At 40.8% G+C, this 60,948-nt stretch overlaps 1 protein-coding gene across 2 annotated transcripts; it reads left to right on the top strand.

Moving 5' to 3' along the window:
* Positions 1 to 333: 333 nt before the first annotated feature.
* On the top strand, positions 334 to 55,980 carry tbx15 (T-box transcription factor 15). 2 transcript variants are annotated; one of them, XM_028023945.1, is made up of 8 exons: positions 334 to 933; positions 11,221 to 11,428; positions 16,572 to 16,673; positions 29,046 to 29,217; positions 39,635 to 39,802; positions 40,068 to 40,132; positions 48,341 to 48,438; positions 52,029 to 55,980. In XM_028023945.1, the coding sequence occupies exons 1-8, from the start codon at positions 747 to 749 to the stop codon at positions 52,871 to 52,873; spliced, it is 1,845 nt and encodes a 614-aa protein (XP_027879746.1). In that variant the 5' UTR covers positions 334 to 746; the 3' UTR covers positions 52,874 to 55,980. The 2 variants fall into 2 exon arrangements, with proteins under 2 accessions (XP_027879746.1, XP_027879747.1); XM_028023946.1 differs by lacking the exon at positions 334 to 933 and adding an exon at positions 2,425 to 2,575.
* Positions 55,981 to 60,948: the final 4,968 nt, after the last annotated feature.

The following is a 60,948-nucleotide window of genomic DNA, read 5'->3' as shown; positions in this document are numbered from 1 at the left end:
ATGAGGTCATTGTAGAATAAATTTTAATTCCCCTCCGCTGTCTGAGCTCCGTCGTGCCTGTTTCATCAGTTCAAGCCTGTTTTCTAGACTTCACGTCTCCGCCGCTCCGCCATTGGACAGAACCGTCCGTCTGGCTTTCCGGTCTGACTCCTCATTGGAGGCTGGGCGCTTTTCCTTTTTTCTTTTTTGACAGAGTTAAAGGAGACCGCCACCCCCCACCCCTCTCTCTCTCTCTCTCTCTCTCTCTCTCTCTCTCTCTCTCTCTCTCTCTCTCTCTCTCTCTCTCTCTCTCTCTCTCTCTCTCTCTCTCTCTCTTTCTCTCTCTCTGCGACTGAAGAAAAAAAAAATCCTCCAGAAGTGAGTATCAATCAGAGAGGAGTTAGTGGGGCACAAAGAGAAAAAGCAGGACAGAGAGCAGGGCGCGCAAAAAGCCGCTGACCGCATCCGAACTATCAGTCAGGACTGATAGAAAACTCTCCGTTTTCTAGTCAAAGTTTACTAGGATTACTTTGGACACTTGGTGAGTTTGCGCCCTGCTGTAAACACTGACGTGTGCAGTTTCTTCTTCTTCCTCTCCTCTGTTTTTTTTTGTTCTTCACTGTTTTGCCTCGCTGCTTTTGGACGGGACGGAGTGAGGGGGCTTCGGGGGAGCTCGGGGGGTGGCGGGGTTTTTCTTGCCGTTGTGAATTTTCGCCACGTTCTCCTCCTCCTCCTCCTGCCCAACTCTTCGGGTGGATTTGAGAGAAATGAGTGAGAGGAGGCGATCGGCCGCAGCTCTGAGCTCTAGAGCCCACGCGTTTTCCGTGGAAGCCCTGATCGGCTCCAACAAGAAGAGGAAGCTCCGGGGCTGGGAGGAGAAGGAGCTGGAGTTGTCCATGGAGAGCCTCGCCACGGACGGAGAGGATCCGGCGCACTGTCTGGATATGGACCCGGGTCAGTGCGCGCACACACACACACACACACACATATGCATATATATATATATATATATATAGCCTATATTATTTCCTTAAAAAAAACAAACACCGCTAAAAGTTCCCGTCAGGTCTCTCTGCGTCGTGGCTCCACGCCTATGGACCCCAGGCTTCCGACGCAGAGCGCATATGCTCCGCAGTCCAACCCCGAGAAATGCATCCGCTCCTCTGCGGCTGCGTTCCAGCAAAAACACCGCAGGGAAACACAACTGTTGCAGTTCATTTAAAAAAAGAAAAAGAAAAAAAGGAACGCGTGCAGGCCCTGCTTTAACCTCACACAACTGTGTCACAGAAAGCGTTGACTTAAATATATATATTTTTTAAAAGTCGGTTTGCACCTTTAAAGGATCCAGTGCCTCTGGACAGCGACGCACACAGTCACGGTGTGCGTCTTCAACCTTTGGGTAACTTGGGCCGTAAACCGCTCGCGCCAAGACTCAAATAAGTGACTCTCATCTATCGCGTTTCACTGTAAAACAGGAGCGGACCTTCACACACCGAAACATCCTGACGCCGAGAGGACAGGTGCGTAAAAATAATCAGTTGACCCTGCGCAAAACAGGTCAGAGCAGGTCAGGCAGGAGGCCGCTGGAGGCGCAGACAGGGGCGCAGTGCCTAAGGGATACATACAGATAAAATGGAGAGGGAAGAAAAATAAATAAAAAGAATATTAATAACACTTTAACAGCTTGTATTTAACAAAAATAAAAGAGCGACCCTATTATTTATTTATATTATGTCATATTTGGTATTCTATCTCTACAACCACACTGTACTCAGCATAAAACTATATTGATTTTTGGGGGGGTTGGGAGGGAAATGCAATAAATAGTAGCCACTACAATTATCTGAATTTTTAATCAAGTATATAAACAGTGACATTAAGTCAGATGATATTCTCGTTAGGTCAAATAAAAAATAAAAATTTAAAAAAAACTCTTATAAAAATCGTAGTTGCGAAACTTGTGGCGACTTAATCTAAGCAACGGCGTTTTACACTCGTTAGACTTGAACTCCGCGTCTCGGCTTCTTGGAAAGGTCGATACGTTTTTAAAAAGTTGATCATATCAGTATTAATTCACGCATTCGTCGCAGAGCAGTTTTTTTTTGGTGTGTGTTTTCTATCTTTTAGTTGGAATTGAACAACGCTAGTGCTGAGTAAGCAAATAAAAGATTGACTAATTAATTTACGTGTCTTTTGATGTAATTTATATCCAAAAGTATTGACTAAAAAAACTACCCCCCCAAATACCTCTAATATTATTATTATTATTAGTATTATTATTATTATTATTATTATATTGTTATTATTATTCAGTTTGTCTTCCCAGTGTGTGAACGGCTTCATTCATATTTATTTATCTTTAATTTTCCATTTTCATCTCACTTGCCCGTTTCATTTATTTTCCACATGTGGAGCTGCGCCGCCGCTTAATTTGCCTCGTGAAATCCTCCCGCTGCCTCGCGTGCGCCCGGCTCTAACGCGCGCGCCAGCGTCAGGCCTCCTCAGCTCACAGATTTTCAGCCCCGACCTTCGTGGATTAAGGTCCGGACGTGTCCTCCGTCCTCCGGACTGAAAGTGGACACGCTGACGCGGTGCAGTGAGTCGGCCGCCACACTTAGACCCTTCATATATACACGGTTTAAAAGCACAGCTTATATATTTGGACATTTAGATACGTAATAATAACAGAAAACAGGTATTTCACTTTAACGTTATGTTGATTTCATCGTGATGAGTTCGGTTCGGATCGGTGTGGGACGGAGGTCCTCGCGCAGCCTGGCCTCCGGAACTCAAGGCTCTTTTTACGTCGCACGCCTCTTCGCTCCGATTAAAAACAACAAAAATAAAATAAAAATAAAAAAGAAGGAGAAGAAGAAAGAAACGTCGAAAAGAATGGAGTTGTGTCCCTGACCCCTTACAGGAAGCGTGTTGTTTTTGTTGTTGTTGAGGCACTGTGCTGTCTGCGCTGCGGTTTAAACGAGGGAGCGCTAATTAGAAGCAGCGCTGCTTTTTTGTGAGCCCTAAAAGGGGCAAAGATGGTAAACAAACAAACAAAAAAATCGCACTTAAAGCCTTTTTTCTTTCCGTTTTTTTTAAACTCTCGGTGGTCGTCCCAGTCGTCTTAGGCCTCAATAAGAAGCACTTTTCTCAATCAGATTTTATCTGGAGTAATTCCTCCATCCAGAGCCCCCTCCTCTCATTAGCCGCCGCGGCTCCTGGCAGGATCCCGCTCCGGACCTACAGCCCTCCGCTGTGGAGCATCAGGCGGCGGTGACCGAGAACAGCGAGTCTCTGTGGTCACATTATGTGGTTTAGAGGAATCCTTAGCGGAGTGATTAGTTTTTTTCTTCTTCTTCTTCTTCTTCTTCTTCTTCTTCTTCTTCTTCTTCTTCTTCTTCTTCTTCTTCTTCTTCTTCTTCTTCTCTCTCTTTTTACTCAGCTCCAGCAGGCTTTAAGGCTGGACGCCGGCCGGTCGTATAACACGTTTATTAGCCTGAGAAGACAGAGAGCAGGACTGAGTCTGCAGCAGTTTATTTTTTATTTTTTAACAGGCTGACCGGAGGAGCTCTACAGGCCCGTTAGCACACACACACACACACACCCACACACACACACACACACACACCCACACACACACACACAAAAGAAAAAGCTGGTTTTGTGAGACCTCACAAAGTTCCTACTTCCACACGGCTCTAATATGGATCCGTTAAAGCGGCAATTAACAAGTGAAACTACATCTGTTATAAACCCCAGCTCCACTTCTTAGAGAGGCTTAGCTTTTACGCACAGAAACAGTTCTTAAAAAAACACACACACACACACACACTCCAACAGTTGGGTGAGACGATTACATAGTAAAATAATTGTGTTAACGTTGAGCTGATCTAACAGAGCCGGTCTAAATTCAGAACTCATTATTTAGCAGAAGACGACACATTCACAGCTGATCTGTTCATCTTTCAGATCCTTCATAATATTCACTATCAGCTCCTCCTTAAACAAACAAAATATATAAACGTTTCTATCTCCAAATCCAGAGTAAAATATTTTTTTCTTTCAGGCACTAGAAAATCCAAAATTATTATTATTATTATTATTATTATTATTATTATTATTATTATTACTATTATTACCTGAATCTTTTAAGACTGGAATCAGTTAGGAAAGTCACTCTGTTGTAAATTAAGAAATTTATATTAAAACATTTTTGGTTTATGATGTGTTATTTACGAGTGAGGGTCGGCGGGGGTCAACAAATAAAAAAATACCCTCCCCCCCCCAAAAAAAGGAGAGAAAATTTTCACAACTTCATACATTTAATTTTTTCTCTTATATGTAAAGAATGCAAATAAAACATGTCTAATTATTTGGACGGTAAATAAAATGTTTGCTGAGGCAGCCTGACAGTTGAGGCTGTTTCCCACTGAGAAGCAGAGCTAAATATAGGCCTCAGTTACATCATAAGGCCATTGCACACGCGTGTGTGTTTTATATGCGTTCAGCTCAACCAGACGCCTTTAAATTCAGACAATTATTCTATAAAATCAGCTCCCTCGCCCTCCCTCCCCCAAAAAATAAAAATCATAAGGGCCACAAGCCGCGTCCCGTAAATCACGCAGAAACGGCAAAGAGAATAAACTGGAACCCGAAGACGGCTTCACTGATTACGGAATATGAATGATGAACTCGTTTCCTCCTGATTTTAACTTGCGATTGAAACCGTAAACATGGCGGGGATGTGCATGTGTAAATATTCAAAACGTTTGGATGGAAATGTGCGGATGTGTGGGCTTCATAATAATGAAGAGGTTGCGAAAATAATTCCAGCATCCAAGGTTTAATCATAATCCCGAGTCAGACGGCTGCACGTCTTTCACTTTCAGATCGAACATGACCTGTTTTATGGTCAGTTTACTTTAAGTGTAACATGATTTTTGCAAACTCTTCCCTGAAACAGTTCAACATATTTCATTAGATGAAATGTTGCTGAGTAGAGGTCAACCTTGTTGCCTTCCTTCTACTCAAAGGGACATTTTTGTTGACAAGCTGAGAGGTGAGGCGACGTAAAGACGTCCGAATGTGTCCCTAAAGTTGTCGGGTTTGATGAAGCTGACTCAGCCTGACCTTCAGTGTCTGTGTGAAGGTTAAAAATGTTTAATTTTTAACGCGTTACTTTTGAAACTGTAGCAACAATGAAACTGTGGTTATTTTAGGAAGCAAGTGCCAAAATCCAAAAAATCTTACCGAATAATTTTGGTCTGGTTTCTAGTGCAAATATCTTAATGCACTTGAAATAAGACAAAACTAACTCATAAGCAACTTTTCAGCAAGATATAGCAGCTTGTTTTAAGTCACTAATTCCTTAATATATAATGGAAAAAGCAGTAGTTCCACTGGAAGATTGCTTCATTTATAATTCAGCATTTTTCCCATGTTGTATGTGAAGTAATCTGCAAATGAAACAAGAACTTTTTGATGTGTATTGAGGAATTATTGACTTAAAACGAGCTCCTATTCCTTGCTGAACGACACATGAAGCTGTCCAGCCTTCAGCGCGTCTCTAACCGATACGAACGTGTCTAAATGTGAAGTCGGAGGTCAGAACGACGTGCGGCACCAAGCTGGTTCACGCTGGGTGTTTTTATGGAGGTCAAGCACAGGACGAGCAGAGTGTGTGTGAGGTAATGCGTGTGTGTGTGTGTGTGTTTGTGACAGAGAGAAACGAACGGCAAATTTCTTCTCGATAATACAAAAAGCATCTTTTCAGAAAGCTAAGCTGAAAACTAGATGCTGAGTGATAGAGAAGTGAAAATGAGCTGATGCCGTGCTGATGCGCGTGTGTGTGTGCGCGTTTGTTTCTAATACCTTTTGGGGACCATTTTCATGACATATACTACGTTGTGGGGGGACACTGCTCCTTGTGGGGACCGAAGCTTGGTCCGCACAAGGGGAAACTCTGTTTTCGGGTCAGAGGTCAGATTTAGGACTAAGGTGTGAATTGAGTTTTGGTTAGGGTTAGGTATGTAATGGTTAGGGTTAGGATAAGGGTAAGGGTAAGGTTCAGGCTGTAGAAATGAATGGAAGTCAATGGAAAGTCCCCGCAAAGATAGCTGCGCAAACATGTGTGTGTGTCTGTGTGTGTGTCTGTGTGTGTGTGTGTGTGTGTGGCTGCTGAGTGTCAGAGGACGTGTCCTTCAGCCTGATGACAGGGCATCCAGACTTCTTTACCTTCTGCTCTCCATCTTTAAGTGTCTTTGAGCGTCCTAAAAACGCTGCATAGGTTTAATGGATTATTATTATTATTATTATTATTATTATTATTATTATTATTATTATTATTATTATCCCTTCATTCAGTCTCTGCAGTGCAGCTGATTCCCCTGAAGCCTCTTTTTCTTTTAACCACAAATGCACTTTTTTTTTTTTAACTGTATTTCAAGCCAAATTTTTTCCAACAATTTAATCTATTTAAAGTTTTAAAATAAAGGAGGCAGAAACTAAACCAAACTAAACTGTATATTGTTTGTCGTCGAAACTATTAGTCAGTGGCACCCAGTTTACCCAGTAGCTCTGGTATTTAAGTTGTAAAGTAAAACTGCAGTTAAAGTAAAGTGCAGCCAGGCAGTACTGACAGCTAAACCTGTCACGGCAGCAAATGTTCTGGGTGATAAATCGTCCCAGAAGGTATCGCGCTAAACGATGCTATTGCTGTTTTGAGAGCATTTTAAAGTAATCTACTAATAGTGGCAAAAATAATGCGAGAAGGCATTCTCAAAGATCCGTACACATAAAATTCTAGTGAATATGTAAACACTGGAACTGGAAGACATTCTAAATATCCAAAAATAAATAAACAAAACAACAGAAGCTGCAAAGAAAACAAATTTTGGAGTCTTTGCAATCAAAATTGTCCTTAAAAAAAGAGACTAGTTGAGACCAAAGCAGCAGACTGAAAACTTTCGACGTCTAGTCTTTGGTAGAAAGAGAGAAAAGAAAAATGATAAATCACCCAAATGGAAATTAATGAGCTTGTTACGATTTATCATGCGATTAATTGATTTATCGCTTATTGCGTCAGGCCTTTCAATATGACCGTTAAATACAACACATATGAAAGAAACAAGAACTAATGACTAGCGATTTTCTCTCCTCTGTTCTCCTCCGGCCCATTTGGGTTGTTGAAGCCTCCGTTCTGGAGCAGACGCTCAAAGCAACCCGGAGCCATACAGAGTCTGTTTTTAGGCCGTTTTAAAAAATTTTTATTTTTATTTTTTTGTGTGTTGTTCGGTATATGTTTTTGTTGTTTTAGTTGTTTTTACTGTAACTCATGTCACGGTTCTATGTGTAGATTTCACAAGAATACATTGGAAGCCTGCAGCACCACGCTATGAACAGGTCACACGCTACGCAATGTGTCAGTTTCACTAATATGAAATCTCCAGGGACACCAGCCCATTGTTTCAACCCTGAGGAACTGCCGTGAACACAGTCACTCTACAGTTACAACAACAACAAAAATATAGTGTAGGTCCATTTTAGCAGTTTATTATTTTAAGCCTCTTGTTTGTGACATGTATCTTTTTTTCTTTCCCTGAAGATTTAAATTCTAAAATGTAATTTTTAAGTCAAACTGTTGGAATATGTTACTGTATATGATCAGTTTAAGGTCCCACATGTCAAACTGGTAATATTATATCCTAATGGTCCTTCATTGTTTTTAGCTCTTTGGAGTTTTAAATATCACAGTTTCAATTTTTCGTTCAGGATTTAATGAATGAGATTCAGTTTAAAAACCACAGTTTTCCCATCTCTAAACGTTACATTGACTAAAAATGTTTTTCACTTTTCAACAAATTCTACATATTGTAGTTTGTCAGTTGCAAGCAAATAATAATAATAAAAAAAGATATGCCAATCTGTTAGCTGTACTAGAATAAATCAATTTAACCCAAGGAAACGCCCTGCGACAGACTGGCGACCTGTCCAGGGTGTACCCCGCCTCTCGCCCGGAACGTGGCTGGAGATGGGCACCAGCAACCCTCCCGACCCCATTAGGGACGAGGGTGAACGGAAAATGGATGGATGGATGGAACCCAAGGAAACACCTTTATTTAATGTTACCTGGAAATAAAATGTTAATATGGAAAAAAGAAAACTTTTCAGCTAGTTTTAAATCAGTAATTCCTTAATATTGATTAAAAAAGCACTAGTACCAAAGACAGATTATTTCACTTAAAACATATGGAAAAATGTTTTATGAGTGCAATAATCTGCCAGTAAAACTAGTTCTTCTTCATCAATATTAGGGAATTACTGCCTTAAAACAATCTCTTATATCTTGCTGAAAAGTTACTTTTGAGTTAGTTTTATCTTATTTCAAGTGTGCTAAGATATTTACACTACAAACTAGACCAAAATCACTTTGTACAATTTTGAGGGTTTGCACTTACTGTCCAATAGTTTCGATGTTGCTACATTTACAAAAAAAAAAAAAAAAAAAATCTTTCCAAGCGCGACCGTTTGTTGGACGAGCGTGTTGCAATGAGCTCATCCCTGCGGTAGGCGCTGCCGGGGCCCGGTGAGAATCGGAGCCACCGGGCTCGTCGTCTTTTACCCGAGCAGAATGTGTTTACAAAGTGTGAGGGAGGTGTGGGGGGCAGGGGGGGGGGGCTGAGTGTCTATCTGCCTGAGTGTGAACAGTTAAAGGAGAGAAGCGGACACTAATCATGTGCGACAGTCCTCCCTGGCTGCAGTGACACTGGAAGGATGATGGAAAGACTCCCTCCTCCTCCGCCCCCGCTGTCTCTCAGGGCTCATTACGGCCCTCACCACTCCTCGCCTTCTTGTCTTTCTCTCCCTCATCTTCATCTCCCCCATTTCTTCCTTCCTTCTCTCCTTTCCAGCGGGCTTGGCTGCGCTGCGGCAGCTTCGCCCGGGATGCTGTCCAGTCTCTCTCTCTCTCTGTCTCTCTCTCTCTCCCAGCTCCTTGCATTTGCATAAGCGTATTTGTGCTAGCCCCCCCCTCGCACCCTCCTCCTTCCTCCGGCACTGCCAAGCCAACCTCGGCGTGTCAGGACCAGCAATAAATAATACATTATTGCATTTTTCTGCCTTTTTTTCCCCCCCCCTCTCTTTCTTTTTTTCCTGGGTGGCTCTGGGGTTGCGAGCGAGGTCGTTGTAAAAGATTTTCTCTGAAAAGTGAAATGAGATTTAGCACGCGGCGGTCAAGTGAGGATATTGTGCACAATACGGAAAGGTTTTGATGCCCCAGCTGGAAAAATCACGAGGCATTCTGGGATTCCTCCCCCCAGAGAGATTTTCAAATCTAAATAAGCGCACACAGACGTTTTACTCAGCGGCGGTGGCAGGGGTCTGGGTGTATTTTGGGATATCTAATATTTGAGCGTGGATTTATGGTGAGAGTAAACAGTTTTAAACACTTAGTGTTTGCCAAGATTAATACATTTGCCGTCTAATTCAAGTCAATTTTTACAAAACTTGTAATTTAATTGCTTTCTTTTCTTCTATTTCCCGAGCATAAAGCTCTGGTTATTTTCTCGTTCAAAACAAAGAGGATATGAACTTTGTTAACTCTCAGATATAGAGATGACCCTAATCCTAAAAGCAAGACTTAATTCAGCACTGGGCGACCTCAAGGTCGGGTGTTCGTCCCGCTGCCGTTCACGCGCGACGGCTCGTCTGCACGAGGAAAGCCAGCCCGACTTTTAATTAGATCCCTCTCTGAGAGTAAATGCATGAAAATGAAAAACACGTCAATGAAGGATGCGGTTATGAGATTCAGCCGTTCACAAGTGCAAAGACTGAGAAGTTTCCCTCTGAGACAACAGACACATCCGCTGGGTTTCCCACAGCAACACAACCATGACCAGCAACTTCAATATTTCCTTTAGAAACGTTTCTGGATTGTCATCCAAAATAAAAAGAAATAAAAATGAAGACCTGCTTTGTAACTGAGACATAAAACATTATTGAAATATCACGCCTTTTCAGTCTATTCTAACCAGATGCAATGAACATCTGCTGTCTAATCAAGTCAGTCTTGTTACAGGAAGAAGGGATTTAATGATACAATTTAGAAACAGTGTTAAAAATGTAGAATTGTCTCTAAATTTATTTATTTTTCTAGTGTAATTGATGACTGTCATGTTCTTCAGGATCACAAACTCCTGTGCACTGCAAAAAACACAACATCTGACCAAGTATTATGGTCTAGTTTCTAGTGCAAATATCTTAGTACACTTGAAATAAGACAAAACTAATTGATAAGTAACTTTTCAGCAAGATACAGGAGCTTGTTTTAAGTCAATAATTCCTAAATATATATTGACAAAGTTCCACCGGTGGATTATTTCATTTATAACTAAGCATTTTTCCCATGTAAAATAATCTGTAAATGCTACTTTTTCATGAATATGAAGAAATTATTGACTTAAAACAAGCTTACAAGTAACTGTTCATCAAGATATAGGAGCTTGTTTTAAGTCAATAATTTCTTAATATTGATACAAAAGCACAATTATTTAATCCATAACAGAACATTTTCCCATGTTATACATGAAATAATTTGACAGTGGAACTAGTACTTTAGTACTTTTATGTCAATATTTAGGAATTAAAACAAGCTCCTGTATTTTGATGAAAAGTTATTTTTCAGGTACTTTTGTCTTATTTTCAGTGTATTAGGATATTTGCACTAGAAGCTAAAATAAAAATACTTGGTAATATTTTGTGTTTTTGCAGTGTGGGTTCGTCTCTAAGAAAAATGAGCTTTTTAAAAAAAAATCCGATTTAACCTCTTGATTATTTTTGTGAATTCATCTTTTCTGTCGATGATCACTTTGTGGGACATTTCATATCCCAGACCTTTTTCATTGGAATAGTCGTTTGCCTGACCAGAAAAAAAAAAAAAAGAGAGAGCAACAATTTTTCTTCGTCGCTCTGCAGAAGCTTCACGCGGCTTTTATCCCGCTTCTGTCTCCACGAGACGGCAAGCCAAGCCCGGCCTGCAGAGGGTCCGGGGGGTCCGGTGATGAAGACTCACAGGAGGAACGCTGCAGCGCACGCTCGCACGAGCCAACTTTCCTCTACGAAATAAAATACAACAAAAAAAAAAAAACCACACTTTTTTTATTTAATTTTTTTTTTCTTATTCCGTTAATCCAGAGCCGCCTTCCTCATCACTCTCTGTCCCCCTCCGCTATTTTCGCCCCCATCCAGACTCAGAGGCGAGCCCCGGCTCGGATGGAGAGGGTCTGGCCGAGAGGACGTCGTGCTCCTTCGGCTCGCCCGCCGACCTGGCCCCGGGCGCCTGCGACGCCTCGCCCTCGGCCTCCATGGAGGAGATCCAGGTGGAGCTGCAGTGCGCCGACCTCTGGAAGCGTTTCCACGACATCGGCACGGAGATGATCATCACCAAGGCCGGCAGGTAGGCGGCGGGCTCAGCTGCTGGCTGAGGCACAGACTGGGCTGTTGCTATAGTTTCCTGGGACGTTTGGGGCCTAGCCCGGCGTCGAAGCGGTCAACTAGGCCTGTCGCGATAGCAAATGTTGCTGGACGATAAGTTATCCCCAGAACTTATTGCGATAAATGAAAATGTTGTTGTTTTGAGACCGTTTTCAAGTAATGTAATGGTAACGGCATAATAATGCAATAACGCATTCTCAAAGATCAATAAAGTTTCAATTCTAATCAACATTCAGCGCTGGAACTGGAAGACATTTTAAATATCCAAAAATAAATAAAGAAAACAACAGAAATTACAAATAAAATGACCCGTCAAGAACGGTCCAGGTGAGACCAAAGCACCAGACTGAAGACTTTCTCATCCTGTGTTTTGGTAGAACGAAAGACAAATGAGAAAAACGACAAATCATTCAATTGGAGATTATTGAGCTCGTTTTAATTTATCATGCGATTAACTGATTTATTGATATATCGATTCAGGCCGGGGTATATGTAGCTGTCTTCCTAGACTCACTTCTAACAAAAACGTTGAGTGACTTCCTTTGATTTTGTCATTTTTTAAACTTTAGCAGGAATAAAGTAGTTAAAGGATGAGTTTTCATTTAAATGCTACGTGGCCTGTCCCTGTATCCACCTTCATCATCCATCCATCCACTCAGGTTTTAATCAGGCGTTTGGAGCATTTGTTGTGATTGATATTGATACCTTTACTTACTTTGGGTAAAGTCTTTGAAGTCCACGCAGGCAAGAACCAAACACAATATATGGGAAAAAAAGGAGCTAAAGACTAAATACAAACTACACAAGACAGTCATTTAAAAAAGATTGGCTCCTTTGTTCTGTCTGATGGATTGCTCTTTTTGTTAACCTTTATCCTTTTCTTCTCTTCTTTCCATTAGTTTTATTTTGTTGAGTTTTTCTCTTTAGGTTTGTATTCTAATAAAAATATAGAATCAGGTTTGAATCCATGCTGCCTACTTCTGTGAAAAAACCCCTGACCTTCTGCCCATCGGTTTATCCCCTCAGCTGAGCGTCTTTGGCCCAAACGGTCCTCAGAGGCCGGTTTGGTGATGCGGACGGGTGTGCAGAGGCAGCTTCTGATGTGGGGAGGATGAAGGTTGCAACAGCTGTGCAGTGCCAAAATGCAATTTAAAAAGAACAAAAAAAAAAGAGTTGCTTGTCAGTTGCCTGACGCTGTAAGCAGTTTAAGAAAAAGTAGCTGGATGATGTCTTGGTCTGTTATTGTATCAGTCAAACTCCTGAGATAAGAGCTGGATAATAGACAGCAATGATCTGCAATGCCATCAGAACTCGACCAGGCCTTCATTCTGTTTGTGAAAGCACACAGATACTCAGAGGTAATCTAGTGATTCCTCTTCTGGTTATCACCTCAGATTGCTGTGGAAAGCAAAAACAACACAACAGTGTGGCGTGACTCTAATAGGAGCAGCTTTAAAACACCGTGGGGAGAGCTTTTACTTTGAAAAATGGAATGGTTTTCTCGAAATATCATTTGAATCTATCGTGGACTATATATTAAAGTCAATGAATAGATGTTTTTTTAAGTTTGTAATATTTATAGATAATCCTTATCTATAAACTATTAAAATCTCACCACTGCTTTTTTTGCCAACATAAAATCCCGACGACTTCTTAGTGTCCTAAATTATGATATGATAACTTGTGTTATATTTATATATATATAATTTTTTATTTTATTTTCTTCAGCTGCGCGCGGGTCTGCGTCTGGCGCTCACGCGGCTGGGTGCTAATGTGTTGCACGTGCTGGTCGCCCCTTCTAGGCTCGGTTCGGGCCTTCTCGCGCGCCGCAGGTTAAAGTCGGAGCGCAGCACGAGCTGCTTTTCATTAATCCCCTCTGTGTCGTGCTCTGGGGTGCGGCTCGCGCTCATTTTGAAGCGTACGGACCAAAAATAATAATTATAAAATAATTTAAAAAAACGAGTAAGAAGAGGAGTTGACCTGCGGTGTCTTGGAGGAAGGACCTCGCGCTCACCTTTTCGTGCTCGCATCGCCGCGAGCCTTTCCACCCGGCACGCGCACTATCTCATCAATTTCTGCCGCGTCTTTATCAAACAAATTGTACATTTTGTTTGCATGAGAGGAAAAAAAAAATGTTTGTCTAGAAACTTTGGCATATTGAGGCAGTAAAAAAAAAAAAAGTGACGTTTCATTGACGTGTTTTTATTATTTTAAAATATAATTTTAAAAACATCAGCAAAATTCAATTAGATTAAAATAATTTCAGATTATTATTGTTGTTACTAAAAAAAAAACCGAACAACGTTTAAACCATTTAGTTTTAGCTTCCTGTTCGAATATTTTCTGCGCTTCATATTCCTGAAAAAAGACTAAGATTCTTTCATTTATTCATCCTATTAGACATCAGCTCTCTTTGTAATAATAATAATAATAATAATAATAATAATAATAATAATAATAATAATAATAATAAGGGAGTCTATAACTCTAAACCAATCATTTTTATTTTATTTTTTATGCTCCCAAACAGTTTTGAGGCGCCGTTTCTTTGTGTGTGTTTGGTCTCGTCTAGACCCAAAGTGGTTCCTTCCTCTCTGCTGCAGTCCTTCAGGGTTAAATGACGGCTCGGCTTCTCCCTCCGCTGGAAATACACGAGCTGCCCTCGGCTGCTGGAATAAATTAGGATTAAATTGGTAATCAGCTCATAAATAGCACAGCAATCAGTTTGCGCTGAAGCAGAGTGAATGAGGCGGACACGGCCGCGTCGCCGTGCGCATTTCACGGCCTGCTCGTAATAAGGCCATAAATCCAGAGGAGAAGGGAAGGAGAGAGAGAGAGAAACTACTTTCTCTTTCTCGTTAGGGAGGCCTCGATTTACGAGCTTTAAATGAAAAGAGGGGAAAACGGCGCATTTCAAGCACCGGAGTTGAGATGAACTGTCCTCCTCTGGACCGCTGTTTGTTTTAAACCCGGTTTCCCTTTTAGTGCAGCAGCTCATCCGTGACGTTCAGTCATTACTACTTACAATCCCGAGCGATAATATGAATTTGTTGCTTTCCATTTGAGCAGATATTAAAAATTGGGGGCGAAAACGTAAAAAGCAGAGGCGCCCCGGGGATATATGGGGCCCCAAGCAGAAGAAGGGGGTCCGCCGCCATCGTGTTTGCTTCTGCATTGAGCACAACTTTTTTTCCACAGTTAACTCTTGAGCCGCTGATGAATGAAATGTGACTGTGTCTTATTTTTAGCAACCAGTCATTCAGGCATAGATTTAATATGAATTTTAAATTTTATCTTAATTTGATTTTATTTTTATGTGTGTAGCAAAAACCTTTTGTATCTGAGTGAAAGTTTCAAGTCTGAATCTATCTATCTATCTATCTATCTATCTATCTATCTATCTATCTATCTATCTATCTATCTATCTATCTATCTATCTATCTATCTATCTATCTATCTATCTATCTATCTATCTCATCAGTTAGGTCATTACACAATTTTATGTTTGTGAAAAAAGAAGAAAATAAACCATACAACCCTCCCCACCATCGTAGAAGTTGTAAATAAATATTACAAACTGAAAACATTCCTTTTCAAACTAATCTGATGACAGGATAAAATATTATTAGTGAAATCCTGTTCAAATCTGCAGAGCTGTGTAACACAGGCTGCTCTCTGGTGAACTAAGGTTGATTCAGCTCCTGATTCGAATATGAATAATTCATCATTAAACACAAACCTGCTTAATGCTGCTACAGATCAAACAATCTAACACATAAAAAGAAATTTAAAGCTTTTTCTCCTCGGATCTGAACTTGACACAGCTGATATACGCTGAATCCTTTTATCTGTTTAAATACGTTGGTCCAGTAACATGGAGGTTTTTACTGTATATATTTCTTTTACATTTGAGTGATAAAAACAGGCAGTTCAGGACTTTTTGCTTTACTATTAGAATTTTAATTATATTATTATTAGAAAATCTTTTTGTAATGTAAAATGTCATCAGAAGTTACAAAAGAAAGTATTCCTTAGTGGATTTTAGCTTAAAGGGAATCTGAGATTTACAAAATCGGTGACCAGAAATTGTCCACAAAATCTCTGCTTGGTCGACTGTTTTATTTTATTTTTTGCATGAATGAAATAAGACATTAAAAAAAAAAAATTATACCAACAAATACAAAGAAAATCTTGTAGAAATTTTTTTTTTATTTACGTTTGGACAGGACGTAAAACCTCGTCAAGAAACGTTGCCGTCATCCAGGACATGCTGCTGTGGAGTATCGTCTCTGCTGCCTGGCTACGGAGCTGTTAGCATGTCATGACAGTCACAAATAGCGACAGACTGCAGCCAGAAGCCTCTACATATTCGTTGTAAGCAGGGCCGGCCCAAAGCATATGCGAGCTAAGCGGCAGATTACTAGGGGGTCCCCAAGAGCACCACACTAGCATAATAGAGAAATATTTTTGAATATTGCAAACTATTACACATGGCAAAACAATTTCTGAGTTGTTTTTTTAAAATAAATAATAATGATTCATCTTTTCCTATCGATGGAAGATATTTAAAATGACTGTTTATCAACTGATGTTACTTTCAAATAGTTCAAATAAAACGCCAACTAACATGCATTAAATGTTACTACCCTGCATTTTCAAAATGATCCAGATGATTTTTTTATTTTTGACTTTGTTACTCCTGTAAGGTTAAAATTAATAGTAATGATGGTAGTGGTATAATGTCTGCTAATTACAAATGATCCTAATGACAGTAGGTGTGTTACACACATAGAGTTGCTTAGGAGTGATAAATCATTTGGTGTTGACATGTTGGTATGGGCCCCCGCTCAGGCCCCCCCAAAAAGCTGCTCAGGGTTCCAAAAAAGCTTGGACCGGCCCTGGTTGTAAGACTGACTGCTATTGGAAATCCTTTAAATGCTTTGAGTTTCGGCATTTATTTACCTTTTGGGATAAAAAAAAGAGATTTGAATTGATTCTTAGCAGGTGTTTTTGTTTTTGCAGGCGTTTTTATGGCAATTTCTGATTTCTAGTTTCATGTTGTCTTCGGGTCAGTGACGTCTTTGTTGTTTTTCGTCCCCAATCAGGAGGATGTTTCCGGCCATGAGGGTAAAAATCGCCGGCCTGGACCCGCACCAGCAGTACTACATCGCGATGGACATCGTGCCAGTGGACAACAAGAGATACAGGTGCCCTCCTCCTCCTACGCACACACACTTACACACAAACCTACACACACACGCCCACACACACGACTGAGAGCTGCTGAGCATCATCCAAAACAGCAGCAAGCTCTCAGCGCTAAACCTGTCATTAAATCCGGTCGTTGTTATTTACGATGCTTGACATTTCGATTCATAAATCCAGAGTTTTCCCGAGTAGAACAACTGCTTCACCGAACAGAGTCCGGCGGGGAGGGGGAGAGAGGATTTTATTTCTCCGAAGCCCGGAGACATAAAATAAATGTGGATTCCCACGATGGTCCTAATGTTGTCACACCTGCTTTTTGGCTATGACGAAAATAAAACTGGACGCAAAATGGAAAAAAAAGGAGAAAGAAAAACAAAACAACATCCGAGCAACAGATGCAGCTGATCAGCAGGAAATCAGGTCAGCTCCAGTCTGTTAGTAAGCTTAGCCTTTCGGTTTTATTAAACGCACATCTTTTTCCTGGACGGGTTTCAAAACATCAGTCCTTGGCGAACTCTTGCTGCCCCTCGTTGATGTGCACGTCTCATTTAGTCCGTCTGTCATGTTGGTCATTCGGAACGTTATTTGGATTAAACAAAGATAGTACAAGTTGGTCTTTTTGCCCCTCACGCCACTGCTGTGAGGAAAAGAGAGAAAAAGGTCACCATGATCATTTGGACTCTTTAAGAGAGAGGGGGTGTGCGTGTGCATGTGTGTGTGCGCGCGTTTGTTTGTAATACCTTGTGGGAACCATTTTCCTGACACATACTACATTGTGGGGACCCACTGGAACTTGTGGGACCAAAGCCTGGTCCCCTCAAGGAGAAACCCTGTTTTTGGGTCAGGGGTCAGATTTAGGACGAAGGTGTGAATTAAGTTTTGGTTAGGGTTACTCATGTAATGGTTAGGTGTTAGGATAAGGGTAAGGTTTAGGCTGTAGAAATGAATAGAAGTCAATGGAAAGTCCCCACAAAGATAGCCACGCAAACATGCTTGTGTGTGTGTGTGTTGGAGGATGATGTGTGTGTGATGGATCGCTCTGGATAAGCTATAAGACTGATATCCTGGCTCACAGTGCCGTTCCCTGAAGTCAGAGCCAGGGACAGGAAGATTGAAATGTATTCATCATCATCATCCCACGGAGAAAAGCGGCAGAGCCAGCAGCGGCTGCCTGCGAACAGCACCACTCCCAACATGCATCACTGCAAAAGTCGGGATTTGGAGGAAAAGAGAGAGCACGACAAAAGAAAACAGAAGGCCGTTGCTACGGCGCCGAGAGGCAGACATGATCGATTGTGTGAAGAGGCTGAGAGAAGTATGAGGTTCCTTTGAGATGCCGCAGGATTCTGACACAAATGAACCGAGTTGATATTTAGAGCTGCTTTCACATTTCTTGGCATCTGTTGGACAAAACAAAAACACAAAGCGAATACAGAAAACCTTAACAGTGGTGGTGCTCTATTAGAAAAAACAAAATCCAACTTTTGGGAAGAAAATTAAATGTGAAACATTTTGTTTACTTTAAAATTCAACTATTCGAATAGCTAACAAATCCTAAAAGCAACCAAACCAGTTCTTATTTACTTCAATTAACTTCAATTAGTAATAGAAGACCTTCTGTTTCTCTGATCTATAATATGATGCAATCTGGAGCTCCGTTTCTCGTAGTCAGTCTTCAAAAAGGGGAAAGACGAGAATACACACCGTTCAAAAAGAAGGCAGTCTTGAAATGTCAGGAAGCCTAACTCTATCCTTAACCATAAGCAAATAAATTGCTTTTATTTGCTCAGATCTACATTCAGAGAAATAATTGGAAGAGTTGAAATCAGCTGGACCTGTGAAAAAGCAAGGCTGAAATGAACCCATGTCTGTTATACAAGAGAAGGAATTTGATTTTCAATCCACTTTTATGGTGTTATGGTATTTCATCAAAATGTGACATATGATCAGAAAGGCAGTAATTATTCCTGCTGCTTCTGAATTTATTACACAAATGCACCGATTGCCATTGTGATGCATGGACACAAGCACATAACGTACATAAAATATGAAGATCTGGCTTTAACTGATCAGTGAATCAGGTTGTTAGCTTAGCTCTGCAGTCGGTTACCATAGAAACACGCTACTCACAGCTTTTAGTTTTAAAACATCAAGGAGTTCCTGTAGTTTCCGTTTTACTCCAGATTAAATTTTTACAAAAAAAGTTTGATTGGTCTTTCTCATAAGTGACGGTAGAAGTGTGGCGGCCTTCTTTCAGCCAGCTGGTCAACAGTGTGCAGCAACAGCCACACGTGAATTAACTCCAGGACTATCTTTTGCATCTTATATTTAAACCGTATGAACGGCATGATGGGAAATTTAAGTGGTTTTCAATGAATACATTTTAAAACCTCTGTATAGCTCTATACTTCTGTCTAGCGGCGCTTTCACTGACTGCATAATTGCACAGTTTGACACTTTGAAAATAAATCAGCTTAATGGAAACATTGCAGTTTTGAAAAATCTCTTACATTTCTACAAAAACTTGCAACGCTATGATGAAGCGTTTCAAAGTTGGTTTATTTTGCAAAGTTGAAAACATTTTTCGCATCACTAGTCACATGATCAGCAACCTGGACGTCGCCACTGGTGTTCCTCAGAAGTGCTACTCTCATTTTATAGGAAATATCAGAAAATAAATAAAACAAAACGTGCAGCATTACGACAGGATTTCTCCAGATTTTGAAAAACAGCTGGATGGTGGAGCAGTTGGTAGCACTGTTGTCTTGCAGGAAGAAAGTTCTGGGTTAAAATCCTGGCCTGCGTTGATTTCGCATGTTCAGGTTCTTTCTGGGTACTCCAGCATCTCTGTAAAAGGCCGATAGGTGTGAGTGTTTGTGTGTCTCTGTGTTGCCTTGTGATGGACTGTTTGCTAATTGCTCCTGGCTAGTCTGAAGGAGCTGAGTGGGGGAGTTGCATTGGATGGCTGCGGAAGTTTGGAAACTGCAGCTCAGAGGAGGAGCTTTGTCCTCTAAGGCGGGGCTAAGTCCACCCAGATGTTTTGAACAGCTGAATGAGAGATTAAAGGATTTAGCAAACGTGTGTGAAAAAATCAAGGCAACACCCCAGGTATGTTTCTGATGAAGAAATAACATTATAACACAATGGAGAGCTAAAAAAAATTGATTTTACATAATACTGCCCCTTTAAAAATGACAAAAAAATAAATACACAATATTTTGCAGTAATCTGAAGATCTTACCATATAATAATTTTAAATGTAGAACATGATGGAAAATGCTTTCTAAATTTTAATAACATTTTAAACAGTTCTGTTAACTTTATTTATTAGAACACAGTACTATGCTTCTAATGTGTAAAACAGATAAGCTAATTTATTTTAGTTATTTTTTTTCTAGTTAATCTTAACTATGAGTACAAACACCACTGGCACGCACGGCCGACTTTTTACATATGCAAAAAGTGGACAGGGGTCAAACAACTCTGGGCAAAAGTGAAGGGAATATTTCATCTGCTGAATATTAACATCATTAGGTGAGATTTCCAAGCCAGACTGATTTCTTTTTGTAAAGTTTTACGCGTTTAGATTTTAAAGTTGATAGATGAAGTTAAGTCCGTGATTAAATCTTACTCACAAGACTCAAATTTTTATAGTTATGTATTTATCTTTGCTACAGTAGAAAGTCTTCAAGTAGAGATCAGGCTTTTCTTGGGCGGATACTGATTCAGATTTTGACCGATTTAGATGTTTCTTTTCACCGTAACAGACCAAAAAAAAAGAAAAACTAAACTGCATTTGTCAAGTTCTTTGATAGAGTTAGTAGATTTAAATCCACCAGGAAAAAAAAAATCAAGGAATGACAAGTCTTCAAAAACCTTTAAAGAATCAGACAAAACTTAAATTTTTATAACAACATTAAAGGAAATCCTGGAGGTCAATGTGTTTACAGTCCCCAAAATGTTGGGAATTTGTAGCTTTCATGTGTTTAATGAATTGATTTATCTTAATTTTTGTTTTACTGTTAGACCAGGCATTCACCAATCAGGGAAAAACTACTTGAATCTGATCTCTAACACATGGATTGATGCATCACTGCTAACATTCCCATATTTGCTTTGATAACTCAAGGAGTTAAAAGATGTTTAAAACTTCAGCTTGAAACTGAACAGAAAAAAGGTTTAAAAGAAATTAAAACCCTTAATTTAGCCAGAATTACCTTGAAAATATGATTCTGATGAAGGAAAAAAAAGCATTAGAAGTCTGCTGCATGTCTGAGGTGAAACTTTATTGATGGATTGAAGCAGGTCAGTTCAAATGTGTTGCTGTGCGAGAGCAAAATTTATTAAAGGCAACATAAGACAAAGATCCGTCATCTCCTCCCGTCTGCAGAGCAGATTTATTTACACCAGACTTATCAAGCAGAAATGAAAATGTTCATAAACAAAACAGGACAGATTCTAATAATCTCACTGTTACAATCAGATCATTTGATTTGACCTAAAAAAACAAAAACACAAAGTTTCCACCGGAGCGTTCTGTAGGCGTTCCGCTCTGCAGCGTCTCCCACCAGCAAACCAAGACATCATGGAGGATTTTTAGAGGCCAGAAAGGTCTTGTAAAATTAAATAGGATTTTCTTCCAGGCTGGGGAATTTACCACAGGGCTTTGTGAACCCAGCCGGCCTCTGTCACTGGTGTGTCTCACAGTGCCTGGGAGTTTGCCGTCTGGAAATGTGGGGCTTTATTGGGATCAGTCCTGCTTTGCACAGTGCCGCTTGCCCCGCTTCAGCAGCGCCTCATGGTACTGCTCATCAAAAGCTTACATTGCAGTGATTACTTATGCTGAACAACTTGCTTGGGAATGTTTAATGTCAGTGATTTTAGTGCCTCAATTTCTGTGCGTAGCAAAGCATTTCATAACTCATCTATTTGATTTGGAAACGCACTTACAACTCTGGAAAGTCTCTCATCATTATTAAAGATTCTAGCTTAAATACAATCCAGTTAAGACTGTTTTACCAACATATGAACAGATCCAAGAGTCAGTTTAGCAAAACAGGATTCATTACAGATTTGACCCAACATGCTAAGTTAACTTTTTACCCTGAAAAGTTGGTTAAAGTGACCAGTGTCTAACATGGAGGCTACCAGAGGTTGAGTTACAAGAGAAAATCCAAACTACTAACACATTTGCAACAATGCAATTTCTAAAACAGCAAAAACTCAAAATTTATACCCAATATATTTCAACAGCTTAATATTGCCAATGGTGCATTCTGTTTGTGCTTGGAAGTTGGGTTTTCCACGTTTCTAGTTGACGTTTTCCCGTTGGGAGAGTCCGGAGTCACAGCTGCTAGCTTAGACTAGCTAGCTAAACATAGCAGCAAAACATGACTGTAAGCTGTAGTGAGAGTTAATTTGAATTGTTTACTAACTATCCAGACAGTTTGTGATTTATTAAACCAGTGTTACAAACCTACTGTGAAACATCTTTGTGAAAATGTTTTTTAAGTCTTTAACACAAAAAAAATAGAGAGAATTAACTCGTATTGCTAATGGTAGCTGGCGCTACGACATGTAGCAAATGTCACTGGTTCTTGAAATTGGAAGAGGAATGTGCTTGAATCATGTGACATCATTCCAACATCGGAGCAAAATCCTTCAGTTACCATGTTGATATGAGGGGGGTACTAGCTTGCGCTAATTAGCATCAAAAAGCTAATTTTTTTTTTATTAAACAAACCCTTCCTCTTGAGTGCCATCAATACAACTCACCATGCATTATACAGCATTAGTTTACCTTTGTATTATTACTTATTTCAGGTTCAGTGAAGTTTAACCAGGTCGCCATTCAACATGGCCGCCTGAATGACGAGCTTCCTCATCGTCTTTTCGCTAATCCGAAAAAACTCGGTTACAGTTTTGGACTCGGTTTTGCTAAGAGTCCCTAACTTCTGTCCCAACGGCATAAACCCAGTGTTTAGGTCGAACTAAGTATCAAATCTGACTCTCATTCTTCACAATTATGAAAATAAATGCACACACTCACATTAAAGACACGTTCACAAATGAAAAACAGCACAGCACCTGTGAGGGCAAACTGTGCTGCAAGTAAGCCACTCACCGTATTAAAATCTTAATTTTTACAAAGCTTTAAAAAACTATATAACCAGTTTGAGTATGAAGGGAATTGTTAAGCTAAAATTAGTCACAATGACGCCAGCTCAAGAATTTAAAGAAAAATAAAAAAAAAACTTCAAAAATCGCAGTGATTTTGTTTTTGTTCACCAGAATAGATCTTTTTCAGAGTTTACCAGAAAATTCATTCCATCCAAATTATCTACAAAATTTGATTTTAACCCCAACCCTCCATCCAGTTTGTGTGAATCTCTTATTTCTGGATATTATTTGTCAGATTACATTATGTGCTACCAGTGCTTTCAGGCCAACATTAAGGCCTCCAGAGGCCTGGCCCGGTCTGAACTCCAAACTGAAGGTCTGACTTAAACACGATTCTCGTATTAGTCACGTCAGCGGTGACCAAGAATGCTCTGAGAGCGAGAAGTGAAAGCTGAAACATATCGACGGTTGTTGGTCTTCATTTATACGGAAATCTGAGAGGACACATTTGCTCTCTCAAAACTTTTTGGCCTTTTTTTTTTTTTTTTATGAGCCCAAGCCAAACATTCAGCCCAGGATGTTCACTCTGACAGTGCAGTAACTCAATATATGGGCCGATCTCGCGCATGCCAGCCTAACCGTGGGCTGGCATACGTGCGCATGCTAAAAGTGCACAAACACGCGCTTTTAGCAATTACTTCTTGGAGCCACATGTGTGTGTGTGTGTGTGTTTGTGTATATGGTAATGTAATATAGGGGGAGAATCTGAGTGCGCATTTCAGTTTAGTTTTGTCAGCTGTACGGCTTGGTGTTGGCTGAGAAGTCGTAAAGCTTGCCCTCCTTCCCCCTCCACTTCTCTCATCCCCATCTGTCCAGTAAGAGTGTCACATAAAGTCCAATCTTTATTGATCGTGCCGGTGCCAGATGGCGGATTTATGAAAGATGAAAGCGAGAGGACTAATCAGATTTCCAGTCCCGTTTGGGGGCTTGAGTTTCCTCGTTCCTTAACACTTTCCCTGCTACGCCGAGCGTAACCCTAAACAGCGCTCCAAACAGGAAATTGCAGGAACGCCTGGCACCCTTTGTTGAGGTCTGTGCGTCTATGAAATGGGGAGCGAGGCCATGAAGGTCAAAGGTCGCAGAGAAGATCGCGCCGTTGCAGTGACAATGTAACGGCGAAGACTTTGTTTTTTTTTTTTTTACTGTCCAGATATCTGAGTAAATTATTAGTTTTGCACATTTTAACCAAACTGAATTTTAATTACAAAGTTTTTTTTTCTTATTATTTTCCTTTTACAAACTGTAGATCCCAATTTGTCAATTTCATGGGAAACCCTAAAACTGATCCGAAAAGCGATCACCAGCGGTGATAGTCTCACCGCTATAAACGTCTGTAGTTCCTTTCAGCCGAGAAGCTAACGCTCATTCTTTAGCTCGATAACGCAAGATAACAGCGGTACACGATTTGTATGACAGATAAAGTTGAATCTTATCTATAAACTACTTGCTAAACCGTCTTCAGTGGTAGATTAAACATCTTAATTTGAGAGAAATTACATTTTTCCCAACACAGATGCTAAACATATACAGTATGTATCAGTCATAAATAAGAACTGGAATAAAAAATAAAGCTGAAATAAGATCTGCACTTGTTTAAATACAAGACAGCAATACAGCGCAGCTAGGTGCTGCAGGAAGTTAGAAAAGTGAAACTTTGACGTGCAATGCAAACTGGTGGTGTCGGATTAGCAAAAAAACAAACAATAAACTAACAAACAAAACCAAGTTCTTATTATTTTCTCTTAAATAATCTAAACTAGTGAAGCTTTTTAAACGTCTTCATTACAACTAATTAATAATTACAACTAATCTCGTGACCTTTGACTCTTTATGCATTGAGGCGGACATTTTCCTGTATATAATGCGTCATTATCAAATTTACAATTGAAATAACATTATTTTTAGCGTAGTATTTAAAAATTTAACAATCATTTTTCATGCAGCTGTTTATTTACATTGGCTATAGTCTTGAAAGGAATACACAAAACTTCTTTTTGTGGATAACTTTACCATAATGACTTTACTAAAGTCAGATTTTAAGGTTTGTTTGTCTTTAAAAATGTACAGTTGCTGGAATATTTTCTTAGATTAAAACACAATGCAGATAAAAAACTATTAGAAAAGTTGATTCTGACATGGCTCATGTAATTACTTTGAACATAGTGCAGGTTTATAAACCAAAAGTTTGATCTATTATCAACTTCATCCATTTGCTCTCAGCACATAGCACACAAAAAAAAGAAGTAAAAAACAAAAATAGACTTTATCAGGACGCTCACAGAAAATCCGTCTGCTCTGAGAGAGCCTCTCAGACTCTCTGGGTTGCAGATAAGGCACGTTTTATGCGCAGCTCATGTTTACAATCCATTTATATTTACATTTGTGCGGTTTAAAGCGTACATAGGGATACGTTGATGGAGGAGTGTAGAAAATTTGCACTTCACAAAAACACTGCCGGGTCTGACTTTTCTCTGCTGCCACGATGCATCTTCAGGACTTAACCCGCTCACTCCCTCCATGTTCATGTCCGTAATGTTTGCTTTAATTTGTTGTTGCACCGTCTTAACTAGGTAGAGTGCTTTGGAAAAGTATTCAGACCTGTAGATTTTCTTCCACATTTTTGTTGCATTACAAAACTCAGGGTATTTTAAGGAAACGTAAAATCTTAGCCAGTATTTCTGGTCTACTTTCTAAAATTGCAAATATCTTAGAATACTTGAAATAAGACAAAACTAACTCATAAGTAACCTTTTAATAAGATATAGGAGCTTGTTTTAAGTCAATTATTTTTGAAAAATGGGAAAAATGTTACGAGTGAAATAATCTGCCAGTGGAACTAGAACTAACACTTCTTCCTCAATATTAAGGAACTATTGACTTAAAACAAGCCCCTATGTCTTACTGAAAATTTACCTTTTGTTAGTTTTTATATATTTCATGTGAAATAAGATATTTGGACTAGAAACTAGACTAAAATACTTGGCAAGATTTTGCGTTTTTGCAACAAACCTAAAAGTTTTGATTGGGAAGTAAGAGGAAAATTATGAATTATTTTCAAAATGTAGTACGACTATGTGTGTTGTCAGTTCCTATTGGATACTTCCTGTAAACCACCATCCGCTGCAGGGTTTTTTTTTATCGTATAGCTCCTGTAGCGACATAATTTATGTCTCGTTTGCAAAACCAGCTCAATTCCTGTAAGATTGGATCAATTTTGCAACTTCTAACTTTCTTGCATGATTTTTCCTATGTTTGACTCCATCCATCTACCTATCAACTCCAAACAGCTTCCCTGAGTCTCCATGCATCCACCAAGTTTTCCCCCATAGGAACAGCGTTCTCGGTGTCATGCAACACATTGCACGTTGCGCTTTGTTTGGGTCCCATCTGAGCCGAGCTCTTCGTTCCACGTTCTTGCTACAGTACATTTTACGACTTTCTTTCAACGACTTTCTTCGTTCCGTTCCCCCATTAAGGTCAGATTTGTGGACTCAGCAGTCAGTGCACGTCCTGTCAACAGCTCCACCCAGGGGGAGGAGGGGAGAGAGGTCCAGAGGGCCGGGATCGTCAAATCCAGACCTGGAGGTTCGGTGACCTGCAGCTCTCAGATGTGTGCCCGGTTCAGCACACCTCAATCAAATGGCTGAACTACCTCCTCACCATGCATTCAAGTTCTCCAGAGTCCGGCTAATGGCCTCATTACTTGGCTCAGGTGTGTTGAAAGCGGAGGCACATCTGAGACCCGCAGGACTCCGGCCCTCCAGGTCCGGATTTGAGGGTCCCTACCATAAAGGCCCGGGCTTTAAATTAGTGGTGGGACTCGAATCAGACTTACTGTTGAGTCAATTGTACAGTCTGTAGTTGATTAATTGAAGTATAAGTCAACAAAATAAGCAACATTTTCAATTAGAGGACCTTTTTTTCTGCTAAGTCATTGAATGAATGCACATATGATAACGATATTTATTGTTGTCAATGTTATTCAGGTTATTCACCAATCAGTTTGGAGCAAAGTGCTATTATACCTATTCATCTTTCGAGTAGTACAGAAACCCTAGACCATTCATAGAACCTATTTAGAAATGTGGACGCTAACATTAGCATCGGGGACATCTGTGCTAGTTGCTACATGTTTAGCACTGAGATGCTAGGTTAAGAAAAGATAAACCTTTCTTAGTCCCACAATAGAAAATTTAAGCTGTACAGAAAAAAACGAGACATTAATAAGAAAGAGGAACAGAAATTAATAACATACTAAACAGTACAGTGTAGATAAAACACCATATAAGCTAAAGCTAAGCTGTAAAGATAGTCTTGATTAGCTCTGCTGATAGGCTGACTCCTTTTAGCACAATAGTCTTCTCCAGCGTCCAATAAGATCTTTTTTGTTTTAGCAACAATTAGCCCCCTGTGCGACGAGAGAAGCATCTTTGTCATCCATTGTTGCTTGCAGATGTCACTTGTGCGTTGGATTTACGGATGTACCAGAAACACGTGAATCGTTATTTATCAATCAAACTTAACACATTAAAGTTTTGGCTGTGCTTAAAAGTTTTAAGAACTTTATCCCTGGTACACTCTTTGGCTCCGTGTGAAAAATTGTTCAAAACTATTTGCAGTTTTTCTCCGACTTCGCGATCATGCATATTGCTTTGTCTTGCTCTGTCGCGTGAAATCCCAATAAAAAACATTGGAACGGGGCGTGCCGTGGTGGCGTAGTGGTTAGCATGACCCGTATTTGGAGGCCTTGAGTCCTCGACGCGGCCGTCGCGGGTTCGACTCCCGGACCCGACGACATTTGCCGCATGTCTTCCCCCCCTCTCCTTCCCCGTTTCCTGTCAGCCTGTCATATAAGGGACACTAGAGCCCACAAAATACCCCCTGGTGGGGTAAAAAAAAAAACGTACGTTCATATCGTGACGAAATGTGAAAAAGTTTCAGGGCAGTGAAAATGTTTGGAAGACCATTTCTGATATGCCTGTGTGGGGTGAGAATGTGACCATTCTGGACCAGAAATATCTTCTGCCATGTGTGACGTTTGTTTTCTTCTTACACACATATGTGGGTTTTGCTTGTGGCAGAATGTATAATTTTTTGCCTCTCTTTTGTGTGTGTGTGTGTTAAACAGGGTGGTGCAGCCCATCAAAGGCTATAACAAAAGGCCCAAATGAGAGTCTTGTCCATGTTTCAGCAGTGAGTGATGACTTTGGCAGAGACGCTGCAGATAAAACACTTTCAACTGAGCTCAGGGCCAGAACTAAAAGCAAACAGCTGTGCTCCTCAATCTCTCCCTCTCTTTTCCCGCACTTATTTCCAGCCATACTCTGCCATTCTTCTTCTCCTTCCCCTCCCTCTTACTTCTTCTACCCCTCCGTTCGCTTTATTTGCCTCTGAGTTTCTCTCTCGACAAGCCTCCACGTTAGTTAGCCTCGCTCCACTCTCTACCGTTGTCGCTACTTTCTTTGTCCTTTTAGTTCTTCCTCCTTTTGTTATTTTTCTCCACACCAAGGAACTAACTGAACTCCTATGTTTTTGCAAAACTAACACTAACAATACTTACTTCTTTTTTTTTTATTACTCTCTGCTTTTTCCCCCTCCCCATCTTCCTGCTGTTTAATGGGTGGAACTCCCCACAGTACCAAAACCTTGTGCACAACATCATCAAATATTATGGCCACGCTTAATTGAAACTGCGCAGCCGAGCGTGTGACTGCATGTGGCTTATTTTATGTTGGCCTTGTTGAATATTTTAAGTGGATTGGAGAAACGGCGGACTGGATTATTATTATTATTATTGTTTTTTTTTTTGACATTTAGGGGGTTTTTTTTCTCGGCAGAGAGAAACAAACTCTTGACGCCTTTCCAGGTTTTTAAGAGCAGGCGTCATAAGAACCAGACCGACCGTGAACTGACCTCAGTGAGGTGACATGGTCTACGTTAGAGCGTCGATAACGTTACGTCAAATCTTAACACCGGGTGCTAACAGAAGCATCAGAAACAGGCATACAAAAAGGAGCCGAAAATAGTTTTGGTAATGGTGATATATTAAAATATTAAACAAATAAATAAATATTTCAGATTTAGCCGTCTTTATTTCAAGTCAAACATAAACTTTATAACGTGTTTTAGTTGGGTTGTTATCCAGACGTTCACGCTGCGGTTCTTGTTTTTTTTTTTTTGGTTTTGTGCAGGTACGTGTACCACAGCTCCAAGTGGATGGTGGCGGGAAACGCGGACTCCCCGGTGCCGCCGCGGGTTTACATCCATCCGGACTCTCTGGCTTCAGGAGACACCTGGATGAGGCAGGTGGTCAGCTTCGACAAGCTCAAGCTCACCAACAACGAGCTGGACGACCAGGGACACGTAAGAAAACGTCTTTCTTTTTTTTTTTTTAAACCCCCCACGTCACCTGGTGCTCAGTGTTACGTCATCATTCATGTAGTTTGAGTCAATGTCCGTAATGTTCTAGTAAGTCCAGCCAGCAATTCCATTAAATTCAAATTTAAAATTACTTTATTGATCCCGAAGGGGAATTTTGGTGTTATTGTGACTCATATTAATTCAAATTCTTTAAACAGTTGTTGTAGGTAGTGATGGCTGTGGGCATGAAGGGTCTCCTGTAGCAGTCTGTGTTACGGGCAATTTGAAGATACCTCTGACTCTGTTTCTCAATGGCAGTCTCATTAAGATGATGGTCAGGGTTTCCATCATTGTCTTGATTGTTAGTACTATTATTATAACTGCTGACTTCCTGTTTCCTCAATTCTTTTATCCCCTGTTCAAAAAGGGAAACACAAGAGAACGTGCCATTTAAGTGAGGCCTATGTCTCATAAAGTAGGTTAAAAAAAAGAGTTGGAAATGGTTGGAATGCTTAAAAATGTATGGAAAGCCATATTTAATTTCATTACCAAAACACAAATGAAACAAAACTCCCTTTCTGACAGCTGTGTCAAACGTTTTGCAGTGAGACTGCACTAACGGCTTTTTATCTCCTCCAGAAGAAAAAAGCGGTGAAGCTTGAGCCTAAAATTGTCTGATTCTGGTTTAGTTAAATTAAAGTTAACTGTCCTGAAGTGGGTGGAGAAAGAACGCCACAGCAGAGTTTTCTACATGTTCTGCCTCTCCGTGGCTCTACGTCAGATTCTACTCAGTCGACCGCAGCGTCCAGCTTCACCCGACAAACTTTTGCTCTCCAATGTTCAATCTGTGATTTTCATTTCCGTTCCCTTTTGAGTCTCGCATGGTGCCGGAGCTGGGTTAGCCGTCCTCGGATGAAAATCTTTTTCTGTTTTTTTTTTAATGCATTTGCATGAAAGGAAACTTGAAAGGGAATATCTCCGTGAACCCGATGCGTTCGTGACTCACACGGCCGTGAGACTTGCTCAAAATCGATTTTCTCTCTTCTGTGCCACACGCCGCCCTCCCACGCTCTTTTGTCTGTTTTGAAGTCCGCGTCTTGTACGGGAAACATATTAGAAGTCTGGAATTTGAACCAGTGTGCTGAATTTAATACATAATATTTATTCCCTCTATGCAGCACAAGGATTTTGTTATAAAACGGTTTGGGTAAAGGCACATAATGACTGAAGTTGATTTGTATTTCACTCAAGCAGCGACGCAGCTAGAACTCGAAGTCTCACCGCAATATGCCTGATTTACTGCCTCGCTCACAGGCAGCCAGTTACAAAGGTAGTCAGCTGAAGTGAGTTTCTTAGTGGTTCTTGGCCGCTCCGAATGGATAATGTGGGTTTCATAGGTGCAATATTTAACCGTAATGCACCAAGTAAAATCATCAGCTCTTTGATTTACTGCCCTCCGTGTATCTAATCAGGCAAAGCGACTCAGACGGCTCCGTTACCGAAGACAATCGGGACCCTGTTCGCATTTTGCGCCGACCGGGATGCTCCGTGATCTGCTTGCCAAGAGAACAGCACCAGACGCGGCTGATCAGTCCACATTCACAGGCGGTCTGCTGCAGCAGGATCCACATCAGGTTCTGGCAGCCAGAATGCAAATGAGTCCTGGACATGATTAAAGAACCGCATATCGACCCGACGTGAGTGCACTCGTTCTGTGGAGTTACAAACAGGGGGGATTCTTCTTCTTCGTCTGAATTAAAAATAAAAGCATCTATGGAAACCCATCCATCCATCCATCCCTGAGAATAAACTGAAGGAACAAACGGCCCAGTCAAAGGGATTCACCCGCATTTTTATTTAGAAAGTTTTCCTCTGCTGTGTTATCATCCATGTTATTTGGCTGAATCACAACAATGATGCAAAGTAAGAGCATTTGCACTGATTAGACCTCAGTTACCTACTAGCCCACATTCCCTGATCAATATGACTGGAATGTATTGAATCGATTGCATTGATCTGAGCTGAATTTGGATGGAACTGGTTTGAATATGAACTGGAACTGTTTGTCTCCTGGGATGCCCTGAGATTAAAAATGCTTTCAATTGTCGCTTTATGAATAAACTTTAGGTAAAGGTAATCAAAGTGTGCATGCTACGTTTGCCATGTCTCTGTTTATTAATTTATTTTTAAAGATAATTTCTTACATAATCTTAAATAATACGTTAAAAAAAGAAGTTTTCTTCTGTTACAGAAGAAATGCACCACTCCTGAGACTGGGAGAAGGCAGAGGAGCTAATTTTTTTCACAGACTTTGTGTCTTGTACTATAGTGTCACAAGATGGTGATGGTTTTAACAAATATGCAAACAAACATATATATATATATATATATATATATATATATATATATATATATATATATATATATATATATTAATAAAAGTTACATCCTGTAGCTTTAGAGGATGTCCACAAGTGGTTATACAAGTCTAAGTCAACTTAATTAAAATATAGGTCATGCTTTCAGTTTCACTTTGAGATTCAAGTGTCCAGAATCCTGAGGTGAGTGAAGCATTTGCGTGGCATAGTGTGAGATTAAGTCCTAGTTTTGTTAGGTGATTGCCGGGATGTTTGATTCGCGGTCGTGTTTATTTTGTAGCAGTGGTGGGTGTGTGCGCTATCTACTGCATCTTATGTCAAAAGCAATCAAAACAAATATTGATCTAGTCTGTTGGTATACATTCCATTCTATGGCTTCTTACATAAATCGAATGATGTTTTTGAGTAATTATGCTTTTAAAATGGAATTACTGAAAACTAAAGATCGTCATCGCGTCATATTTTACAAATTGTGTCTAGAAAATCAAACTGAAAAAAATCAAGCATGGGTAAAAACATGTGGTGTGACATTCATATCAAAAATATTTTGCATTACACAACTGTGTTGTAAAAATAGTCTCTCTCGTGTAAAGCATGTGGTACATCTGCAGTCTGTGGTTAAATCTTTAAATTTGATCACAAAATCCCAAACTAGAGGAGACGTTTCTTGACAGTTTGCCAGCCGGGACATAAATAATCCCCTTTCAAAAAAAGAGAAAAAAAGACTCCTCTTCTGTTGGCATGTCGGATGATTCATGACACTTACTTTATGTTGCCGGTTTCTCATGACACCGACTTTTCAAGGAACCCGCAATTCACAAAAAAAAACATCGAACAGGGAGTTTCTAACCTCCCACACAGGGAGCTTCCAAATTCATTTCCTTTAGACCCTAAACACCCACCGGGAAAAACACAGAGTTTAAACGGAACAGCAGGAGAGGGAAAGAAATAAAGACACTTCCACATGTTATTACATGTGTCACCGCCGAGCCGATGTGATCATCTGCAGGGCCCCGACGGAGCCGGGTCCTTCCGGGAACACATAAAACTGGATGCTGCCATTTTGTCGCAGCGCTGGAAATGTCTCCCTCTCGGCGCCGCCCGAACGTCGTGTTTATGGCAACTGCAGTTCCCAGCGAGACGACGGCTAACGTGTAGCCGTAACGTCCATAAAAGTGACATCTCTTTGCTGCTTTCCCTTCTGTCGTGTTAGACATGCTGTATCTGATTTTGATAAAATGATTGCCAAGTAAATAGTCTTTGGCGTTCTAATAGAAATGGATGTAGTACCTACAGAAACGGCATCAAGATTCAAAAGAAGCTAACGCTAAATTGCTATGCTAAAGATTCTAGCAAAACAATTGTAGCTCAACTCTTGTTTGGTGCTGCTTACCATTTCCTCTCAGTAATTCACAACTTAGCTTACAAAAGAATTTCAATGGAAACAAAGGAAAAGTAATGAGACAGGAGGAAATAAATTAAATAAAAATATAGCTTCGTTCTGATTGTTGTGGCTTCCAGCACAGAGAGCAACAATGAGCTCTCTCTCTTTATATATATAAATATACATATATATATACAGTATATACAGTATTTCCTCTCAGTAGCATAACAGTATATATGTATATATATATATATATATATATATGTATATATATGTATATATATATATATATATATATATATATATATGTATATATATATATATATATACGCCACAAAGTTTTTAAAAAGAAAATAAAGACTATTGTAAAAACATCTGCGTTAAAGCACAAAAATGTGGTTTTTACATATTTGTTAAAAGTTTCAATATGTCATGCCAACCAATCAGAGCCAGGAGGAGGGTCTTAACACTGACAATCATGCTCGTGTATGCGGTGCCCCATGTCTTAATGGCGAAGACATCGTCAGTGGCTATGCTAACTAGCCTTAGCATCCACGGCAGGCTATGCTAATGCTAATGAGCTCTGGCAGGGTAGCTTAAGATGAAGGATCTCTTGTTTAAAGCAGGAGTTCTTAACGTTGAAGAGAATAATGAAATAGTTTGTAAAAAAAAAAGAGCCTGAAGTGTGAGAGCCACCAAAGTTTCTGGAGAAGTGCTGAGTCACTGTTCGTCAAATGAACGTGATACTGGACGGAAAGTTTGACGAGGTTTCTAAAATTTCACAAAGATTTAAAAACGTTTTGTTTTTGTCTAAATAAAAATGAATAATAATCTGCTTGGCAGCGCTGCTGACACTTTGGAAGATTGCGACTATATGGTAATAAAATTTAGTGGGGAACCAGAAATTAAGCCTTCATAACAAAAAGAAAAAAGAAAAAAAAAAACAAAGCATCTTGTTATAATTTAGTCATACAATAAACCATAAGAAAGAAAAAAGTTTGCGCAACGCCAAAGTGGATTAAGTGTGTGCAAATTGGCCAGAGGTAAAAAAAAAAGATAAATGTTTATCTACAACTGGAAAAATTAAAATTACTTCTTAGAGTGACAATGGTGAAGCAAATAAAAAAACCAGCCTAAACAGGCAGAAGACTTTTGATTTTTAATATTTATTTACAAGAAGAAAACGTGGTCCCTGAATGCACCGCTCGCCCTCTTGGCTGTCGCTCTCTCTACCGCGTACTTCCTGCCTCTCTGCTGTATGGGAAAGTCTAATAAAACTCTGGAGCAGGCAAGACTATAACCGAAATCATTTTGTATTTTTTCCAATTTTCCTTTTGTTGCTTTCTTTTGTTCTTTATGGTTAATGATGCGTTGCATTGTAACATATCTGGGCTGTTGTGCGAGACTGTTTAAAACTGCACAGTAAATATTTCTGAGAGTCCGCTTTGAACATCTGCCCGTCGTGGCCCACCTCCCCTCCCCAGCCGCCCCGAAAATCATGTAATTGGCCTGAAAGCGACGCAACTTTCTTTCTGTTCCTCTGCAGTTATGAAATTCTGACTGGGCCACCCGCTCTGAGTCTCTGCTGAACTCAAACCCGACCGGTTCATCTGCGCTCTGTGATTCGTTCATCCGGTCGCCGATCCTTTAAGGTCGTTATTAAGCTGCTTTTGACGCCGACCTGTGGTATGAACACGCGCGGTTGTCGATTCAAGCCCCATCCTCCCCCCCGGTGCTCCTCGGAGGCGACTGAAGGGGATTATCTCCGCCGAAAATGAAAACATCTCTTCTTAACTTAATTTAATTTGAACAACTGTCAGCCTTTTGTCCCCTGGCTGCTCCCTGAGTCATTTGTTTCGAGTTAAGAGGCCGGGTCATCTGCATTTAATTCGTGTCACCTCATTTAATAAACTGCTTTCTAGTTTTGACCTGCCTCTCTGTCTTTGAAAATGTCTTTTTCCTCCTTGAGAAAAAAACGAATGTGGCTCGGAGACAGATGTCTAAATACTCCAGTTGAGTCGTATTTAGATAGTGCCGATTCGCAACAAATGACGTTTTAAGGCAGTTTGCAAAAAAACATAACTTTATATATTAAAATTCATACTAGTTGTAAAACAGTACGTTAAGCTCAATTGATTTCCCAGAGTAGTTTAGAAAGTTTCTGTCTAATGAAACTAGAGATGCACCAGTCTGATGTTAATATCTATATTGTTCCTGATATTGAAAAAATTTCTAGATCAGAGCGACGTTATGCTTTATTAATTATTTTTATATTATATTTATAATTCCTTATTCCACTTTAAAAAAACAAAACAAACATTTTAAGTCATTCAGTGATGTTTTTCTGTATTGGTATCGGCCGATACTGAACCTCGGATATCGGTATCGGGAGTGGGAAAAAAAAGGATGGATACAACTCCAATAATATTCCTAGCTTTTTATTTCCCCACGTTTTATGTTGTTACAGACACAATCTTCTACTGTATGTATTTTATTGGGATTTAAATTTTTTTTGTCAACCGCAAAAGTGACTGTTGACTAAAACGATGCAGGATGTAATTTATTTACGTACAAATATGCACATGAGTTCTCACCGTCTTCCTATGGACGCCTCTGAAAAAAAACAAAACAAAAATAAAACGTGTGCAGTCAATGACATTCAGAGCTCATCTAATCAGTAATTTGAGGTTCGGATAAATCCTGTGAGCTTTGTTGAGAGAACATCAGCGAACATCATCATGACGCATCGGAGAACGCGGTGGAGGCGAGACAAAAGATTAATTTCTTTGGCCTACGCGGAGAACACAATGTTCTGCGAAGAACTAACACAATACATCAACTGGAGCTACACGCCATCCTCTCAGTCAAACATGGCGGTCGCAGCATCATGCTTTGGGGAATTCTTTGGTCTCATACGTAGGGAAGCTGGTCACAGTTGAGAGGAAGATGGATGGAGCTAAAAGCATAACAACACTGAAGAAAATTAGTTAAAGACGACACTTTCCGTCAGGATGACAGCCGCCAAACTGGAGAGCCAGACGATTACTACACACAAAAAGGCAGTGTCGACTTGAAAACCCAGCAGAAACTGACTTTTATTTTTTTTTTTTTACCCCTTCCAGTATCTGTTGTAGTAACAATGCTAAGCTAATTGGCTGAAAAGATTTAGAATTTATAATGCGGGTTTTGTCTGTCTTTTTTCCATCTTGAGCTCCTTTTTCAAACGGCCATTTCGGCGCAACCGAAACACCGAGCGAAGGCAACATGTCTTCCCCCGGTGAAAAAACCGAAGACTTCTTTCTTTCTTCCTTCCTTCTGGTCAGAGGAGGGGGGGGGATAACAATTTGTGCGACGTCTACTGAACTGGGTAAAAAGACACCGCAGCTCCTCCCACGGCGTTCTGATTGATGGCTGATCCAAGAGCAGAGCATGGCGGAAAAGACCACAAAAAACCAAAAAAAAACGAGGATGGTAGATTAAAGCGTGCACCAGTCTTAATTTCTGCTTGTGTGTGTGTGATTGGGGGTCTGGAGGTGTAGTGTTTTTCATATTCGGAGGTGTTTCCTCTCGCCCCTGCGGCCCCGCCGCTTTGAAATGACCCCCTCTCGTTGCGGCAGGATGAGGGGAAGAACTGGGGGTGTTTGGCTCTGGGGAGGTTTTCTCACCCTCAGATTAATCAGGAGCAGACCGGGGGCCCCGAGGCGAGGCTGAGGCCGACACGGTCTGACGCCTCTGCTCTGCTGTGAAGTAATCCTCCACTGAGATTCACGACGGCGTGAAGTTTTAGTCACGTACAGCGAGCCGACTCTGGGAGGAATGCGTGGAGAAGAAACAAGGACTTTATCGCTGCAGAAACACCAAATTTCACCAAATGTGTGTTGTTTTTTTTTTTTTTTTTAGTTTCTAGTGCAAATATCTCAATACAGTTGGAATAAAACAAAACTGTTCTGCAAGTAACTTTTCAGAAAGACATAGGAGCTTGTTTTAAGTGAATAATTCCTTAATATTGATGAAAAAGTATAGATTATTTTAATAAACTGCAAGTGGAAGCAGTATGTTTTTCATCAATATTAAGGAATTATTCACTTAAAACCAAAAATATTAATGAAAAATCCCTTATAAGTTTATTTCAAGTTTTCCAAGAACATATTTGTACTAGAAACTAGAAAAAAAGTACTTTGTTTTTGTTTCAGTGTAAATTTCAGAAACTTATATTTTAGATAAATGAAAACCAATAATAATATCAAAGAAAACTGCCCAGAGCAAATAAAAAAATGTCAGTTTTCAAATGATAATTTCATTAAGTTATGCTGTTCACATGAAAAGCAAAAGCCTCCAAAAGACAATAATGAACAAATGGAAACATAAATCCACTCTTTTTTTTTGCCTTATTGTCTTAATTTGACCGTATTTTTAGGATTCTCGAGCCTGAACTGCACGTTTCACGTCTTGTCACAGCGTTAGACTCGACCTTAAGAGTTTTAGTCAGCATTTTCAGATAAAGAGCAAAATTCATAGTTCCATCCATAGTGCCACTTCTGGGTGATGAAGTGGCAAAGTGCCAAACTTTGCCACTTCATCACCACGTTTGACTTTAAGTATGTTTAGATGTTAATTTTCTAAAATGTTGTTTTAGTTCAGAGAAAACCCAGGAATTTAGCTTTGACCATGAATCTGATCTTAGTGTCAACAACTATCAAACGTAGGGTAAAGACAGCATTGCGACCTAAAAACATGTCCAGGATTAGACGACCGATTGTCCCAACAGATTTCTGAAAAGTCACTTCATGCCTTTGGTTTTAGCAGGCTCGATTATCGTAACACCGTTTTCACTGGACTATCAAGAAAAAAAAAACAAACAACAAGACGGCTTCCACTTCTTTAAAATGCTGCTGCGAGAGTCCTTACAAAAACAAAAGCCGATCAGCGTACCAGTCCGGTTCTGATGTCCTCACACTGTAAACCGAACAGAGTTCAGAACCTCACTAATGGGTCTCTCACTCGCAAAAGCCTGGACTGGGTGTCTGATCCGACCGTCTTCGACGCTATAAACCATTGAGAGCGCTAAAATCATCTGAATCAAACCTACCAACCACTCCAAGAGTCAGAACAAAGCATACTGAAGCAGCCTTCAGGCTTTTATGCACCAAAAATTTGGAATAAGCTCTCTGTACTCTGCAGGAATGCTCCCACCCTGAGCTTTTAAAACGAGGTTAAAAACCGTTTTATTTGCTGCTGCCTACTCTAAACCAAGTTTTTTCCCCCCCCCTAAACTTCATTTTGAAATCTGTCGTATTAGCGTCAACGAAAAAGCACTTTGATTTTGCCTCGGGCCGAAAGGTGTTATATAAATAACCTTGCCTTGCCGTACTCCAGATGTAATAGGGTGTCTCATAAATCCACAGAATATTTTTTCCAGGAGTCTTGAGGATCATCAAGATGTCTTTTTTTCCCCCCCTTCTTTTTTGTTTTGCAATGTTTTGCCCATCCTCTTTCATACTGTTGAATCATGGACTTTGACCTTAGCAGAGCATAGATATACCTGCAGTGCGTTGATGGTTTTTATGACTCCTTGGATGAGTCATCGACGCGCTCCAAGAGTAACTTTGGTTGGTTCTGTTTGGGGGATGACGACTCGCACTCTGGTTCTTATAGATAACTGTGTAGCCCTCGCTCAGCCGCGCTCCCGTGGCAAAATGTGTGCAAATATTCCACTAATGTCAAAAAAAACGCCACAGTTTTGCAATTGCGGTGTTTCCTGTTAAACAAGAAGTCACGTGTGAATAAGTTTGTTCACGGGATAAATCATTTAAAAACACGGACATTTCATTTTTGGAAAATAAACCAAATTACAGTAAAAAAAACCTCATCATCCTAACAACAAAACGTTTTTTTTAAAAATGTGTTTTTTCAAAATTGCAGTGTTTCCATTAGGCGAATGGTTCCACTTTACAATACGTTTTCCCTTTTAGATATCTAATAAGTAGTTCATAGATATGTTATCTGTACACACTTTATGAGTCATAAATAACTGCTTATCATGCATAAAGACGGAGAAGGAGACTATATGCTAAAAAACAGATTTGGCTCACTATTTGGCAAAACAAACTGTAGATTTTGTCTCCTTCTTACCCTTAATTAATGGATAATAAAGAGTTATTCATGACTTATAAAGTGTTGAGATGAATTAATAACATATCTACGAACTATTTATTAACCAGCTATAATCGGAGCCTTATTGTAAAGTGGCACCAAGCGAAGTTATGTTTGAAATGTCAAATTGCTGAATCATATGTTCAATGGAAACTCGGCTAATCACCGTTTCTAATCTGTTTAGTTTTTTTTTTTTAGATGTGGCCTTGATTATTTATTTACTTTTTTTTCTGTTGGAGATTTTCAGCCTACTTCATGCGGTCGGACTGGTCCTGTCCAAGTATTGAATAAACAAATCTTCTGGAATTGATTAATCAATCAATTTAATTAAGCACAATTCTTGAGGCGATTACTTTGTCCGATTTTGAGGTTTCTTTGTTGATCTGAAGCAATTAAATGTGACAAAAGTGAACAAAGTTTTTAGGATTCCTTCCAATGTGGAAAACACTCCCAGCTGTAAAACCCCTTATAGTTTATTTCTTTATATTTATATATTTACTTACAGATCATCCTTCACTCCATGCACAAGTATCAGCCTCGGGTTCACATCATCAGGAAGGACTCCAGCAGTGAGCTGTCTGCTAACAAACCAGTGCCGAGCGGGGAGGGCGTTAAAACGTTCAGCTTCTCCGAAACCGTCTTTACGACCGTCACCGCCTACCAGAACCAGCAGGTACGCAGCCCCATTTTGTTTCTCTCTCTTAGGAAATTCGTTTTTTTTGCCTAGCATATTTTAAGAATTTGTAAAAAAAAAGTTGTGCGTTCACAAAGGGGGAATTTTACTATTCAGTTTTATGGATTTAGTTGTATTTTTTTGGTCATACATCTAATAAGATGTCGCATCTTACGGGGGGGGGGGGGGGGGGGGGGCTTTTGTGTGAGTTAATTTTGAGCTTCATCAATTTCAGAATACGTTGTCCTGTCTGCCGTTTTGACAGATCACCAGACTAAAGATTGATCGCAACCCCTTTGCCAAAGGATTCCGGGACTCGGGCCGAAACAGGTACAGAATAAATCCTGTCGGGAGTGCTTTGTTTAACTCTTTGCATCTGTTTCCATCCATCAACTTAACCTATTCATTATTTCAAAGGTTTTAACGTTGTGTTCCAAAAAAATATGTACAATCTTCGCTTCTCGGCCAGAGAAGCGCTCTTCTGAGGAATGCGTCCGGTTAGGAACCCCTGCCTTTTATTCTTGACAAAAAGCTGTTTTCTTTAATCTCACCATGACGTTCTGTTGCTTAAACCCAAAACACATCTTGTGTTCTTGCGCTACCCTCTAAATAGCCGAGATCCACAGCAAATGAAACAAAAGTGGGAACAAAAGAATCACTGGCTTTCTCCAAAGAACATTGTGTGATCACTGCCAACATTTTTCAACTTGTTTTTGTTGGTAACATATGCAGTCAGAGTCACTAGATAATTTAGTTTCAGGCACATTTTTTGATTCTTTCCTCTTTTTTTATGACAAAACGTTTCACAACACCATGACGACTCTCTGATATTAATCAGAATTGCTTTGTTAATCAAAGCAGATAGATGTATGTGTGCAGTATTGTGCATACAGTGCCATTTTATAGTACAATAAAGTAACTACAGTATATTACCTTCAGGTGTAATAAAATTGCCATATGTGTCAAATATGACTTAAAAGAAATTTGACTAAGTAATTTAATTCCTTGAAATTGGGCCTCTGTCTCTTTAAGAAGCTCCTGCTCTTTCTGAAACTCCTCCTTCAGGAAGTCATCACAACATGGCTCCTCTATTAACCCTTTAACAACCTTTAACAACATTTTTACCAGTGTTTTATGAAGAAGTAGCTCCTATATTGAGCTCAGCAGATGCTCAGTTCCACCAGGTGTTTGCTAATTGCTTCTGGCTAGTCTGAAACTTGGAAACTGCAGCTCCAAGGAGGAGCTTTGTCCTCCAAGGCGGGGCTAGGTCCAACCAGGCTTTTGCATTGCTGAATGGTTGCCATGGAGATTAAAGGATCTCTCAAACATGCATCAAAGAATCCAAGCAATGCTTCAGATATGTTTCTGATGAGGGGAATAACATTATAACAAGATGTAAAGCTCAAAGAGGTTGATTTTTAATAATACTAGCTCTTCAAGAATTTACAGATTAGGGATTAGATTGGGGAGCTTTATTAGTATTTATATGAAAAACAGAAGCATGAAGTGGTGCATCCACAATCATCTTCCTGTATGAAACACAAATATTCAGTTTGACTGCCTGGTTTTTAAGTTAAAAAAAACAACAAAATTGTCAGTGATTTAAGTGCACAGTGTGTTAATGAGAGTAAGGCTGCCTTACTATCAGCTTCAACTTTCTGAATGTCTCACAGATTTTTATTGGCTTCTGGGAATATGAAAGGCCAGTGCAAACATGACGACCGTTTAAGGGTTCATAGCATTGTAACAACCTCCATAGGCTTGGGTTGTTTTGATAGGGATGTATTATATTATTAATATAATAATAGTAATGATCATAGATTTTATTTATGATATTCTTTATGTCTTGAGAACTCAAAGGATTGCAAAGGTCTAAAACAACAACAACCAAAAAAACACAAGAATATATATTATTTCCATCTGCCAAGACAGGTTAGCAATGTCCGACAAGCGTGAAATAATCCGTTCTTGTAATATAAATTCAATAAAATGTGTTTTTATTGAATTTTCATCAAGGTACAAAGTGATCTCAGCAGCACATAAAAAGGTAAGTGCTTCAACAAGTAGCACAAAAGGTCACAATGAGGTCACAGAAGCAACAGGCCATCTCTAAGGTTAGTCTTTGTTAAAAATCAGCAGATGTATTCATATTGGTGGAATCAGAAAGGGATAAAAAGAATGACAAATGATTTTCTATTCAAAAACTCACAGTGACGCGACACTTTAACCTCCCTCTAACATATCTTTGTTTTTTTTACTCCTACGAGGTTGCCTCACGTTGATGGACTAGCTTGAAATGTATTTTTTGCTGCTTGCCTCTCTCCTCTTTCTGACACTTTGATTTGATAAAATTGTTTGTACTGTAACGTCTAAATACAATTTTCAGTCTTAGCTTGACTCCAAAAAATGAAAATAGATTTAAAAACGGGGACGCACACCAAGCAGTAGAGCGAAGTATACCATCGTTATGGTGTTACTCAGAGAAAAAATATCGCTTTTTCCCTCTTTAGCTGGTGATCATTAAGGTTATGGCTTGTGGTTCAGCTCTGGCACACGGCACACCCGTTCCAAGCCCTTATGACCACCTGGGTCTGCTGGTCCGTCTACCTCGGCATCTAGCCGTAAATTCCTGCCCGGTTGTAAAAACCCTTTATTCTTAGAAACCATAAATAAATCCAAACACTTTCAGAGCAAAACATTTGGTTATAAAATGCTTCTGGAAACAATGGCTTTGTGTAACAGAATGTTCCCTCCCTTTCACCTCGACTAGTCTAGACTTTTTAAAAATTTTTTATTTTTCTGACCTGCAAATCACCACATCAGCAGTTATTAACTGCTGACCACATCAGCAGGGTTATTAACACCGTCTGGACTCCTCAGACGTCGTACGAAGCGCCGAGCGAGTCGGGCGTTACTGTGAAGCTCTGCATGTTCTGTAGGATTTCCTCGTCCAAATCAATACAATAAAAGTTTTTCTCACTACGTGTTGCCTGAGCAAAATACACGATTTTCCTAAGGATATTTGTTGTCCTCCTCTTCCTCTTCCTCTTCCTCCCGGTCTCTTTTCTTTCGAGTCGCCGCGTCTTCCGTCAGGTCTTTGAATCCCGATGAGTATCAGCGTGATAGAGGAAGAAGGGAATGAGAGGGACGTTAAACCCGGCAGACCCGCCTCACATGAAAGCAGCCTCCTTCATCTGGTCTGCATTATTAAGCGCACAGATATTTGAGACATCTTTTTCCATTTTTCAAACAATAGGCCGTTTGATTTATGAACTGGCATCAGAGTTTTATTGCAGGGGAAGCAACAGATGAAAAGATAACATAACGTGAGATATTGGTCCGCGGAGAGAAGCGAGGGAAAATGAATTTGTCCTCACGTGCGGCTTCAGATTCCATCTCTACGGCCCTTTAGTTCGCATCGCATCCCTCACCGCTCTGCTTCTGCTAACCCTCCCTCAACCCTCTGCCGGTCTTAAGAGACCGGGTCATTTAGACCCAACAGGGTTTTCTTTTTTTTTCTTTTTTTACGGTCAGGCGGGGTCGCACTGACACTTGTCGCACTCCTCCTGTGCGTCACGCTAACACCGAGGGAGGGTTGAAAACCCTCTGAATGCTTCATTCTTTCTCTTTCACTTTGGTCAGTGAAAATTACAAATATGCGCTGCTAATATTTACAATATCCGTTCAAACGTAGACCTCAGAGAAAGTTTGATGAGTAACTTTTTGTCTAATTCAGAAAACTTTCCATTCCGTCCTCTGAAGAGCTGCACCAATCAGAGTTTGTATCCGTGTTTTGGAAACCGTCCATCTGCTAATACCGATTCTACCTGATCTCGGTTTAATTTTAGGAGCTGGGAACAGATAAAACATCTCATCCAACAGGCTGGACGAAGGACAACAACAGGTTTCCGCCAATGAACCCAACAATGCGACGACAGCAGCGACAAAAGTTTAACCTTTTTCGACTTTCTTGTGTCACGTAGCTATCCGCGTGTGCACGTCTACGTGTACAAGCTCAAATTTCGCTGGTCGCTAAGCTGGGTGAGGGCAATTGACTTTTGGCCTCACAAGTTTTACAGGAAATAAAAGTGAAGGAAGTGACGTCGCCTCCCGTGTGTGGAGCCCTTAATCTGGGTTTATTGGCAACGCATTGAACGGGTGTGCGCCAAACGCGATGGGCTAGCCCATCCACGTTGGCCTGGCACACCTGGTTGTGTGCCTCTGAATATTTGTAATTTGGCTCGGCTCATTTTCAGGGAATACCGCACCGACGTACGCGTCCAGCATAACCGCCACACAACTTGCTCAGCTCCCACACGCTCAACGCAAACTTTCAAAAGCACAATCATAACTCAGCCTTTAAGAGAGCATTTGCTCTAAAATATGACTTTTATAACCTTTAAACAAATACAAAATGATTTAAAGTTGACATTCTCATGCATCCTTTGCGTATTCCGTTAGCAATTAGCTTAGTTAGCACAGCTAGCATTGCTTAAACAGCCGACCTTTTGCTCACATCTGAATGTAGAGCTTTTTACGATAACATTGGGATTTCTAAAAGGTTACTAACATTTAATTTAATGGTTCATAACAGTTGAGCAAGCATGCTGTGCGTTTTCTCAGTTTCTGTATTCCTTCCAGCCTTCCTGTTATGATTTTTAAGTTTTGCTCTCTAGCATCCTGAGTGAAGTACAGACGTGTCACAACATGGCCAACAAATAATTCCCTATTAAATAGCTTCTTACCTCAGTTTGCCTCCTCAGACTTCATTTTAAAACAATTAACGGATGGCTAAGTTTGAGTCTTAGGAAGGTGCATTCACTGACCAGAAAATATTTGGATTTATCATTTTCAGACTGAAAACTCTTGGATTCTGGAAAATCTCCCGCTCTGCTCTTTATTTTGGATCTTTTTTTTAATTGGCTCATTCCAGATTGAGTCACATTTGAACAAATACTTAGGCTTTGTTTTATATAGCCTTCATAGTTTATATAACACCAAGTAGTGTTGTATCAGCAGTTATGTTTTATTGTAAGAGAAAAAGAAACAAGAAAAGGGGGACAATGGTCCAAAGCGCACATAAAAACCTGGTTCTGGAAGCCTTATAGTCAACTTTCTGGATGGCCCTCCAAAAACCCCGACCTCAACTGTACTCAATATTTGAAGGCCGCGCGTAAAAGCCCAGTCCATGGCCGGAAACCAGCCGATTTTAAACGAACTTCACCGCTCGTTCCAAAAAGAGCGGTAAAACATCCTGCCAGGCTTAGCCCAGTTCTGCCTGTTCTTTCTAAGGAAAATGTTTTTTTTTTAGATCTTAATATATATATTTTCTTTTTAAATACAACGATTTGCTGCCATTGACCTCGCAAAGAAGAAAATATCAGAGTTGAAGGCAACAACTTTTTATTTGGAAAAAGAGAAGTCAAACATGAAAAAGAAAAAAAAAACCCCGCTGTGACGTGCTTCGTTATTTCAGCCACTTTTAAACTTTAAGGAGCTAATATTAGAATCGGATATGACTTGCAAAAACAGTCGTCGGAAAAACGCAATTATTGCACACGTGTTTACACTGCAGGAGCTAAAGCAACTTTGCAGTGGAACTTTACCATTTCCTGCATCCAGTGGAAAATCCATATTAATGAAAAGGGCAAACCTCCACAGCCAATTATCACATTAAGCACCAGCTTTTATATATATATATATATATTTATATATATATATATATTCTGAATTACCTACTACATCCCAATATAGATCCAAGCTGGGCCCGGCGGTAACTGGTGGAGGTGTCTTTCGCCTGGTGTCCTGGTGAGGCGGCTTTACGGCCTGCCAGGAGGACACAGCTCATTTATTGTGTTTTGGTCCCACCGCCGTCGGGGCGCATGAATGATCGCAGTCAGATTAGCGAGGCGCACTAACGAGCCGCCTTGCTCTGGGAGTTAGCAGGCCTAAAATAACAGCGGCGGGCGCTGGCTCCCCCTCGCCCCCGGCAGTGGGCCGGAGCCGTGTGCGCGGGGAGGTAAATCAAGCCGGACAGAGGAGCATGTGCAGATTCAAGGAGAAACGTCACCTCGGATTTATGTGCGCAGTAAAAGAAAAAAAAAAAAACTTCCTCCTTTTTTAACGGCCCTGGGTTCCTCCAAGCAGACGTCGGCTTCTCCCTGCCTCTCTGTCTCACTTGGTCTGACGGTTTTCGGGCTCGGATAGCTGCCTCCGACTTCTCTGCCTCTCCTGTCGTACGCGCTCAGGCAGAATCCATCACACTCCGTCTTCTTCAAAACTCGTTTGCTGCTTTGATAACCTGTTAAAGCTTTCCAGACTCACTACATGCAGCGTTTGCTTCTAACCTGGACTTGAAAGTAATTACAACGCCATTTAAGATATACATTTTTGATATAGAGTCATTACTAATCACTAATACTTAAACAACAAACTTAAAATCTGCAATAAAATCACTTCAGATCAGTGAATGTAAATCATTTTTATGAGTTCTATTGTCCAGTGTATAAATTTTGCTGGACGATAAATCGTGCCAGAAGTTATCATGATAAACGATAATATTGTTGTTTTGATACGGTTTTCAAGTGACATGATAATAATGCAAAAACACATTCTCAAACATTGATAAGCTTTACATTCTAATGAGCGCTGGAACTAGAAGACATTTTAAATATCCAAAATCAGTAAACAAAATAGCAGAAACAGTAAATAAAATCAATTATGAAGTCTCTGTAAACAAAGTTGTCTTTTAAAAGAGACACTTTTGTTGTCCAGTTTTTGACAGAAAAGAGAGAAAATAGAAAAACGATCAATTATGCAAAAATAGAAATTATTCAGCTCGTTGTAACTGATTTCACAATTAATTGATTTGACAGGCCTAGAAGGTGGTAGGAAGATATTTACTGAGAAGTGTATAGTTATTTCCATTATTTCACTTTTCCTAATCACACAAGCAAAAACTCGGCAAGTCTCATCCTACTGATATACACTAATTATTGTTTTCACAGAGTTTGTACAGTTATTGCAAAGTTTTTACTCATTTTAAATAACACTTCTTCTGGCATTTGCACATATCTGCTGTTGCGCAGTTTTTATTCTTGTAAAAAGTCTGTCTTTTAATGCTCAAATGAATACAAACGCACACTTTGAACATTTTCAATTAGTTGCGCATTCTTTTGGACCGGAGTCGCTATTTTTCAATAACTGTGCAGTAGTTATGTTGACATTTTCCCTGCTGCACAGTGTTTTTATTAATTATAAATAAAATATTGGCATTTAAACTGAACAGAAGTCAGTTTAAATGTGGAACATCATAGGAACATCATTGCTGCAGACTCGCCTATAACGTGCTTTTTATTGATAGCAGCAACACCCAGTTCAGTAAATAACGGTTCTATACAAACTAATGTGGGAAACTGGTGTTATTTCATTTATTAGCTCTCTTGAACCGTCTAAAAATGTATTTCTCGCCCCCAAAAAATGACTTTTCAACTGTAATACAGGTCAGCCTGTTATACAGACCCAGGGTTTCCCTCAATGTTTTATAAGCCTGGCGGGCCACCAAGGCTTTACTTGTGCCCTCACCAGGCTAAACACTGCTTATTTATTTAAGTCTTTTAAAAATGTTTTTATAGTTGGTGTTCAGGTATTAATCTTTCAATAACACGTGATTATCAAGTGATACTTTCAAATTTCCTGTCAACTTTAAACATTTTTAAACTCAAAAACACGACGGGCCGCTGGATGAAGGACTGCAGCACCCAACCACCGGGGTTAGCAAGTTTTCTGGGGGAAAACCTTGCTAACCCATTCATTCAATTAGAATACTAGTGAAAAGTCCATTTATTTCAGGAACTTTATCACTAAGTGAAGCAAATTTATACACACAGACAAATGCTTGAAAGCCTCCCTGTTAATTCTGATGATTTTCCACTTGCGGTTAATGAAAAAATGACATTTAAAAATCAGAATATAACACCGAACAAATAAAAGAATAACATTTGTTAACACAGAAATGTAACCTTAATAAAAAACATGTGCAACAGTAGACAATTACAAAACAGAAGACATTAAATTCTGCCCAACGCCTTCATCAAAATCATCATGAATAATTATATATATTATATTATTATGCGCCAGAGGCGAACAGGTGGGACTTTAGCCTTGACTTCAAGTGCTGAGTGTTTCACGTTTATTGAGTATTGGTGCAACCTTCTTACAGGACCTTACTTCAGAACCGTCAAACTTTTCCTTTATGACATCAGGACGTCAAAGCACCCGAGTAACTTTGCTGAAAGTGAGAAATACCAATGAGAGCTCATCAAAAACCTTTTATTTTGAAAGAACACAGGCACAAAAAACCTCACCAGGAAGGAAGACGGACAACTATAAAGGTAGAAACAAAATAAAAGACTCACCCGATGTAGAGGTGTAAACACAAAGCAGTGAAACGTTGAACCGAATCCCAGCTCGTCGTCACTGGACGTCACGTTTTTGTAGTTTCAGACGTCTGACCCGAAGTGTCTCTCTCTGTTTCAGAACCGGCCTGGAGGCCATCATGGAGACGTACGCTTTCTGGAGACCTCCTGTGAGGACCCTCACGTTTGAGGATTTCACCAACATGCAGAAGCAGCAAGGTACGCTAATCTACGTTCACTTTCCGAAAGAAAATCCTTTGGAAAATAATCTGTCGGCTAAATCCAGTCAGTCAGCTTTTAATTTTGTTGGCGAACCTCTTGGTGGGATTTCATCTGTTCCAAAAAACCAGATGGGAGAACACTGGCAGCTCTAACAGAGTAAATGTTATTTATTGTGAAGGTCAGAAATCCATGAGATGACTCATTTCACTGTGAGTCATTATATTTGTGTTTCCCTCAAGCAGGCCAACAAACAAAATATTTGACTCAGAGAACGAGATGGAGAAATTCTACAATTTTGCACCTGAAACGAACAAGCCGTAAATCTGAATTTTGCTTTCTTAAAGCTTGCCGTCCTGGGATTTTACTGTTGTGCTTTGCAAAAATGTACATTTTGTCACACTAAAACCGCAACGTAATTGTTGGGTTTGTTAAAGTGTTCCATAGTTTTTAAAATTTCTCGCTGAAAATGCTAACTGCTCAAGTGAAAAATTGTTTGCAGCATTTGGACTCCGTTGAGTCAGATCAGTACACTGCAAAAACACAATATCTTCGGACACTTAAAATAAGACAACAATAAAATGTCAGCACAGTACAAGCAGCTTGCGTTAGGTCAATAATTTCTTTGTGTTTATGAAAAATGACTGGTTATAAGTGGAAAGATTCTGCCAGTGGAACAATACATTTTCCCATTATTTACTTAAAACAAGCTCCTAGTTCTTGCTGAAGAGTTGCTTATAAGTTAATTTTGTCTATTTCAAGTGAACTAAGATATTTGCACTAGAAGCTACAGTAACAAATACTTAGTAAGATTTTGACAAACTTAACAGAACTGCTGCTCCACGCAGATTTCTGTCTTCAGAAGTCACCTAATTAGTCACATCGCTAGTTTTGATTCCCTTCCACTTATTCCTGTCGCAATAAACAATAAATCACTTAATAGAATAGAATTCAAGTTTATTGTCATTGCACTGTCACAAGTACAAGCAACAAGATGAAAAATGAAAACATGAAAATGAAAAATTAAAACAAGCTCAATCATTTTCAATTGCAGGATTTATCGTTTTTCTCTTTCTACCAAAAACTGGATGACAAAAGTCTGCAGTCTTCTGGTCGCTTTTTTAAAAGGACAATTTGGTTTACAAAGCCATCATAATTAATTTTATTTCCTGTTTCTGTTGTTTTGTTTATTTATTATGGATATTTAAAATGTCTTCCGGGTCCAGTGTTTAAATGTTCATTAGAATTTAAAGTTTATTAATCTTTGAGAATGTGTCCTTGCATTATTATGCTGTTTCCATTGTATTACCTGAAGATGGTCTCGATACAAGAATATCATCGTTCATCGCGATAACTTCCAGGACAATTTATCGTCCAGCAAAATTTCTTATGCTGACTAGACCTTGTTTGGCTGAAGTCAAATGCATAATTTCCAAACTTTTATTAGTAAAAAATAAAAGTGAAAAAGTTGAAAAACAAATTTTTCTTTCTATTTCAAAAAATAGCCCACTTTGTTGGCCTATCACAACATTTCAACACAACACAATGAAGTTTATGACTGTAACATGAAATAAAAATCAGCTTTACTTTACCATATGCGTGTATTTCATCCATGTCTTCACAACTGCTTGATTTTTGTGATCCGTTTGGGGTTACAGAGCAGTGTGCGGACGCACTAGGTGCGTCGCTATCCCGACGTGAACTTTTCTCTGCACTTTTCCAACCCCTGCTCTCGTATATCGCCGCACACTGCGTCAGCCATGCCCGTCCTTCACTTGAGCTTGGCCATGCGCCGCTTTTCTGGCGGGTCCGCCTGCGTCTGCTGAACTTTTCACATGGCGCGCAGGCCTCCGGTACGAAACCATTACCCTGCTGGCTTTGGACCGCTCGGAGTCACCGTCGGCGCTGCGCTCTCTCTCCCCCTCCGGTGTTGCCCAAAGCGAGGTTTTAGTAATGGCTCATTTCAAAGACCTCGCCGCTGTGGAATAACTTTCTTTCCCCGCTGACTTCCCCCCCCCCCCCCCCCCCTCCTTTCTGTGTAAATTACCACCAGGGGTCAGCATGACGTGATGCTAACATGTGTTTGTCATCCTAAAAATCCTCTGCAGTAATTAAGATTTAATTAAAGTTTTTACACCGTCTTTGTCACCCTGTACGGACACCGTTTTTTTCTTTTCTTTTGATTTTTGGCATAAAAGGCCGTGTCTGTGTGCGCACGCGCTGCTTCTACGTCCTCCTCGCGCCTCCTTGAAGCACCTTGAATCCCGCTAACCGGAGGAAAACATGACATCACCACGCTATCGTTCTCTCTTGGCCGAGCGGTGCTGGCCGTATTATCGAAGGCATATGGTGCAAAATCACGAGAATCCCGGGCCAAGCAAGTCCTGCACCATTTAGCCGCGCCTCTCCTCCTCGTTCTGGTTTCAAGCTGAATTTCTCCGACAGCAGCGGGAACTCCTGCCAGAGGCTCATTAATCGAAAAGTATGTGATTGATATCCCACAGCTATTGTTTCACTCCGAGAGGCCTGACTTGTGGTTATCGTCTGCTTCAACAGCGTTGCGCTTTATGTGCGTCTTATGTGTGTGTGTGTGTGCGTGCGTGTGTGTGTGTGTGTGTGTGTGTATGCTGAGTGGCCATGTTGACCAGCGAAATGTTTTACGGTCCCGCGCGTGATGCGGTGTCACGGACAGCTTGTGAGTAAAACTTGCAGTTATTCTGAGAGGGAGAGAGTTAAACAAAAAAGAAGAAGAAGAAGAAGAGTGGTGTGTGTGTATTCAACTGGCCGGAGGGAGAGCCAGAGTTTTGTATCATCTGATCCAGTGCAGGTGTCCAACCTGGACATACTCCCTGCTACCAATCACTTCGAACCAGGGACGTCCTGATCGGAATGTTTTGTTCTTATTTATTTGTGCGTCCAGTTCTGGTCGGAATTATTTTAGATTAGCAACCTGCTGATAGTATGGAGAATAAAAACTGTGACTTTAGTGCTTCTGCTGTTTTGCAGTTTCCTGGATGTTTGTTCCAGATTTGTGGTGCATAGAAGCTGAACGCCGCTTCTCCATGTTTGGTTCTGGTTCTGGTGGATGCAGAGCAGAACCAGAACCAGTTAATGATTTTTCTTCACCTTGGATTTTAAGATGTTTTTTTTTTCTCGACCATTATTTGTTTGTGGTGTACAAACCATTTTTACTAACATTGACCATCTAACTGGACCTTCATGCTAACTTCTCAAATCCCAGTTGAATACCATGGAATAAATCTGCAGGGTTTCCCCCAGAACACTTTCTAAGCCCGGTGCTTGGGGCGCTAGGGAAGTCATTCATCTAGCCGGCCACCATGTTTATGAGTTAAAAAATGTTTAAAGGTGACAGGAAATTTGAAATTATCACTTGATAGTTATACGTTACTGGAAGACTGGAACATTAATACCTAAACACCAATTATAAAGTCTTAAAAAAAGCTAAAATTAATAAACAACGCTTAGCCTGGTGGGGGCACAAGTTAAGCCTGGTGGCCCGCCAGGCTTATTACACTGGGGGAAACCCTGAATCTGTGTTTCACCGGCTCTGTCTGCGTTTTGTCTTCCAGGTGGCAGCACCGGGACGTCTCCCACCACCTCCAGCACGGGAACGCCTTCACCGTCCGGCGCGGCCCACCTCCTCTCCCCCTCCTGCTCCCCTCCAGCCTTCCACCTGGCCCCCAATACGTTCAACGTCGGCTGCAGAGAGAGCCAGCTCTGCAACCTGGGCCTGTCAGAGTACCCTGCCTGCGCCCGCAGCAACATGGCGGCTTTGCAAGGCTATGGCGGCCTGGCCGACGGCTCCTACGGCCGCCTCCAGGCGGCGGGGGGAGCCGTGGCATCCGCCCAGCCATCGGAATCCTTCCTGCCGCAGAGGACTTCCTCCCTGATCGCCGCGGGCATGCAGGGCGGCGCCCATGGCTCCCTGGCCGGCGGCGGAAGCGGTGGAGGCGGCGGTGGTGCTGCCGGCGGCAAGATGGACGCCTACGGCGGACAGCTGGGCTCGTTCCCGGCCTCCCAGCTTCAGTACGTGATGCAGGCCGGCGGGAGCTCCGGTTCCGCCTCGTCCTCTTCGTCAGGGTCGTCTCCGTCCTCCGCCCACATGTTCGGCAGCGGCCACCACCACGTGCAGCAGGGATCTTACAACGCTTTCTCCCTCCACAACCCCTACAACCTGTACGGATACAACTTCCCCGCCTCGCCTCGCCTGGCCGCCAGCCCGGAGAAGCCCCAGGCGGGGCTGCTCTGCTCCTCGGCCCCCGCTGGCGCCTTCGCTGAGCGCCAGTACCTGCCCAACGGCGGCATGGACACGATGCACATGATCGGCAACGCGGCGGGCGGCCAGCAGGGCGGCAGCTCCTGCGATGGACGCCAGTACGGCTCATCCTCTCAGATGTCCATGCACATGGTGTGAAAGCCGCGACCTCGACCTTCTCCACGTCGCTGAAACGATTTCAGGTGAAAAATGGGAAGGAGAAAAGAAAAACTGCAGTTGGTGAGTGTTGGTTTAAACCAACAGCGTTCACGTTTCAGAAACACGCCTACCACTCCAAACGCAATAAAAACAAAAGCAGGTATAAACTTCTATTTAATTATTTTGTATTGATCTTGACAGCAGCTCAATGTTCTTACCGTTTGAAGGCAAATTTTCAGAAGTGGAAATGGAGTAGAGAAGGAAGTCTATGTGTTACGGTGCAATAATAATAGAAACAGCTCCAGTGTCATCCAGAGGTTTTTTGTTTGTTTTTTCACTTCAAGCGGCGCTTGTGCCGTTTCGGTTGAGGGACGTCAAAGAGTTGGCGGCTCTCTGTGGAGCTCGGAGGTTTTGGACAGAATGAAAGGGACAACTGGACAGCGCCAGTGAGCGGTTCACTGCTGCAGGTGGAGGACCTGGGCGCGGTGGAGGCTGCTGACGGAGGAAAACAGAGCCGGTTCTTTTCGCTGTATAGTAAAATGTGAGAACAGGACTCCAACCAGGCAACTCCACCCACCTGTCTTCCGCAAAAACTAGAACTCCTCACAATGTTTCCGGGATTTATGTGATTATATATAATTATATATATATATGCATATAGTGGAAAAGGATTTGCCTCCTTGCAGATTTTTTCTTGCATTCTTTCTATTTTATCCCTCCTAAATGTTTCAGATCATATCAGACAAAGAGAACCTGAGTAAATACAAAAATTAGAATCATAAAATGACTTTGGGTGTTTCCACACCTGATAGTCCAGTAGACTCGGTTCGATTTGTTGCATTCTCAGCAGTTTGCTTTCACACTGCACTGTCAAACGATCCAGACCCTTTGAAAAACTCGTTCCCCTCCTCGCCTGGGGGGGGCGCTGCACAAAGAATTAATGAAGAAAACAACACAAAAACTTCTAAAGAAGACACCGAGCACAACTTTGACCTTCACAAAATGTAAGTAGTGTCACATTTTAGTGGTTGTAGGATTTCTTTCACATCTTCGGTGAAAGACCACGAGCCATTTCTCCTTCTAGAGCTAGACACAAGCATTTGTTTTGGTTACCCAGAATGCTGTGCGCTACAACCCGCTTCCTGCTTTTGGAGCGGCTTCTGGTTCGCTTACATCCACCTATGCGTTCGAACCGCACCGGCGTTCACTTCAACTGAACAGAGACCTCTGTTTGTAGGGGTTTGCTTTTATGACTCGCTCCAGAGTTCGATTGCGCGTTCACACCTCCTCAAATGAAACGGACTTTCTAGACAAACGAACTAGAGTTTGATTAAAGCAAATGGAGCCTTGAACACAATCTGTCTAACAACATGAAGCATGCCAAAGATTTCAGAAAGATACGCATTGTCTCCTACTCTAAGAAACAGGATTATTGACATCCATCAGTCTGGACAGGCTTAACAAGCCTTTGGACTCCAGTAAACCAGAGTGAAGGTCCAATTTGATCATCCATCCAGTTGTGGATACTGACTAAGTCATTAGCTGTGTTTCCATTACAAGTAAGTGCAAAACCTTTTTAATACTCTGATAATGACAAAAAACGCAATTTCCCAATTGTGGTGTTACCATTTCCCTTTTTTGAGAATTTGCAGTCTACAATTTTCTGGAAGAGCTATGGATTAAACTCTTTCAAAAGACAAACTTTAGTTGAGCTTTGCAAGGCACCAGAACCAGAACTTTGCGATGCACACCTGGCTTTGCTGGAGACAGCCGTGCATTGTCCAAGGTGGCCAGTTCCTAAAAATAAGTATGTTGATGATGGATGCAAACTGGTGTGACTAGTGATAGAAACAAGGTGTTTCCATTGGAGTCTTTTCAAAATGCATTCATTTTGATATGGCCAAAAAACAACCTTATCCTACAGCAAAAATGTATCAAAAATCATGAATTTCTTTTTCTTCAAAATTGCCATGTTTCCATTAAGCAAATTTATTTTTCGCAATTCCAATTTGTATCCATAGATGAGTTTGTGACCTTTAGGGTGAAGGGCATTTGGAATATGCAGCAAGACAAAATCCCAACGCTCCAAACTCACTGTATTGAAAAGGTTTTGTAGCAGTTTGGACAAACACTGGGCTTAAATCTAACGAACATGCTGCGGTTTGACCTTTCACAGATTGCTCGTGTTCGAAAACTCCTCAAGGTGGCTGAATAAAACCAGTCTGTGAAGTCAACCAGAACTCTTCGACAGCGATGTAAAAGACTCATTGTCCCGTAATCCTGGGCAACAGTGGACCAGCAGGTTGGGGTTGCCCATGTAGCCAATGGGTTGCTGGTTCAGACCCCCACTCAGTCCGTCTCAGACTTTGCTGCTATGTCCTTAGACAAGACGCTTCACCCACTTTGTCTGCTGGCGGTGGTCAGATTAAATTTCAGACTTCCTTTTGTCGGTCCACATCCAGGGCAGATGTTGGTTAGCTATGTTGTAGCTATGAATGAGTGAATGACCGATTGTAGCGTACAGCGCTTTGGAGTCCTCTGACTTGATAAAGTGCTAACAAGTGCAGGTCGTTTACCATTTTGCCATCTTCTGACGCTGTTCGGCAGTTGTTTCCACCAGGGTGGCCTCAACCAGCTGTTAGCTTTAGAGGTCAATGATTTTCTCATGTTGGTTTGGATAGCTCTTTTCATCTCGGCTAACTAAAGTTTCATATAAAACTCCGAGTTAAAATAAGACACGTTTAAGTGTGACAACAAAACAAAAATAGAAGAACTCTTCCAGGAGACAAACACTTCTTCACGGTATTATATATAAAAGAAAAAAGAAGTCAAATGCAATCAATACTATAAGCTTAAAAAGTTGTTGTGTGAAATGTTGAATAATAAGCAATACTATAATAAGAGAGTAAAGTATGTTGTGGTGTGTACTAAGATGTGTATTTAAGAGTTGACCAGTATAGCAATTTCACCTATTTGTTATTAAAATTTGTGCAAATGGGAATTAGCAAAGTTAATCTTTTTTTTTTCCTTTTTTTTTTTGGAGTAGTTGTACATACAAGTGCCAAGCACATGAAAAAACTCAAATAAACGTTTATTTCATGTATGAAGGTGGGATTTGTTTCTTGTTTGTTCGCTGAATGTTTTCATTTAAAGGGGCAGTATCGTGTAAAGTCTGCTTTTTTGAACTTTACGTCACGTTATGTTATTCCCCCCGCATCAAAAACACACCCGGAGTGTTGCTTTGATTCTTTTATGCATGTTTGAGAAATCCTTTCATCCCCGCGGCAACCATTTATCTGTGCAAAACGCCTGGGTGGACCTAGCTCCGCCTTTGAGACACAGCTCCTCCTCTAAGCTATTGAGCTTCTGCCTCACAGAGCAGCCCTCCCCTGTGACTCCCCCACTCAGCTCCTTCAGACTAGCCATCAGGAATTAGCAAACACCTAGAACTGAGCATCTCCTGAGTTCACTACAGGAGCTACTTCTCAGTGTAACGCTGGTAAAAATTTTGTTAAAGGGTTAATAGAGGAGCCATGTTGTGATGACTTCCTGAAGGCAACGTTTCAGAAAGAGCAGGAGCTTCTTCAAGAGACAGAGACCCAATTTCAAGGCGCTAAGTCAGGAAGTAATATTTATTTTAAGTCATTTTTGATATATGTAGCATTTTTATAAAAACTGAAGGTAACATAGTTACTTGATTGTGCTATAAAAAGGCACTGTGTGCCTGGAAAACACATATTACTGCCCCCCTTTGAAATCAGACAGAAAAATAAAAAGGTTATGTGTCTCCTTGAATGGAGAAACGATCATAAAAATGCTCGCATCTAACTCAACTCTGTTGCACTCTATGCTAATTCACATCGGTTCTGATCTTTGTTTTGGCCGATTGAGTCTTATGAAGTAAGCTAAGCAGCAGGCACCATAGATGAACAAAGGCCCAGAGAACAAGAGAAGCAGACTGTGGGCCTTGCCATTTCTGATGAAGATCTGCCATTGCATAAAACTTATGAAATGACTCAATCAAACAAGAAAACATCCTCTGTCCATAAAACGCAGCCATCTGCGATGGTCAGCAGCCAGGGTTTCTGTCATAAACCAAACTGAAGGAAAGGAACCCCCGAGCCCTGATGGTTCCGTTTATCAAGCAAATAATAGTAATAATAATAAAAGAAACAGACTGAACCCAATCAGCTGCACTGCTGTTCTGCTCGAAGCATATAAATATGGCACCTGTTTTTAAACACAGAGAAATCCCCTTGTAATCATTTAAAGCTCCATGAAAGAGAGAGAGAGAGAGAGAGAAAAAAAAAGATGAGCCCCGCTCTGTGGTTCCCGTCTTGTTGCGCAGGCACAAGCCCCGTGATTTTAGCCGCAGCCAATCAGCATCCATTACACGGATGTCTCCTGAACAGCTCTCTCCCGTCACTTCCCATCACGAGCGTGGCCTCAACCATGAAATATCATATCTGAGCCAGCATCAGAAAACGAAGGGGGGGCGGCGGAGACAGCGACCAAACTATTAGAAACACCTGTTTTCCACGCATGACTCCAAATAATGAGCAGCGCGATATAACAAAGGATGATTTCAGAATTGGGCCCGGCTCCATCTATCTGGACATTATTTTCGATAATTATTCACATTATCTGTCTGTTATGTCTCGTTCCACTAATGTTAGGAATCATCCAGCTGCTCCCACACATCTTTAACCCAAATTTACTTCTGGGTCTTTGGAATCAGAAACATAATCCATAGCAGGTCCAGTTTTCTTTTTTTCTTTTCTTTTTTATAAACCGCAGCTATCAATCAGGGCCCTAACAGGAAAAGTATGGTTAGGCATGAGTGGGAGCCCCTAAGCCTTTTATGGTGGCGTCTTCAATTAGAAACAAAACAAGCAAAAAGCTCTGTTGACTGATTGATGGTTCAGTGTGCCTGGCCTGCCATAAAAGCAAAAGAACTGAAGATCCAGGCCGCGGGTGTTTTAATGAGAACCTCTGACAGAGATGACGGTTTTGAGCTCAGTTTGAGTAAGAGCACTTTTTGGATGCAAGGTGCCCCCCACCCCGTTCTCCGTCAAGAGACCTGAACACATCTCGCATATTTTCAAAGGCTCAGAAGTCGCTCTAAGGTGAACCGAGCCGAATCCTAGGACGACCGAGAAGAAGACCTGGTAAAAAAAAAAAAAAAAGAGAGAGAGAGAAACAGACTTCTGGTTTAATTTCTGCATGCATCTGGTTTTTATAAAGAGTGCAAGCTTATATCACACACTTTGATTTGGGAATTCTTGGTAAACTATTGCCCTCTTGTGTTTAATCCTCTCTTGTGCTTTAGGTTCGGTCAGTAAATTACTGCAGACAGTAGGCAGACACACCCTTTGCCGAGGTGTTGCAGTGTGCCAGCATTTTGCATTGAGACTCTAAATCACCGGGGTTCAAATTGCAGAGGACCATCTCAGACTTTCTGCCATTTTACACCTGCTCTCCTTCTGTCCTCCTTAAAAAAACATCTTGAAACTATTGTAGGATTGCTAGAGTCATGATACAGATGTCAAGGAAAGGAAAAACATAGACAGTAAAGAAAAAAACAGCAGCTGGCTACCTGCTGTTTTAGCTAGATGCAAGATTTAGTTAGCTAGCAAGATTTAGCTAGCTAGCTATCCATTTCTAGATGGAAATCCATCTTTAAACGGATAGCTAGCTATCTGTAGCATCAATCTGCGCTATAAATAGCATAGCATAGTTCTCCACTTGCCCTGCGACAGACTGGCGACCTGTCCAGGGCGTACCCCGCCTCTCGCCCGGAACGTAGCTGGAGATAGGCACCAGCAACCCTCCCGACCCCATTAGGGACAAGGGTGAACAGAAAATGGATGGATGGATGGATAGTTCTCCACTCTAGCTGTCTAGCTAACTAGCTAAAAACCACTACGTACCTAGGTAGCTAGCTAGACAGACAGACAGACAGAAAAGTTAATCTCTACAGCGTTTCTGCACTGACCGTCCCGACAGTGAAGCGCTGTAATGCAGTCCATGTGTGAGGTTGCTTCTAACTCTAGCGTTGCTTCCACTTCTGCTTCCGAACACAGCCACACATAAAGAGCAGTATCAAAACATCGTTCCCCCACCAACCTTTTACCAAAAATACAAGCACGATGTGGTGGTGAACCAAACATTTTCCAACATGAAGTCATCTCAAGTCAGGAAGTGATAAAGAGGGGCACACGTGGTCTGTGAAAAGTGAGGACCTGAAGCCAATAAACTTCTCAAATCTTAATTCAGTTGAGGAGCTGTCTCATTTTTCAAAAAGGCAGATGGATAAACAGAAGCCAAAAGGACTTTGGTCAAATCCAAGCCCAAGACATGAAAGGGACACCATCGGTTAGCGTGTGACCCAGTCACACTCCAGCATGCTAGTTAGAAGTTATGAGAAAGTAAGGCACAGAGCCTGCATCACTGTAGACGCAGCACCAATCCACCTTTCCACCCCCGCTCCATTTTTCTCTCATTCATCCCGAGATATTTAAACTCCTCCACCTTCCCGACTCGGAGAAGGCCCGCTTCCCTTTTCCACCTTAAACCAAATGGGAATTTATACGACCAGACGCCTTCCGATCCGACTGAAACTGATCAATTTTCCAAACGATAACAGAATACAAACTGCAATCAAAAAGACTAAATAGCTGAGTTTGGCAGTAAAACGTTTGAAGTGTTAATGGTATCAGTTTAATTAATATGCAATAGAAATAGAGGAGTGCGCGGTGGTGCAGGGTTCAAATCCCTGCCTGGGCTCTTTCTTTCTGCATGTTCTCGCTGCTGCCTCTGTTGGGTTAATTAGTCTCTCTCTCTCATAGGAGTGTGTGTTTCTTCGTGGTATTAATAGTGATAAAACTTTAAAATACTGACTAAACTTTAAAAATGATGTAGTTTTATGTTATTAAAGCTAAAGTTTAATCAGTAATACTTTTATAACAAATTCATGTCAGATCATGATTTCTTGGTTAATGTCAAGTTGTCATAACAAAGACATTTTGAATAATGTCAACTTTGTATTAAAAGTGTCATGATTTACCGAATGACACTTTATGACAACAGTCATAAATATTCATGAAGACTTACTCATGTTCATGACAGGCATTCTGTCATGTTTATGACGGAGTCATGGCAGTCTTATTCACAACCCGTCAAATAAAGTGTTACCAAAGAAGGCTATAACCAAGTTGACATGAATAGTAATTTATTGGATGACGCTGTAGGATGTGAGAGGGGTGAGTATAAAAACATATTCACACTTCTACACACTCATTTGAACATGCAAACACACCTCACCACTGTTCTTCCTTCGCTTGTTTTGCTGTAAATTTCTTTTACCATGCTGCGTTCAATGAAGTCAAACTCGATACTTTAAATTCAAGATGTTCTCTGACAATAAATCACTAGGATCTAACCGGGCTTTTGATTGGTTCTCATTGAGCTAAACTGTTCTTGCACGGCGAAGCGTCTGTATCTGAAGAACAGAAGTGACGTTCCTTCATTTCTTCCCCTAACTATTGAACTTTTAATTCTTCATTTCCAGCTTTACAAAACCTTAAAAACTAATGCTGATTCCAAATAGATTGCCTGAAGAGCCTGTAAGGCGTGAATGACAGAGGATCTACACACGGGAGTGAAAAACACTCCGATGTGTTCTCGCTCTCGCAGCCGGCGCTCAGCCGTGGCGTGCTGGTCAACAGAAAAACACCTCAAGGTAATTTCTCCTCTTCCTCAAGAGAGGAAAACAAAAAAAAGATGTGTGAGATACGGTGGCAGGTGGTTCTGATAAAGACGCCCCCGGCCCAGATGGAGACAGGCCTGTCCTGCGCTGTCCCCCGGTGCCATGCCTGCTGAGTACAAAGACCCCCTGCGGGGTCCAAATGAGAGAGGTCCGGAGCGGCGCGGTGGTGGTGCAGCAGGTCCTCTGAGATCCAGCAGATTGGGTGACTGGCCGGGCAGGTGACCCGGATACTGAGCTCCCCATGGAGCCTCCATGAGACGGGAGTGTGGTGTTAAAGGTACTCCGAGTCAAACTGTGTCAAAATGTA

Source organism: Xiphophorus couchianus, chromosome 7 (assembly GCF_001444195.1).
Source record: "Xiphophorus couchianus chromosome 7, X_couchianus-1.0, whole genome shotgun sequence".
Taxonomy (NCBI): Eukaryota; Metazoa; Chordata; class Actinopteri; order Cyprinodontiformes; family Poeciliidae; genus Xiphophorus; species Xiphophorus couchianus.
This window is presented reverse-complemented; position numbering and strand designations above follow the sequence as displayed.

Bases quoted from the DNA above. Each gene is read 5' to 3' on its own strand.
- tbx15 (XM_028023945.1), top strand. From the start codon at position 747: ATGAGTGAGAGGAGGCGATCGGCCGCAGCTCTGAGCTCTAGAGCCCAC. The intron at 16,674-29,045 runs GTGCCCTCCTCC...GGTTTTGTGCAG, and splicing joins GTGGACAACAAGAGATACAG to GTACGTGTACCACAGCTCCA. The intron at 48,439-52,028 runs GTACGCTAATCT...TTTGTCTTCCAG, and splicing joins CAACATGCAGAAGCAGCAAG to GTGGCAGCACCGGGACGTCT.